The 72,089-nt window shown below is 39.2% G+C and overlaps 1 protein-coding gene across 1 annotated transcript; it reads left to right on the forward strand.

The window, feature by feature from the left end:
- The first annotated feature begins 23,641 nt into the window (after positions 1-23,641).
- RND3 (Rho family GTPase 3) lies at positions 23,642-50,961 on the forward strand. The gene is made up of 5 exons (XM_063318376.1): positions 23,642-23,981; positions 25,211-25,298; positions 39,416-39,525; positions 43,990-44,124; positions 49,053-50,961. The coding sequence occupies exons 1-5, from the start codon at positions 23,832-23,834 to the stop codon at positions 49,302-49,304; spliced, it is 735 nt and encodes a 244-aa protein (XP_063174446.1). The 5' UTR covers positions 23,642-23,831; the 3' UTR covers positions 49,305-50,961.
- Positions 50,962-72,089: the final 21,128 nt, after the last annotated feature.

Genomic DNA, 72,089 nt, shown 5'->3' on the forward strand with positions numbered 1-72,089 from the left:
GGATGGTCAGCCACCAGTGAAAGCAGCCTTGAGTTGTTTTTATTGTTGTTGTTGTTGTTGTTGTTGTTATTGTTAAAGTAGTATTTATTAAATTATTTTCATAAAATAATTTAACTTAACTTCGTGAAGGGTTCAATGAACTAAAGACTTTCGGGACCCCTGTTTTACATCTAAAAACACAAATCTGATAGTTAGATACAGAATGGGGGACACCTGATTTGGCAATGATACTTAGGGAAAGGATCTTGGAATTGTATGTGATAGCTGCAAAAAAGGCAAATACCATCAGGTTTCATCAACCGAAGGGTGGTTTCTAAATCATGGAAAATAATTCTATTTTATTGTAGTTTGGTCATCCCCCCAATTTTTCAGGTTCACAAAAGGATGGTAAACAGGATTCAGGGACCAAAACCAATGAAGAGAGACTGAGAGAATTGGGAGAGTCTATCCTTTGGAGAGCACTCTTCAAATAACTGAAAAGAGACCACACAACAGACCACCAAGAACGTTTCTCCTCCATCATTGCAGAATCCTAGGCATGGAATAATGGATATAAATTAAAGGCAGTTTCCTCTTGAATATTAGGAAAAGTTTGCTGGGAGTAAGAGTAGTTTAACAGTGGAGCCAGCCTCCACAGAGAGATGGTTTATTAGAGGTCATTAGAGGTCATTTGTTGTGGATAATTGTATTACTGTACAGAGTTGGAGTTTGACTTGATACCTTAAATGCCACCCTTCAATTCTATAATTTTATTAAATCCATTGACACAAGACCACTCAAATTAGTATCAAGATGAGTTTGTATTATACAGTATCACTTCCTAGTGGAATCATACTGTAACAAATCTGTCTCTTAGCCCTTTAAAATATTACTTTCCTGGGTTTGGCAAGGAGGGAGAAAAAGACTATGAGTAATCAATAGAATCTCAAGAAGGGAACAGATCATGTTTGCTCAGCAGGAGAATCTGTTTCCCTTTTTTGACAATCAAAACAAAAAACAGAGCTCCTTCTAAAATATCATGGCAACTAACATTGTGAGTTGGTATATATTAACTTGAAGGTCGGGGCAGGCAATCTTCTTGCAACCAAGTGCTGCATTGATTTTTTAGCTACCAAGGTCACAGAAGATGTGGTGAGTGCCATCACTGCAGGATGGTAGGACTGGAATTTTAAAACCCTTTTTATTCCTTTGGTAAAATAGAAGTGTTAAGTTTTTGGATGCTTAATGCATTTATCTGTTTGTTTTCTTTCTGAAAGCAGAAAAAAAAAGGTTCACTGAAATACATTGGTTTGTGACCTTGGGGAGCTTGTGGTAGTGTGCATGCCCTGAATTTCATACTCCTACTTTAAGTAAGTCCCAGTGAGTTCAATTAGGTTTCACTCTGAGAAACCCTACCAATAAATGTAGCAATTTTTGCAACACTCTGATTTTATCCATTGATTACAACAGGATTTATCCCCAAGAAACCACAATTAGGAATTCTTGCAATATGATGCCTCAAAGACTTCAGCCTAAAGTTTCTGCTAGATCTGTGACTTCCAAATCTACTCCATCCCAGAAGTGTCCATGGGGAGGGACCAACAAAGTCAAGATGGTAGGTGCAACTGTGCAATTGAACCCCGATCCATTTTCACATCGATGTGACTCATGTGACACATGAAAAAGGGACAGGATTTTGAATGCATGGTCATACCAACTGTCTTGACTACTTTGATCTCCTATGGACATCCCACTCCATCCTTTAATCAACTGAGATTAAGAATACCTAGCAAAATATTCAGATTATGTATTGAAAGACTAACTTAAAAATTAAGTTCTTTAAAAAGCTTTATTTCTATTTATTCAAAAATAAATCCCACCATCTTTAATGGGATTTAACTCCCATGTAAGTTTGCCATAGTGTCTGCCTTTCCTCCATTTCTAATTTTCTGTTCCTGTTCTGCTTAAACTAGAAAATTCCAAATGTTGGCCCATTTGACTTGTAAACTTAGAATAAATCCCATTTCATTTTTAATAGCTCCTTCAGGTCTTAAGATGGGACGCGGTGGCGCTGCGGGTTAAACCGCTGCGCTGCTGAGCTTGCCGATCGGAAGGTCGGCGGTTCGAATCCGCGCGACGGGGTGAGCTCCCGTTGCTAGTCCCAGCTCCTGCTCACCTAGCAGTTCGAAAACATGCAAATGTGAGTAGATCAATAGGTACCGCTTCGGCGGGAAGGTAACGGCGTTCCGTGTCGTCATGCCAGCCACATGACCATGGACGGGTCTACGGACAACGCCGGCTCTAACGGCGATGAAACGGAGATGAGCACCGCCCCCTAGAGTCGGACATGACTGGACTTTACGTCAAGGGAAACCTTTCAGGTCTTAAAAAAGGCTTAGATACATTCCAGTATTTGGGCAACACACCATCTCAGGCATATACTGATGTAATGACTTATGAATTTGTAGGTTATTGGCAGAGCACACCATCCTATGAATCATGTTCACAAAGAAATTCGTATCATCCCTTAAAAGAAAATGCAGGTTTACATTTCTTTATGGTTATTTACATAAGACTTGTGGTCCCCATGGTTACCTAAAAGGAGATGCACACTCTCACCTAGGCAGTATAGTTATGAAAAGCACATTTGAAAAGCAATCTAAAACATCATCTCATCCTATACTACTCTCATGCATTTAATGATGCATCATTAAATGCACTAGCTTGCAAATTACTATTTTAAATTATAGAAAGGTAATATGTTCTGATTTGGGGGAGGCATTAGACCTTTGTCAAAATGTCAGAGAGAGATCAAGTGACCTATAACAAATTACCAGCATTACAAATAACTAAATTTGATTTGGAAAATGTGGCAAATACAGTATATAAACTGGGAACTAAGAGCTCCAATCCAGGGAAAAACCAAGGCACATAAATGAACTACTCACTTTGTTAAAAAAGAGGATGTTACTTGTTTTCTTTCTCTGTACACCAAACAAGTGTTTGAGGTTATTAGTATGTGAGGTACCTGTAAGGAAAATGAATTCAGCATTAAGTCTAGTCTTTTTTGTGTAAGACATTACTTTCACTCATAAGACTTAGGCTATTGAAATTCAAGCAGCCCCAAGCAGCACAGCCAAAGATGAGGGATGCTGGGAGCTCAGCAACATGTAGAGAATCCCAGGTTCTCCATCTCTGGAGTTGGCTTTTGATCAAACAATTTCCCAATTAATTCAAGGCAAGCTTGGCCAAGTTTGTGCAGCTCACATGCTAATATTTACATTCAGAAACTTTGAGGAACAATAATCGGGACCGACTACAAAAACATTGTGCCAAGTTTCTCCATATGTTATAACATGAGCAACATGAGCAACATTAAAGTTGGCATGTTTAAAGTCAGTGCGTCCCAGACTGTCTCTCAAGAACAAATGAAGCCAATCTAGAAAGGTATTTTCCTTATGATGCCGAGATGGTTTTCAATCATGAGGATCTGCCTGGCAGAATATTCAAGCAAGACTATGGCGTTCTTTGTCACAGGAGATCGTAATTGCCTTGGGAACTAGGCCCTAGCAGAATGCATGATAGGCTTTCATGCCAGGAATTTCTTCAGACAAGCCTGATAAAAGGAGAAAATAGTGACAAGGTCTATGATAGAACACAAAAATGAATGTGGGAGAAAGTAACATTCCTTCCTTCTTCACTGGATGCTATATCAAAACACTTCATCTCAAAAGGCTTTCTTCTTATTCTTTATGAATTAAAGTTTCTCTCTCTTGATTATTTCCAAATTCCATATCAGATACCTAATCAATATGTCAAAAGATCATACTGACATAAAGACAACTCAGCAGCCATTTTCTTGTTGCATCAGCTAGTCCAAATGCTAGACAACAGGCTTGTCTATGTATTGCTCCCAACCCCTGTGAAGCTCTCAGATAGCAGATGATGACGATGATGATGATGATAGTGCTGTCCAGGGCTTTTTGGTATGGCACCCAGTGTGCCAATAACCACTTGGACCACCACAGCTGGTTTATGCCATAATCTTTCAACTTTCATTTTCAGATCTTAATACTTTGTGATCTTCTTCAATTCTTTGTCTTCTGTTCTACTATCCCCTGGTATTGCCACATCAACTATCCACACTTTCTTCTTTTCAACTACAGTTGAATCTGGTGTGTTATGCACCAAGACTTTATCAATTTGTATTCGGAAATCCCACAGTATTTTAACCTACTCATTTTTGACTACTTTTTCAACTATATGTTCCCACCAATTTTTTCATTACTGCCAAATGATGATTTTTACAGACGTTCCAGTGAATCATTTTGGCAACTGTTTTATGTCTTGTTTATAGTCAGTTTGTGCAATCTTCTTGCATGAGCTGAGTATATGGTCTTCTGTTTCTTCTGCTTCTTTGCACAATCTGCACTTTGAATCATTTGATGATTTTTCAGTTCTGGCCTTGATTGCATTAGTTCAAATAGCTTGCTCTATTTATTATTAGTAGTAGTAAATTTTTATTCTACCTTCTTAATATATAACTCAAAATGGCAGGTATGTCTAATACTCCTGCCTCCTAATTTCCCCACAACAACGACCCTGTGAGTTGGGTTGGGCTGAGAGAGAGTGACTGGCCCAAGGTCACCCAGCCGGCTTTCTTACCTAAGGCGGGCCTAGAACTCACAGTTTGGTTTCTAGGCCTGTACCTTTGCCACTACACCAAACTGGTGCTCATAATGGGCAAAGATTAAACACAGAGCCCAGCAGAGAGTCTTCCTTAGATAACCATTCAGGCAGAAGGCCTTAGGGCATTGACCTTGCTCAAGCTAAGAGTTCCAAGGGTGAAATCTGAAATACACACTGGATAGATCCCCTATAGTACTCTGTGGCAAACGCTCTAAAATTGTTTTTCACAGTTATCTCTGCATGCAAACCTTGAGGGGAGTGATTTTACAGTAAAGTCCCATCAAACATGTATAGGCCATGGGCTCACACATGGGTGAACAACAGTGAGGTGGGGAAAGGCCAATGTAGAGAGAATGTAACATCTTTCTCAACTTCTCCCTTCCAGTTGCAGTCTACAGGGGGTAAGACTGTGCATATATTGGTGTGGGATTAGATTGAAACATAAGGCTTAGAATTTAGAAATTGGTATGTGGTATCAAAGTTTGCTGATTTCTATACTGTACTGTGCATTATTTCCTTGTACTTTTTTGAAGTACTTAATGATTCTTGTTGCATTTTCACTAAAGAAGTAAAAAAATGTTTTTTGCTCTCTGATGAACTCTGTCTCATGATTTTTTTCCTCTGTGTGAGGATTAACTGCTCCATACACTGAAGCAAATAGAAACAAAATCCTATCAGATCCCACAGGAAGCCTCTGCCCTGAACCATCTTGTCTGCTGTGGGACTTTACATATGGAATTCTCTTATCCCCGGGCATCACTTCAAGTGGGGATTGAGACAAGACTGATTAGTAGATCGTAACCTGAAAAATAGGCTTGGAAAATGTGGACACAGTATGTCAGAAATATCTTTTCCATCATTGTTAGTGTCAAACGAGCAACCTTCTCCTACACTTGTCTACCTACAAATAGAGTGTGTTTAGTTTCTAGGGGATGCTAGACTAAAGTGCAAGCAGCCCTCTGGTGCTGCTCCATACTTATTTGAGAAACAGTTATAGATCTTGATTAGCTTTAGATAGGTAGCTCTGCTAAGACTTCCATGACAAGTCCCACTGATTTCAGACACTTCCAGATAACAGGCAATTGTACTTTATCCTGCTGCCTTTTGAAATTTCATATACTTACAGTACTTGTAAGCATGAAGTAACCCAGTTTACCCCTGGAGGTAAGACAGGCCCCTACTCTCCTGGTCTTCCAGAAGGGGATGAAGACTTGGTTATGCCACCTCACTTGGGGTGGGAGCGGGGATAGCCATTCATGGGGCTGGCTGGCACCGTGATCTTGCCATCTTGAACTTTATACTTTATATTTTTGTATTTTTATACTTGTATTTGTTTTTATGTGTTTTTATACTTGCATTGATTTTATATTGTAGTGTTTTTATTGATTGTCATTTTATTATCTGTAAGCCACCCAGAGTCATTGCATATGAGATGGGCGGTAGAGAAATCTGACAAATAAAATAAAAAAATAAAATAATTTTTTATCAGGACCATCTTATGGGGGAGGGTGAACCCTGACTCCCCCACCCCCGGCAGCCTTAGGGCAAGTTGTTAGATACAGCTGCGCCCAATAAAAAAAAGCACACACAGCATCTCGTGTCTTCTCAGTAGAGCTTCCTCTAGCCTGCTCATATTGCAAAGGACAAGTAAGAGATGAAAGAGCTGTGTGGGAGGTTACATGAAATAGAACATAAATGATGCCTCCTAAGTACCCTAGCAATTTCCTTTTCAAGGACCTATAGTATCCCTTCCCTCACAGATGACCTAGTGGTCCTGGAGCTTAATCACATGGCTACATAGTTGTATTCTGGTATGTCTGTTTTCTTAGGAAGTTACTGCACTTAGTGCTTTTCCCTTTTTGGACCTCTTTGGGTAAGTCAGTGTGTCTGATAGTTTCTGGAAAGCAAATGTTTAGCTAAGATCTCTTCGTGTCTATCTGTAGGATCATACATTGTCTGTTTCTTGTCTAGGTGGCAGATCATACATTTCCCAACCTAGCACCCTTTAAATGTGTAGATTTCAAGTCCCCAAATTCTCAGCAATAGCAATGCAGGCTAGAAAAAATATAAGTTCCAGTCCATACATCTGAAGGGTGCTCAGGTTGGCAAAGGCTGCACTAAGCCATAAAATGATTTGTTTGGTTTTGGTTTAATATATAGAGTATTATGCAAACCCAGCTAATTGAGGTTTATATAATAAACCACACTTAAGTAAACTCTAGCTTAGCCAGAGGTGTAAAACCAGTCTAAGTGACCATTTCAGTTCTGGTCTGGATTGAAACAGTCTGGACCTCATAAAATAGTCACTGGTTCTGCAGATTTAGTACTCAGTATGGATTTACCTTTTTGATATTAATAATATCCCTATAAGAGATATTACTGGTTTAATTATGGAAATATGTTATAATAAAACAAAGTTTCAAAAAGAGCATTAATATACATTCTGCATTATACCTAAGCATTATATATATATATATATATATATATATATATATATATATATAACATTATCAAATAACTAAATTAACATAAATCCAAGATACATAGAGAAAAAATATATAAAATACAAAAAAAATCTACTAAACGTTAAGTAAAGAGAGAAGTACTGTACATGTACAAATTTACCATATGTATAAAGTATTATCATAATATAGTCTTTTGCTATTGATGTAAACCATAAAAGCCTTCCAAATTTGATAGAATTGTGGTTCCTGTCTCTGATGTCTCATTATTTTAACTTTGTGATTTTTTTCTAATGTGGCAGTTGAAGAGGCCTTGTTAATCCACATCTCAATTGTTATGTTTTTTTTATTTATTTATATATATATATATATATATATATATATATATATATATATATATATGTTCCACTGATACATAAAAACAGTCATTAGTCATCTGAGTTAATTATAAAATCCATAATGCAGTATTTTCTTTATACACAGCTTGTGTGAACTGCCCACATAATGGCAAATTAGTATGATAGTGAACCTGAGCAAAGTGATTGGTTTTTGGTTTTATGAACATTTTCCAGTGCCAAAATCTTGGTGTTTGTAAGCAGTGGTATCTGCAGGAGGGGTCAAAACAGGCAAGATGATTCTTCTAGCATCATGATTCAAGCCCTGTTTCTTCTGCACATGTGTTGACATCACATGCATGTTCAAAAGGGTGGGACTGATTGGGATGCTAGGCCTGCCATCTTGCCTCTTTTGACACCACCCCTTCTAGGCATCACTGTTTGTAGAGCAACTGTATTTTTTTTTCAGTTTAAGATTTTATCACAGATGTTGTTATACACTTTTGTTTAGTTAAGCTCCATGTGTTATTTTTCATGGTAATGGTAAATGTTACAATAAGATGCTACCATTAGTTTCAAGGCAAAGACATATGAATTTCAGAAAAATAAGTAATTTGTCCAGTCTTGTGAATTCTTCAGGTTCAGATGGGAAATTCATTGCAGATTCTATGACACTGCAATGAAGAAGCTATGTCTCAAAGCTTATTCAAATCTTTCCAAGATGCCAGTGGATTCTTGATGAGTCCTCCACCTGACTCACGGTTTTAACTTGCACAAATTCCTATCACTGATATAGGCTCTTGTTTTTCCTCCAACATTTTCCTCCAACAAAAGCTTACCTTTTTCCTTGCTCAGCTGATATTTGCTGGAACATTCAAAAGGTGGGTCATTAAGAGAAAGAGACAATAATTCAAATTAATTCTATTTTTCTTTCTTTTTGGAACTCACAAATGTAAGAGGGATCGGTTTCCTCCTGCAGCCTGTTACCTAGTTAACTAATTACTTGTAGGATGTAAGCCATCAGAGAAAGAAAATACAAATTAATTCAGTTTTTTTTCCTTTATAACTCTCAGATATAAAAAAATATTTGCTGCCTGCTGAAGCTGATGGCATCCTTAGTTACCCATCCATGAGGAGATTCAGACAGTGTACCATTTACAACTGTTCCTTTTCCCCACTTTTTAAAATCCAATTTTGAAACTGATGATATGGGACAGAAGCTAGCCTAGAAAATGTCACCTCCTTTTTCCTACTTCCATTTGAAGAGCTGGATTGCTATGACAACCACAGTCCACTTGAGTCTGAAGGCTTTACAACATAAATACATTTATCTTAAAGAGTTTCCTGAGAGGATGCTTAAGATAATGCAAAATTCATTTTATTATATAACATCTTTGTTCAAGGTCTTGATTTCAATCAGAAAGGTCTCTTCAAGGGCTCCCAATGAGTAATAAATAAGCTCCAGAAGTAAGAATACAGCTACAAGAGTCCAGGTTTAGATACAGGTGAAAATTCATAAAATACAATGAAGAACTGACACATACAAGATTCCATTGTCTGGACTTGTCTGTGAAATCATGATGGAATGTATCTAACATTCACCCATAGAATCTGGCTTTGTGCAAAATACTGAAGGATGCTTTTAAGATTCTCCCCAACTAGACTCCTTCAGGAATTTCTGAATTCCTCATTATCTCTGATTGATTGCAGTATGACTGATCCATGTACACTAAATTGTTGCTATGACTGTTATCATTATTTTTATTATTGGTAGTGAATGGGCAGGCTCTCCTCCCCCTCTCAGCATCCTCCCTGCCAATTCCTCTGGCCAGATTTCTCAAGCAGAAACAGTTGGGGTTTGGCATGTCCACAACCAGCAAACTCCCAACCCCCCTCCTTTCTGCTAAATAGAAAAACAATTGTGCTTTTAAAAATCAAGCTGGAGTGGCTCATAAGAAGCTGGACACTGGTGGGCTTTTCCAACTCCCCTCAGCCTCCCCTTAAGCTGGAATTTGCAGAAAGCAGGATTTTCCAGGTAGTAAAATTGGCACAAGGTAACATCTGTTCCAAGGGTCATCTACTGTATTCTCTAAAGAAGCCGGGGGAAATTAACTAAGAACTGCACTAAGTTTAATTTCTTTTCTGCCTCTGCTAGTTAATGCTTAATGGTCTCTGATATTTTAGAGTTCTGTGTACATGCTGAAAAAACTGTGTGCTTTTATGCAAGTTGGAACCTCTTTACAAGAGAGTTCCTCTAGGTTACAGGACTTCACTCTGAGTCTGCCCAGAAACTTAATTGTAGTTTTCTTACTCATGGTTTTCTACAGGAAATCTTTTGATGTCACAGTCTGTGCTCTGAACAGTCCTATAGTATTATGTCCTTTGCCATTGAATGATTTACTTCTGGCTACCAAAAGCAACATAAAGGAACTTTTTACATTCTCCTTTTTAAAAGCAGTTTTATTTACTGATGATGAGATTGATCTTCTGCCAAAGGAAGAGGCACTAGTTTCCTTGGTCACATACCTCATATCACAGAACCAGGAGGTGACATTATAGAATTTATTTCATTTTCATAATCTTTTTTTCCCCTTTGCTTACCAGTAAGGCATGTAGGCTCTGGGGTCCCCATCTCTCTCACCCACTGGGTTTAAAGAGAAGGACACCTGGTAAAACCAACCCCTGGCAGTAAGATTATCATTATCATCATCCACAACAACATTTACATTTTTCCTCTTCTATATTATTATCAGAAATCCTCTTCTATATTATTACCAGGAATTAGAATGACTTTGTCAAGAACAAGTCTTGACAGATTAACCTTATCTCATTATTTATTGAATAGCTTTTTTTGATAGATTGTGGAAGTGCTGTACACATATATTGACAAATCATTTCATGAGGAACCCCACGACAATTTATTTCCAAGTTTGTTAAGTGTGGGCTGGATTACATAACAATTAAGTGGATGTAAAGCTGTCTCAAAAATCACACAAAAAGGGGACTTACCAATGGTTCATCGTAAGACTGGACTGAGATACTGAGTGGGATACCACAAGATTTAGCCCTGCATTATCAAGAGGTAGAGGGATAGTTCATTAATACTGCAGATGACACAACATTTGTGGGATAGCTAATACTCTAGAAGAGACAGATAAAATTCAAAACAATTTTGATAGGTTAGAGATATGGGCTGAAAATAATAAAATGAAATTTACTAGAGACAAAAGCAAATTTCTTAACTTAGGAAACAGAAATCAAATGCACAGGCATAGGATGGGATACTTGGTTCAGTAACAGTCTATGAATACAGACTTTGGAATAGAAATTGATTCCACATTAAATATGAATCAGCAACATGATGTGATTACAAGAAGGCAAATACAATTTTAAACTGTGCCAACAAAAGCCTGATGTCATGAGCACTGATGGCGAGCAGGAGGGGGCCCCTATCCAGGGGGGAAAACGCATGCGTAGTACTGAGGAATTAAGCAGCCATTCAAAGAGACACAGAACAGACCTGCCTTAACTTTCGGGGTTTATCTGTCTGGGTTTTTCCCACACTTCTTCAGTTTGTTAGGATTTTCTGTCTAGTGTAGCAGTAATAAAACACTAGAGACCTACTCCTCATCTCAGCGTGATTTCTGACTGTTAGGACACCTATTTTCCAAAACACAAAAGTAAATACTTCCACTTTATTCTTCAATGGTCAAGCCCAACCCAAAACAAAATAAAGTAAGATCACAAGAGGTGAGATATTATGTATAATATAGCCAGCACACAGGCTCCCTCTCACCAGAGGATCCCTAGACTTATTGGAAAAAACAGGTTTTAAGAGCTCTCTGGAAGGTCCCAAGGGTTGGGGCCAACCTCACCTCATGAGGAATGCAGAAAAGGCTCGTCTCCTAGCCCCGTCTGATGAAACTCCCTAGCAGACGGGACCCGCAACATGCCCTTCCTGCCAGACCTGATGAGACGGGTTGATGTAATCAGGAAGAGGCGGTCCCTCAGGTAACCAGGCCCCATGCCATGTATGGCTTTAAAGATCAAAACCAGCACCTTGAATTGGACCCAGAAGCAAACCGTGAGCCAATGCAGCTCACAGAGCAGAAGGGTAACATGTGCCCTTCTAGGGGCACACATAACTGCCCGTGCCACTGCATTCTGCACCAGCTGAAGCTTCCGAATCCTCTTCAAGGGCAGCCCCATTTAGAGCAGACTTGTTCTTCCTATCAGCAATCTATATTTTTAGCTGTTTATATTATTGTATATGATATAGTAGTGAAGGTACCGTATTCTTGGGCATAATCACTTAAACCTATTTCTTCTGGGGATAATTTCCTTCGCTTTTGATAGGTAGAGTATGGTGTCTCACTAGACTGATCATTTGAGAGGTTCTGATTTTGGTTATTTGAAAGACATCAGAATCAAATATTCTTAAAATTTACTTTAACTTTACTTCAAGTTTTATTCATATAAATTATGATGAAAGCTTGATTTCATAGGGATCTTCCTGTATAATAATAAGGATAAAATAGTAGCCAATATTACTCTATAAAACATAGGTCATTTATAGAATTAGCTAAGAATATAGTTTCTCAGGCTATGATGAGGGCCATAGAATTTATTCTGCATTGTCCCAAAGACAATGGATGTTTTCAACAAATGCTTCTCAAAGTTGCACAACTCTTTTAACAGTAACTGACAAAAGAAAAAAAATGAAAGAAATTATATATGGATGTCACTAAAAATAATCCCTTGAACTTTGGAAGACTGCATTGAGCTTGTAATAGTTCTATTATTTCTGCAAGATTTTGAATAAAAAATAATGATTTCATACTTCATCCCATCTATCTTCTTTTTAGCTGATACTTCTAAAAAAAACAATTTTAATTAATTTTCCTCCAGCAATCTTGGTAGATTGTTCTCATTATCTTTATAAAGGCATCATTTTTTTTTAATTTGCAAATTTTCAGTGAATGAAAATTAGGCTTGTAATGCCAGCAGAATACTGTTTTTTCTTATCAAATAGCAACAGCTCCTTCATTATTTAGCTTAAATGATAAAGAAAAAGTCTAATAAGGAAATTCAATATTTTTCTTTAAAAAAATTGTTTCAATATGAATGTTTTTGAGAGTGCACAGGATGGATACAGGATGACTGATTATACTGATTTTAGGTGCAAACAAGAGATAGTTTTCTACTACCAGCATTGTTATCAGTGAATGTAGGATTTCCAAGGAAAATTTTTCAGGAGCCATGGAAAGTTGGGTGTGTAAATGGGTACTAAGTCTAACAACCATTGTACAAAGAGGCAATCATGAGTACAGATAATTCACCAAGTAAGCATAGCTCTCATGGAGAACTACATAAAATGGGTTGAGTGCTGAGATCAGAACTGCCCACAGTATTAGGGCCAAAATGGCCCCTATGTCCTTCTGAGCCATCAAATTTTGGTGGTGCAATCAAAGTTGGAAGTTACCTGCCATTTTCTAACAAGAAACATATGATAACTGTTGGGTAAGTTTAACCCAGTTAAAACGCAAACAATTCCTTCTAAACTCTGCCGGCTTAGAAAATCTCAATCAGGTCTGTTACTTTGTGTCATTGTCCCCAACCACTTCAGATCCTAGTCCAGCCTTTCTCAACCTTTTGTTCCTGGAGGAACCCTTGAAATGTTTTTCAGGCTTTGGGGAACCCCTGCACCTTCAGGCTCAGATACAGGCCAGAAGTTACAGAATTATTATATTCATTTCATAGGCCTGTCTATATGCATTGACAGTGTTCTTAAACTAAAAATAAAGAATGAAACTTACCTCTTTAATGTGAAGTTGCCTGAATTTGAAATTTTTTTTAGATAAATCATGATCTCCCAGGGAACCCCTAGTGACCCCTCGCGGAACCCTAGGGTGCCACAGAACCCTGGCTGAGAAACCCTGGTCTAGCCCCTAAAAATATTAAATGAGCTCCCAGCTGCCAAAAGTTTGCTCATCTCACGTTGAGGAAGGAAACTGAGTTGTGCCTTCCTTTAAAAGGAAGGAAGTTTCTGAAAACTTCTACTAACCCTCTACATTATCTGGAATTCTCCAACTGTGCCTCACATGATAATTTCCCAAGGATGAACTTTCATGAATCTTTCATTACATTTTCAAACATTCTGAAGATAAACATGCTTCTCTCTGAATATGCCTTTCAATTTATTTCTTCCAGAAAGCTTCTATATCATCAATCCACCCAGGAGGGAAGAAGAAGGCAGGGTAGGGATGATGCACATCTGATACCAGATGAGCAGGAAGGGGAAGGTTCTGCTTATGGCGGCTGACATTAAGACCCCCTCCCCATTTCAACCCTTCAAATCCCCTGAATTTCCTCTCCAAAGTTTAGGCTGATTTTTCCTCCTTCTAGAGGGGTTTAAGGGACCCCCCACTCAAAAGAACCCTAACCCTCTAAATAGAAGAGGGATCCCTAAAGTTCTGGACCCACCCATTTAGGCAATGCCATGACTTCACCAGACACATCCCTTGTGATCCTTGGAGGTCAATTTCTATTTTTAAAAAAATGGTCCCCTGTTGCAAGAAAGCTGCCCGTTCCTGGATACGGTTTTGTCGGACCACACAGAACATTTGTTGAGGATAAAAAGAAAGAGCAGTTTTAGGTAGCTAAGAGAATGTAGAAGAGCTACTCCTTGCCAAAGTCTTATAACAATTCACTTCCTAAAGTTTGATATGCTATTTCTTTATGTCTAGGATGGCCAGCCTTTTAAAAAAATATATATTTGGCCAGAGGCCTCACTGAGGACTCCATTCAATCACTGGATGGAAATGAAGCAAGAGGCAGGTAGAGCTAGAACAAAAGTGTACAAAGTCATCCATTATTCAATTGACAGCCCCCTTTTCTGACATACTTTTTTTTTCTCTCCTTCTGGGACCTTTTTCCCTCTCATTCTCCATGCACCTATTTATTAAGGAAGGGATAGGTTGCCATCCCTGTTGGCAGAGGGGGCTAAATGAGCCTGAGGCCATTTGTGGCTTTAGGAGAACAGTTTGTGAACCCCAACTTTATGCCCAGCTTCTCTAAAGTGAGCCCCAATGACCCATATTAGAGGTGGACTGCCAACAATTGTGATCATCATTCTGCTAGCTTTCTGCCTAGGCCTTGCATCAAGATCAACAGAGCAGTCCTCTACTTACCTTGCACCAGGCATGGAGTTATATTGCTGCGCCACTGACAGAGTGACTATCGTATCCAGTGTGTACATAGTGAGATAACTGGAAAATACACATGGCCTTCAAAAACAGAACCGTTCCCATTGTCCCTGGGAACTACACCATAGCTTAGTTCTCCAGCTAGGGACTGTGCAAGTGATAATGCCACATACCAACTCAGAGGCATCCAAGGATCCCATTATGATTGGCACATTCTCCCACCTCCGCCACATACCAAACACACCCCAATGTTATCAAACCCTCAGGGCCATTGCTATGCAGCAGCTGTAAACCTGCCTCACCCTCTGGTGTCCTTCCAAGTTGTCTCCTATAGGCCCTGATGAAGAACCAGAGGCCTGCCAGATGTTACTCAGCTATAACTCAGCATGGCCCATAAGGAGAGATCTGAGGAGCTGCTGTTCACCAATATTTGGATGACTGTGTGTTTCCCCAGCATGATTCAGATAGCAGGTCTCCATATGGGACTGCACATAATAAATTTTTGTTTTACATGAGTGCACATGAATGCGCAAAATGAAATGTGTAAAGAAAATATCCACGTACATATGACTGCAAAAAGTATACTGCTGGAGCAAGCCAAAAGACTTGCCTTGCCAAACAATGGGAAAGGCCTAGAGAATAAATATGTAATTATGCTTAAGGAGCTGTTCCTCTTAATGTACTTTGTAGGACTATTACCTTTAAATACACTCTAGGCAATAATTGCCATATCTACATATCATACCATTTCCACATTCCGTAGCCTAACCCAGTGCCAGTGTTTTTGGCTTGTAATTCACATAACTCAGAAAATCACTGGATAGATGTAGTAATGCAATCTCTGAATGAGTCTTTCCTTCACAAGTCAGACTTCCCTGTGCTCTGCTCTGCTCATTGTGGAATGGATTCAAGGAATTTCCTTCTCCCCCTCCTCCTCCTCCTCCTCCTTGCACTTGAGATATCCTAAAAATGATCTTTGGACTCCAAAAGTTGATAACATTCAGTAAGATTCAAAAGACAAAGGGGAAGTCTCTTTTAGCCCTTTGTCTGAGCAAGAAACCTTTTTTTTTCTGTCGAAGACTAACTTTCCACAAAGTTGCTAGACATTTCTTCAGGGAGGCTATAGCTCCCATCATGCCCATCTAATACCATTACTGTTTGGGTTCCTGGGGAGGATGAGACTTGTAGTATAGTGAATGTAGAAAGCATCTGGCTAGAATAGGGTGCCTTAGGATGCAGCCCTAAACATCCTTACCTGCCTAAGACGACTTGGTTATTTATTTATTGTATTGACTTTTGCTTGTATACTGCTCTAGTCGAAAGCAACTCTGAGAAGCTTACAAGTCCAGATACAATAAAAAGTTTTAAAAGGAAAAATATAATGCAATAATAAACAAAATATTACAACCACATAGTCAGTAGCAGGCAATACACAACCTCTTCTTGCAGGGAACAAAGTCTCAGATCATCACACGCACACACATGCATACCCCAAGGCCCTTTGGAAGAGCCAGACCTTAATGGCTTTCCAATGTCATAATCAAGTTGGGGCCATTCTGCTCTTGGGCAGGTCCTGTTGGGGGGAATCAATGAAGAAGGTCCAGTCCTAAGGGGTTTGGACCCACAGCCAGTCCTCTCTTTCAGCTGGACTGTTTAAAAACAAACACTACCAAACCAACAAATTTCCAGCTGTCCTTATCCTATTTACCTATTTCATCTGAACCAACCTTTGGTGAATTTTCTTTCTTTTTTTTTTCAGGTAAGAAGGATAATGTTAAAAGAATTATCAATTTTTTAAGCATTGTCTAGAGCAGTTAAAAGTTGGTGTTCTGTAAATGAGTCACACTCGAAGCATGAGCTGACTTTATTGTTGCAGGGTATAATAACAGAAGCCTGAAAGCCTGGCAGCAGAGTATCTGCAAGGTGTGGTCAAAAAAAGTCAAGATGGCAGCCACAATGCTGAAGATCAAAGTGATGCCTGCTTTTCATGTGTGCACAAAAAAATCAGGCAGAGTTTCAATCACACCGTTGTGGTGCCATCTTGACTTTTTAGACTACAGCCTGCATACATGCCTGCCTGCCAGAGTTTCCCTTTGCCCCCTCTTATGCTGAAGAGATAGAGCCAGTTTGGTGTAGTGGTGAAGGCACCAGGCTAGAAACTGGGAGACCGGGAGTTCTAGTCCTGCCTTAGGCCCAAAGCCAGCTGGGTGACCTTGGGCCAGTCACTCTTGCTCAGCCCTAGGAGGCAGGCAATGGTTGACCACTTCTGAAAAACCTTCCCAAGAAAACGTCAGGGACTTGTTCAGGCAGTCTCTGAGAATCAGACCCAAATGAATGGATTAAAAAAAAATACTGAAGAGAATCAAGACAGGGTTGTTTTCAGTCTCTCTCACATGGTCCTTCCTGTCCCAGGGTTGAATAGTTGTTTACCTTCCCTTATTGGTTCTTCTAATGACTCTTGCATACCTTTGTCAAAGCTGTCTCTGCATTCCTCAACAGAAAGCAACCCTGACATCCATTCATTATGTTCAGTTCTGCAAGATATGCAAAGATCATACACAGAACCCTAAAGGGTAATGTGGCTTGTTTAAGGCTTGTAAGTCATGGTTTATGGCTTAGTACTATATGTGAATCAGGCTTGTTCAACAAACCATGATTGTAACAAATCATGGATTACAGCAGTGTGTGAATTCTCTAGCAGCTGATCTTATCCTATTTACCTATTTCATCTGAACCAACCTTTGGTGAATTTTCTTTCTTTTTTTTTCAAGTAAGAAGGATAATGTTAAAAGAATTATCAATTTTTTAAGCATTGTCTAGAGCAATTAAAAGTCTCAGCAGATGTCAAAAGTTGGCTAGTGTGCTCTGGACTTGGAAGGAAGCAGGGTTAACCCTAGTTGGTATTTAGCTAGGAAACCACCAGAGAATATTGTGTTTTTAGGCTGATTAGGAAGTTGAAAAAAAAGTCTCAGAAGGCCATGGCAAACAACTTCTGGAACATTGACAAGAAAACTGCATGGATCATGGATGACTGCAGGGGACAAATGATGACATGTAGATGATGTCATCACGCAAATGCTAAAACTTGCATACAGTACTTATGTCAGATGTTGGGACTCAGATATATAATCCTGTTATGTACATGATGTCAATGCATGTACCATTTGTTTGGCATCTTGCAGTTAGTTATGAGTGCCATAGACATGGCCATGAGGTCACTAAGTGACAGGTTTCATCTAAAGGAGACTACTTTCAAAGCACTTAAAACAATATGCAGATCAAAGAAAACTAATGAGTATTTTTAAAAACCTGAAACATAGATTTTCTTTATCATGAATTATTTTGTGACTGATTTATTGTTTACACTTTTTTAAGACAATTCTTGCACAACAAGAATGCAGTCTGTATAAATGATGCAACTGAAGTAACATTTTGCACATTATACACGTGAAAAACAAAGAACTGGAATCTATTTGTTTAAATGGTGACTGATTCTGTACAGGTTTATTTATTTTGGAAATGATTCATTAACACCAAGCCAGAAATGACTGAATGTATTCATGCTGATGTATTTGCCCTGTGTTGTAACACAAAGAAAATACAAAATATTTTGTGGTATGTATTGGCCACCACATGTTATTAACCTAATCAGTGGAATTTCCCTTGACTAAATTAGTATTACATACTGTATGTTAAGATGAGGACTGGGGAATTTTTACTAGAAGACCTGTAGTTGTAGAGTGAGATGACTGAAGTATGAGATCCTATGCCATGCCAAAGAGGATCTCATACTTCAGAGGCAATGCTGAATATCACAAGCACCAGCAGTTTGGTAGAAACAGCATTCATAACACTACTTGAACTGACTTGAAGCAATAAACTTAATGGTTAAGAGAGGAGATTACAATAATGTGTTAGGTCATGGTTGCAGCTCTCATTATATGGGAAAGACTAAGGACCCCATTGAATGGCATGGTTGATTCAGCACAGCTATCAGGAAGCAGCATGGTATCCTGGAATCACAGGATGCTGCCCTCTGGTGAAGTGTGGAGATTCCCCCTGCCAACAAGAAACACAAACACACATTATTGCTTTAAACAGACCTGATTCTCACCTGTTATGGCACTAGTGTGCATGGGTAAATAAACATACATCCCTACAGCAATTCAAAGCAGAGAACTAAGCAGTCAGCATTTACCCAGTGAATTTGTAACCGGCCCCTTGTGAATCATCCTTCAGAGACAAGATAACAGAACTGAACTCTGGCTTGTCTTTTGATCTGTAATAGCCAGAGGTGATCTAGAGACACGTCCTGGATGGGGTGAGACCTACCCATTTTTCCTTATCTTCAGTAAGGCTTATTCTTTTCATTCATCTTGGCAGCAGTTCTTGTATGCATTGTCATGCCAACGAGACTGCTTTTTTTTCAAATACTATTAACCATGAAAAAACAAACAGTTCTTAGAAATGAAACAGCAGTGGGTTCTCTTGCCCTACTCCACCCCACCCCACTCAAAGTTGTTTCTTTGGGAGGAGAAAGACAAATGAATTCATTCTATCTTCAGCTTCCGTATCAGATTTCCCTCTGCATTTCACAGCTTTTCTCATGCTTTTACCATAATCAAACTCATTTCTTTTCGACATGGGAATCCAATTCAAAATCAACAATGCAGTCTTATCTGTTCAGAACCCACTGAATTCAACTGTTAGGTGCACAGGATGGCAACTTTCAGTTGCTAGATTCCTGTCCAACATGAATGACAGCAGAGCTCAGGCTTCCCCTTTGACAACAGTTTCTGTTTTATTTTTTATTATTTATTATTATATGGAAACAGAGGAAAAAAGAAAAGAGAGAAGCCCACAAAAACAAGATGTGTGTGTGTGTGTGTGTTGTTTAACATTTAAATCAGTTATCTTAAAAATAGTGGAAAAGGAGAAAACAAATGTACAAATTAGTTTATGTTATCTTAATTTCCTCCAAATGGAATTCCAAGTCATAGAATTCTAGTTTAAATATGTAGGGGTGAGCTTGATAGAAAACAGACGATCTTTCAGTCTTGTCATATAATATTTACTGCAATCATAAAAGCATATAATATGCATTTACATTATATCCTGTTCATTCCCAACTACTGGCATGTCCAGAAGGGAGCCATTATAAATATAATAACAGCATCGTAAGAACCAATGTTACATTTCCAATAATGAGCTAAATCTACCAATTTCTTCCTAAAGACACACAGGCCTCCAATACACTCCAATTAATTTTTGGCTCAATTGTAATTATAAATCTACAGTAACGTGGCCTATTAATGCTAAATGTTAATCCATTTCCATTCATTGTAATTCTTCATTCTGTTCTTCTGTATCTTTCAATATCTACAGTAATTTAATGTATTACACAGCACACATAAATAGTACAGCTCTGTAGCTCTCTGAAGGATGTTTTGTTACATCTCTGTAGGTGTAGCATCTAGCCAACTGTGTCTGGACTCAGAAGTTAAGCAGGGTTGGGCGTGGTTGATATTTGGATGAGAGGCCTCTTGGAAATACCTGGACTAGTTTGGGAAGTCAAAAAGACATTCCAGGAAAAGGGAATGGAAAACTTCTTCAGTAGTTCTGCCAGTAAAAACAACATGAATGAGTCATGAAATCACCAGGTATCTCCTGACCTGAAGGAGATTCTACTTCCTTTTATTTTTAATTTGTTTCATGAAGCAACAGTCTACTCACTTCTGACATAAAATTGGAGCTGAAATGGTCACGTTCTCATTTCCCTGCTCTATTTCCTCCAGTAGTTCCAATAGCTAGAAAAAACTTTGTACACATATCTCAATAACTCTCACAGGCCTTGTTATCTTCTAATCTAGAAGGGGTTCTGAAACACTTAGAGCCACCTGCACATATATACCTGATTTGCTTCCCTTAAAATAGTGACCACACACTCCAGTTCCTCTTTTTAAAATCTAATACTGTAGCAGCTTCCCAGTTTTACAATCTTCTTGCTAAATCCAACAGTCTGCCCCTTCCTACCCTATGCTTAGGCAAAAGTCTGCATCAGAAACATTCCTCTTCCATCGCACATGGACACACACAGGGTTTCAACGTCACACTAAAAATATGATTATTCTGGGAACTAGTCATTGTGGTTTCTAAATCATGTTTGATGGCTTTAGTCATGTTTGATGGCTTTAGTCTAGCTATTATGGTTCATTCAATGAACCACGATAGAATTATCAATGGCTTCATATAATGTGTGAAGCTAGCTATTTTCTCCTTCCAACTTCTATGAATCGTCTATAGTGTGACATCTAACCTATGTCCACACTTGTGATCTTCACACTTCACACAGGAGCCATGAATAAAATATTGAAAAGTTTCTTCTTTAGGAACATACTGTAGGCAGTAAATTGAATTCTAAAGGGGAAAACAATCTAGTTGCTGACATGTCTAGAACCTTATCCTATCTTCTTTCAATAAATTTTGGTAAAGAAACTCTAGAAAAATCTTGTTTTTTATGGAGGTGGAACAACCAAGAACTTGACAAGTAGTTTGAACTAGGTTCTGGCTCAGATAGGCAGCCCATTAACAGCCTGTGAAGTAACAAAACATGGCAATACCATGGAACGTCCAGAACAGCTTGAATGGTGCTATTTCAGACTAGGATCAAGGGACAGAAAGGAGAATCAAGCCCATTGCAGTGGATTACAGTGATCTAATTTAGATTGCAGTAATCTAAAATGTGAAGCAATCAAAATGTGACCCAATAAAGACACATATTTCTCTCTCAAAACACCTTGGATCCTATGAATACTCATCAAATGAAAATTAGTGATCAATAAATGTGTGCAAAGTGAACTGATCATCAGTCATACCCTGAGACTGCGGGCAGAGAAAACTGGAAAAAATCTGGAAATCTTGGAGACAAATAGGGGAAAAATACAAGAAAGAATGGGAAGGACAGTTAGGCCAAAATAGAACAATATCTATTTTATCCGTCTTCAACTCAAGATGATGAAAGGACATGCTAATTGTAAGTTGTCTAAAAGTTGTTGCAACAATAACAAAAGGCATGTTGACCAAAGGTATGTTGTACCAATAAAACAAAGGTTCACAATATTTTAAAGACTAACAAATTTGTTATGGCATCCACTTCTGTGAATTAGAAGTCAACTGCAGAAGGGAGTACCAACTTGTATATTGCTACCCTCAAAGCAAACTGTGCACTTAGATGACACTGGATGATCTTGAAACCTAAGCAGGATAGGCTCAGGTTAGAATTTGGATGGGAGAACCACCCCAAATCAGGCTATTGGTTCTGTTTTTCCAGAAAGACATTCTAGAAAAAGCAACGGCAAATTATTCCTGTTACGCTACCAAGGACATGAGTTCTTCAAAGTGTCATCTACTAGGAGCAACTTCCTCTAGCAAGGTCTCTATTAGGTGCAGCCCAGAAAGGCTGGGCTAGTGGTAGCTCCAATTTTGTGGAAATTGAGGTGTGGTTTTATCTTCTCTAGTGGCTTTTAAAAGAAATTTGATAAATTAATATTTATCATTTATCTTTGATGGCTGGTTTGGTAATAACTTACATGGCTTTATTGTGAGGTATTATAACAGTTATGTGTTATGTTTTATTAATGTATGATTTTATAGTTTAATACCATGTTGCAAACTGCCAGGAGCCAGCTTGCCAGGAGCATGATGGTAGAAATATGATCAATCAATCAATCAATCAATCAATCCACACGTATAGGCGCTGTCATTGGATGTTGAGCTCAACCTGAGCATATCTTTTTATTTTCTTTTACTGAATCTCTATCCCTCCACGTCTGCAGAATCAGCGTCCTTGCAGCATATATAGCTATGGATCATTTTCCTCAGTAAATATTGCAAATGAACAGGTGTACATTTTTTTTTACTCATTTGTTCAGTTGGATTCTCTTTATCTAGTTTTAGAACTTGTGTGGAGAACAGATCATGTTTTAGGTCATATTTATGCAGAAATACTGAAAATTCAAAAGAGTTCACAAACTTTTAAGCACTACTGTGTGCTGAGCACCAGGGCCGCAACTACGGTCTGTGTCACCCGGGGCAAACATGGATTCCGCACCCACTTTGGTGCCCCCCCAGCACTCATTTTGGTGCCCCAGCAGCGTGGCGCCTGGGGCACATGCCCTGGTTGCCCCCCCCCTCAGTTGCGGCCCCGCTGAGCACACTCCCTGCAAGGGGGTACAATGTGTGAGCATTGAAAAATCAGGTGCCTTCTGCTCCATCTGGCCCAGGATGCCAGCTGGGATGCATGGCTGTGTGATTTTGGCCCTGGTCTATCAACAATTATTGGTATTTCTTTCCATCTCTATGTTACTTGCCTGCAAATAGGCAAGTACAGTTAGAGATGGCACTGCCTCCTCAGAGCTCCATTTCAGGCCCTAAATGCACATTGAAAAATGAAAAGCAAAGTCTGCGGTCACTCAGAAAGGAAGGCAGTCATACAACTGCTGCCACACGCTACAAAATTTAAATGGAGACTCCAACCAGACAGATTCTGAGTTTTGCCACAAAATATCATAACCTAAACTTTGGGCGCTGGGTTCTTTCCCTAGCCTCAATCCAGAGTGCAGGAAGGTGATCCCTCTTGATTGTACTTGGAGTTAATTCCCCTAAAATCAATAGCACTTTTTTTTTTTAGTAAAGTAACTCTAATTGGTATTGAGTGAGGTCCTTTGTCAAATATCATCTGATCGCCCTTTACTAGCGGGCCGAAATGGTTTTCCCCTTCCCGCGTTACTCCAGGTCGTTTCTCCTCTAGAGGGCGCGTCGCGGCCGACTGACACTGGTGCCTGGACGTCTGATGGCAACCATAAAAGGGCAGGAGGCGGATCGCTTACTTTCTTTCCTTGAGCATCGGATTGGAAGGCGACGGGGCATATAAATTCAGGAAGGGCGGAGTGAAACAAAGCAGTTTGTCCTAGGATTCGGCGCGGAGAGGTGGGAGCCGAGCTGTTTTTCAAACGAACGGGGAGAAAGACCTCCATGAGCGTTTGGCAGCGATCCGGGAGATTCTTTCTGCGCTTTCGGTCGTTCCCCCCTTCTCCAAACTGGTAACTTCCGGGGTTTTATCAGAGAGAGAGGGAAAAAAAAAAAAGATTACGGACATCTCAATGAAGGAAAGAAGAGCTAGCCAGAAATTATCCAGCAAATCGATCATGGACCCTAATCAGAATGTGAAGTGCAAAATAGTGGTGGTGGGAGATACGCAGTGTGGAAAGACGGCTTTGCTTCACGTCTTTGCCAAGGACTGCTTCCCTGAGGTAAGTTTCCATCCGCCTGCCTCCAGGACCCCTCTAAGTTTTTAAGCTTTTCGGCCGGAGGGGAGATGGCTTTCCCAGGGGAACTTCTCCCGTGACACGCAGGGACGCATTTAATGCGGAGTGCCAAAGAAATGCAACATTCGGTCCGCTGATGCGGATCCTACAGACAGACTAGAGAAATTAGACTGGCCTGGACCCGTATTGGGTGGGTAGGGGGGGGGAGACCTGAGGGCACCAGGGTCTCGGCTTTTCCCTGACGCTCACAAAGCCGTTCCTCTGAGAGAGTTTTGTGGAGCTCTGGATCCCAGTCTGCTCGAATCCCGATTGTGCTGTCCAGACTGAAGCCGCTTCCTCGGGCATGATTGATGGTGTCACCCAGTCACCCCTGTGGTGATATAATGCCTGTCTTCATGGCTGATGTATTAGTCCGGGGCTGGTTCACTGTCTTATAAATCACTAGTGAGGAAATGGAGTTGATGCCCAGAACTTCTATCTTCTGTCCTTTATCTCCACTCTTCAAAAATCATGCTTGGGTTCTAGTGAGTAAGTTCGCGGAACCCACGTATAGCAATTCAGTTAAATTTTAATTTAGTGAAATTTAGCAATTTAAGTTAGTGGATGATGCCCTAAGAATCTGTTTAAAGCATACTCGTGGATGCAGAAAAACTCTAGCACTTTGTCAGGCAACATTGTGCAGCTATTGTATCTTTCCCTCCGTAAAAGATATTTTTGTGAGAGGGATTAAAAAAAAAAAGGAAAGAACAATAATCCAGACTCCTGCCCCCTTAATTGAGAACTGCAAATGAGGCAAAATTCCTCATCTGGGAACAGAGTTAACAGAATCCATTTTAATTTGGCCTTTCCCAAGCTGGTGCCCACGAGATGTTTTGAAGGATGACTCCCATTAGTCCCATCTAACCTGGCCTTTGACCAGGTGTGATTGGCAGCACAGCTGAAACCTCCCAAGAGGTTTGGTTGACTTTCGAGATCTGAGAAGTATAAACTTGGAGGTGAACAGAGGCTGATGCCACAACGTATGTTCAATACAGTACATATTGCAATAATGGAAAGTGGTATGGAAATAAAGAAATGACAGATGTGGAGAGGATGAGGGCAAAGTCCCTGCCTGCGTTCACTTCTCAATCCATAAGAAGAAGAAAAAAATGTTAAAAGTGATGTGTTAACTTTCAAGCAACTGTAATATTGTGCTTCTCTCTTTTGTTGCCTAGAATTATGTGCCCACTGTGTTTGAGAATTACACCGCCAGTTTTGAAATAGACACACAAAGGATAGAACTCAGCCTCTGGGATACTTCGGGTAAGAAGCTTGCTGTATAGCAGGAATCCTTCTGTTTCCATGCCATTCCGGTGACTCATATCTGGCTTGTGCCGTAATTATAAGGCTTCACTAAAACCTCTGTTAACACCCTGTTGATGAAGTAATTATTTGCTGTCTTGAATGCTGCTTTTTTGAGGGGGGGCGTTCAGGTTTCCATATAAAGTATTGTGTCTCCTCTCCTTCCTCCTTTGTTTTAATTGTAACTCTTTCTGCAGTGTGGTTATTGCTTCCATCATGTTTACTGGATTCCCCCCCTTCCTTATTTTTAATTCTCTCAAGGGTCTTAGGGTAATTAGCTGAACAGATGGGAGAAGGTTATTCCGGCCTATTGTGAACCATTCTTTTTAATATTTGCCTCCACTGCTGGGGGAGCCAGCATGTGTTCTCCTTCTGGTAATAAGTGACTATACAGCAGCAAGAAAATGTTTAACTACACATACGCCAATGTACATTGGGGGTGTGTATGTGTTTCCCACTGACTTTTCTTACGTTTTGGCACATATTTCCCATGAATTTTCCCTCAAATATTCTCCACCACAAAATGTGTGGGAAGTCCTCCATTTAGTGGATATTAAGTGGTTTTGGTATGGGGGTGTAATCCCTGGAGGATTTGACAGTACATCCAGCAGGGGGTGGAAAAGCTTTTGAAATGGAATTTGACAAAAAGCTGAAAGAAGTTTAAACAGAGAACTGGAGTTTTATACCTAAGCATAGTTCAAGGTGCAGGTAGATATTCTAGAAAAGGGGTAACGACAAGCTAGATTGCTGAGGAGTTGATTGCTGGATTTCAGTAGATGAACAAATTTTTATACCTTCCAATTGTTTAAGTAGCAGCAAGAAAAAGGCTCCTCCCACTCTAAAATTTGTCGTGGTATCTCTATTTATTTATTTATATTTTGAATTTCATCACCGCCCATCTCACTCAAAGAGTGAGATTTAGATGTAGACTTGAAATTGTCACGTTCACGTTTACTGAGTAAAGAAGATGACTGGATTAGCCTCTCATGTGAGCCATTATTGTGTACCTGATATAATTTGGTAGCCTCTAGTTGCTGTTAAAAAATAAAGTAGTCCCAAGAAACCTGAAGCCTGGCTTTGTCTGCTCAGGAAGTCTCAGAACAGTTGCTTTCTAGCAAGACAGATCAGCATAGCTTGTACAATCTGGATTGACTAGCAGTGATCCTGTGGCTTTCAAGCAAGAGTCTCTCCCATCCTGCACGGGGATAGCAGATTGAACCATGGGCCTCTAGCATGCAAAGTTTGCACTGAATTTTGGTCCTTCACTTCCCCTTCCCTCCACCTTGCTAGATTACAGCACTGGAAACTATTGCTGTTTCCCCTTCTGCCATGCGCCAAATTGTCTAGCAGTCTTCCAAATGAATTTTCTGCCCCATAAATCATCCTCTTGAGTATCTTTTTGCCTTTCCTCTAGCCACACTGTGATTTAATGCTAAGTTTGTAGATACTGTCATCTCAATCCATGTTCTATCCTAAGGCAATAGCACTGAGATGGTGAGAGGAATTAAAGAAAAGAATCACTTATGAGAGACTGAGACAATAGTCCTATAAAGATGTTAATCAGTGTTTTCTGGTGGTTTAATATATACTGCCTCATTCCTAAGACCATGGACTCTTGCTAAAAAGTTTATATTTCATATAGATATGAAGCACATTTATAATCTCTTTCAGACCTTCAGTCCAAGTCTGTAAAGAGCTTTGCAATGAACTGTGTAAGGGGGTGCTAGAAGCAAGCTTCACATGTACACTGATGTCCCTGCAGGAGTTGCATAAGGCTGAATTCTCTTCTAAAAGAGGTGACCAGATTTTGTACTCTCAAGAATCACTGCAAATCCTAGAGTCCTGTCACGTCCAGCTCCATAATAAAATCAGCCCCATTTAGCAATAAAATGCATTCATTCAAATACAGCATTCCATATGAAGCAGAAACAGGAAATGCTAGAATCTGTTGCTTTCAATATGCAGGTGGTATTGGTAGAACCATCAAAGGGCTCATTAAATTGGTATTTTATTGGGGCATATCTAGGATGCCAGTTGGTCATCTCTGTTCCAAAGAAAGCCAGTTTGGTGTTATGCTGTTTTGATGCGTTCATTTCTACCAGAATTATAATTTGAATTGGCAAACAGAATTGGCTTGAAAGGTTAGATTGTCTAAAAGGATCAGGAAAACTTGCAGAATATCTTTATGCTAAGGGCATAAAGAATTTTACTTCTCTCTCTCCCTCTCTCTTGTATATGAATATATATTATATTCATATATTCATATACAAATGCACATGCTGAAGTTCCAGGGCTTCAACCCAAAAAAAAAAAAATTCCACCAACTGAGATGCGGGCTATAAAATTCTGTGCTTAATACAGAACAGATAAAATAATCTCAGTTCACTGTCATTTATGACAGATTAAAAAAAACGTGATACAGAAGAGCACAAGAGTGCCCCTAAGAAGTGGGAGGCAAAGGAATGAACAGGATGATGGGAATGAATGGCAAGAGAATCGGAGCACTTGTCTGTATTGCCTTATGGTAGAATCGGAGCATTTGTCTTATGGTAAGACCACCCAGCAGGTTAGCCATTCTTCCAAGGCAAAGAAACCTAAAGAGTTGTTGAAGAAGATGTCTGTTTTGCAGCCTAACACAAAGTGCAAAGCTCTTTCTAGTTTTGGAAACACTTCAGGTATTGGAGCAAACATTTGACTGCCGGTTGAAAGAACTAACATTATGAAATCTCTTCATGGCACAAAGGACTGTCTGATGGGGAAGGGAAGTTAATAACAGCCTCAAATGGCAAGACTGCTTGTTTTGTGTATCGGGCAACATGTCTACAGCTCTTTTGAAGAAACCACAATTAAGTTCTTTCTGCTTTAGCAATCTTCACAGCCCATTACTGCTGTTGGCATCATTGGAATGCATGCTTCCAGATGTGGATGACAGCTGGGAGGCCTGCAGCCGTGATTCTCTTTCTCTTTTCTCCTCCCCCTACAGAGGAATGTGTGCTGCTTTTCTCACTCCGCTGTGATAAAATGAAATTAAATTCTCTACTTCTATCCCATAGCAGGAGAATGAGCATGAAATGGAGAGGTGCAGTAAAGGAAAATTAATAAAAAAATCTTAGAACTTCTGCTTTTATTCAAAGCCAGAGATTTCCTAAACTATTGTACATGTTGAGGGTAGTCTGTAGAAACATGTTGTTTTCTAAACTTAATGACTAAGAATTAAATTCCATTGAACGCAATGGGGATTATTCTAAATCTAAACAAACCACTCCAGATCAGAATCTTACTGACACATGTTGTTTATTCCTGCATAAATGGAGTTATTGTAGGTTGTCCTGTATCAGCTGTCCAGGTATTTTGGACTCTGGGTCCCACTGTTCCTTGCCTGATGCCATAAAAAAAATCTGCCATTTACTAGGTTAATTATTCCAGCATTTTTAAGTTGCTAAACATAACATAACAATTACTTCCTGATCGTGGCATAAATCAAACAGCCTTCCAATTCCAGCAGGATATGATGAAAGTGACTTCAAAAACTTTCAGGAGATTGGCTGAGTACTTTAACACATTCCTTAATTCTTAATTATTATGTTTCTGTATGTTGACTTCTCTTGCTCATCTGGGTCTCAGATCCTATGGTCTCTTTTACACTGCCCTCTGATATTTTTCAGATACTCAATAAGCAGGAGCTGTAACTGACCTAAAAAAAAGTAACACCCATCTGGGTTATTCACATTTGTGGATTACTGGGTAAAGAAACCTTGGTCTGATATTATCCTTCTCAACTCTGTTAAAGATTAGCAGCATAGCTTTTGCAAGCCTACTGTAGAGGAAAGGCCTGTTCTGTTTGCTAGATTTACTTTCAACCAGAGAGTATAGGATTGCAGCATGTCTCTGAGTCAAAATCTGGGTTTAGCTTCAACTGCATAAACTTTGCACTAAAGTCTCACTGCTTGAGTAGGACACACCTCAAATATCAGAGTAGCAGTAAATAACCAGTGATAGCCTGAAGTAGGCAACCTGTGATCCTCATAGTTGGAATCCAACTTTCATCATCTTTATCATTGGCTATGCTGGCTAGGAAATTGGCATTCAGCACCTACAGGGCTACATTATCAACCCTGTTAAACACATAGGGCAAAATTCTTACTTGACTATGGATGGTAATTGGGGCCAACCACAGGATAGCAAAACAGGATAAAAAGAACAAAAGGACACTGCCAGTTGGAAATCCCAAAGTTAGTATGAGTTGCTGTATGGGAAAAATGTGATCTTGCATTATGTACTTTATTTAAAGTATACAACAAAGCAAGTTTCTAAGATGCAGTGAATTTTTGTAGCTTAATGTTTACCAGAACCAGTCCACTGTATAATTGAAAACAACTCAAGAAAATAATGACTAACATTTAATGATACCATTTGGGTAGTATTAATTCTTCAAATGTTTGGTTGATGCTCCCAAAACATTTCAATATGACTCTTAGTCTCCAGTGTTCTCATTAAATGAATGGGTCTACTTTAAATCACTGCACATCTGGGATGAACATTCCTGAATGAGTTGTATTCTCAATTAACTGCAGTTAATTGGTCTTTGACCAAATCTATCCATTGGGGGTTAAATTTCTACTTTTCTTGCAAAGGTCTAGAAATAAATGAGTAAATATTTGAATATTTTTATATTTCAATCTATTCCTAGACCTGCTGGGATTGCAAATACTTGAATGGCAAACACAGAGTTATTTTAGAGTCATTTTCTTGAAAGTCAACATCTCATTTTTTAAAATGTGAGAGTGCAGTCCAGCCTTCAGTATTTTTATGTAATAAATCTAGTAAATTAGGGAACAGAAGCACTGGCACTCTGAGAAATTGAAGCATCTGTACAACAGCCAAGTGGCCTAACAACTCTCCCTTCCCATCAAGGTGGAACCCAGCTTCTGATTATGTGTTCCTGACTCATATTGACCACTTATGACAGGGGTGGGCAGTCCTTCAGAGGCCACATGCCACATGTAACAATTTTTGGGTAACCAAAGATGACAGAGGTGATGGGGTCACATAATTCATGTGGGTGAGCTTGGTTTTCAGTGGGAATGTTATTGTTTATTTTTTAACCATCCTCTGCCAGTTTTATATTTTATGTTATGGTCCTCATTGTTTCCCAACTCAAAATTGTGCAAAACTGTGCTATCTTACTCAGAGGAAGCTCTCCCACAAAAAGTGAGCTTGGGAGCTTCATACAATCCTGAGGCTGAAAATTGTCACTCTTGACTTTTGAAATCCTGTAAGCTATAAGATGAGACCCAGTTTGATGCAGTGGTTAAGGCATCAGGCTAGAAACCAGGAGACCGCGAGTTCTAGTCCCGCCTGAGGTACAAAGCCAGTTGGGTGACCTTGGGCCAGTCATACCCTCTCAGCCCTAGGAAGCAGGCAGTGGCAATCTACTTCTGAAATCTTGCCAAGAAAACTGCAGGGCCTTGTCCAGGCAGTCATCACGAGTCAACACTGACTCAAAGGCATCCCCCAACCCCCCAAAAGCTGTAAAACATAACCATGTGACTGTAAAATGTTAATTTTACAGTTGCATTCTACACTCCACAGAGATACAGTAAGTACCCTACCTAGGAGAGTGTTGTAATATTGTCTCATTAATCTAAATTGCACATGAAGTGTACCAACCAGATTGGACAAATGACTCTCTTCCCTGTTGCATTTGCTGCAAAATACTTTGCAGTAAATTATATATTCTTCTCCAGTCTTACTATACAGCTTGTTGCAACAGAAAATGAATTCATTTTTAGCAGCTTGGTTTTGGATTTATATTTTATTTAGGACTCAAAACACCTGAAAGTTGTATCCAGTGAAAACCATGATGCATATTTACTTGTTTTTATCTCATGTTAATAGCCTATCACATCTAGCAGACATATTTTATAATCTCTTACTCAAATTGTCTGTTTTCAAGCTTTCAGATTTCACAGTTGCATGGTTATCCAGTGTTAAATCACAGGATATTGAAGATGGCTAATAAGTGGATTTTGATTAAGTATAATTACAAGAAAAACATGTTGGTGTACCAAGAGACCTTGATAACTTTCAAATTAACTGACTTTGATATTAATCTGTTAGGGTAATCCAGACAGAGTATCGCTAGATATGGTGGACTTTAGTTCCCATAAATCCTCGAGGAATGTTGCCATTCTTTGTGGACTGGATCATAGGTCAAAGTACTTTGTCTTCTGAAGCATTCTGTGGCCTTTTGGAACATTGGAGTAGCCTATAAATGTATAATTTCAGGGGACAGTCTTCCTTTTGATCCCTTTAGTAATTAGCCACTAGTTCCCCAGATAACATATTAATCACTGTGGATTGTCAGTTTTCCAAACTGTTACCAGATAGTCTTGAAGAAAGGGCTTAATAAACTCAAATGGGGTAACTCTTCCTGCCTCCTGAAAAGAATATGTAAATACCATCTGATTCCTTTACAATAATCAGTATAGTGGATCTTTATACTTGCTAGAAGAATTAATTTTAAAAGCCAGCCATGATAACTTAATTGGGTTTAAGAAGCTTTTTCATTTATGACATCTGGGAGATAAGCATGTAAACTGATAACTACTCAGCTTAGGGAACTGGTACTGGTAGTGATGAGGCAGCCTTTCATTCTTAGATCAGTGGCATATCCCTGACCAGGGGAGTGACCAGCAGTTATTACGGGTTATTGCTATACTATCAGGTACTACTTAAACAGCAGTGGCATTTTCTGCTGCCTTTAGTACTCATTTTACATTTCACGTTGATACACTGTGCTCATTGGACCAACTTTTCAAAGGTCATAAAATGATAGACAAGCTTTTGAAGGTTTATTAGGATTCTTCATCAGGTAGCATGGTAAACCAAGGGGGAACCCTTACCTGGGGGAGAAATGGTTGGACTGAACCTAGAGAATCTGCACTTAGCCATGTCACGTTGATGGGTGGGATCAAGTTGGCAGCCATAGATGGGCTCAGAGAGGCCAAAGTGTCCTTTCCTAATTAGAAGAACATATGAAATGCATGTTGTGATATCATGACCCAAGGCCTGCTCTCTCATATTTTTGTTGCAACTTGGCCTACTAATACATCAGGAACGGAATATGTGTTGTGATGCCATGACACATTTCCTTGTCCCGCTCCTCCATATGGATGACTACACTATCAGAGACTAAAGTGAGAATAACGATAAGTTTGTTTTATTTATGATCCAAATAGCAAAGTACAAATATAATCTAAAATTTGGCATTAGATAAAATAGTTTAACAAATAAAATAATTGATATATATTACATAGCACATTGAAAACTCTAGCTTATTGATGTATTACTAAAGATCTTGTTTTTATAGCCATAGTTAAAAATTTGGCTGTTGTCAAGAACTCTTCCAAGAGCTACTAGGAAGAAAAACCCAAAAAGATTGACTTTCACCCTCTCCCTGGAAAACTTAACCTTTACTTGGAACTGTCACTAAATGTACAGACTTTTTGGTAGGTAGAAAACAGAAATAGAAACTGGACAGTTTTTATATTAATAAAGCTATCTCTAATGCCATCCGGTTTTTAAGCTTCTGTCACTTTTTCCTGCTCTGTTTTCCATTTTGTTTGATAATTTCTGGAGAACCCAAAAATTCCTGTGTTATTTTATGACCTCTGACTTCAAAAATTATTGCCTTATAATGTAAAATATAATTTCTTGAATAGCCATCATGCAACCTTTGTGTTCTGGCTAATATTGAAGCCCTATTGCATGTCATTGCCAAAAAGCCAACATCTGGGGGAAAAAGTAGCTCTTCTTATTTTGTCTTCATATATGCAGGCATGTCACAACTGATGTAACCAAATGCATTCAGACCATGATTTGCTTCAGGCCCATTTATTTTAATGCATACCAAGTTTTGGTATGTGTTCCTGATCTCAGCAAAACAGAATAACAAGAGGCCTAACAAGATTTTAGAAAATACTTCCCCTACCTCCAGAGGTTCTTTGGAATTGTAGTTTACTGTTCTAAGTAATCCTCATAAAACTACAATTCACTAGCTTTATTTTGGACTGGGAGAGGAAAGCAGTCATGTCAAATGTTGCTGAACTACAACTCCCACTGGTCCTAAAAAACATGAACAGTGGTGAGGAATGCTAGAAGTTTTAGGTTAGCAACGTCTGCAAGGCCAGAGATTTTCTACCCTGACTTTATGCTCCTTAGTTTTGTTTTGGTAAGTGATCTGCAATCTATGATGTAGATTGGATAGAGAGTTATTCTTGCTTAGAACAATCCCCCACCCCCACCCCAAATAGTTACTGAGACAAGCAAATGTGTTAGTGAGACAAGCTTGATATGGAATGTAGCTTCACAGCAGTAAACTTTGACATCAGAACTCAGTATCAACATTGAAAGCAGATTCCTAATCCCCAGGAACTTTATTTTATATAGTAAATTCTGAATCCAAATTTTCATTGGATGTACAGTGATCTAATCTGTGCTATTTTTGTGTTTGGGGCAGGGTTTCAATTTTCTTAAACCATCTTGGGGAAAGATTGAACAGGCTGCTATTGAGCTGCCTTGAAAAGAGACTGTTTAGATTTAACACACATTCCCAAGATTCCTCAGCTCTGAGGATTTTGTTCTAGTGAAGAGGTTGGAACGATAAAATGCCCTATTGAATTCCATCTTGATGCTTTTGTTCCTAACTGCTGTCTTACTTGGGCAGAGATAAAGGATGCTTTTTGAAAGAAACCAGAAAATACATCTGTTGGGAAGCATATTGTTTCTATATGTTCTTAAATGATGCAACATAGCATTCCTCACTCATTCCCTCACATTCTTTCCCAGATAAGAATGCTGGGTTGTTTTCCTCCATCGTTAGACTCAGCAAATTTATAATTAAATAAGGTGACTCTGGTACATTTGTATATCATTCATATATATGTACATATATGGTGTGAAAATCTCCTGGGTGGTGACTGAATGCTTTGGTATGTGTCTAAAGAATTGTTATTATTTTTTGGGGTGAGGCTCATCATTCTTCACTTATGCAAGCAGTATCTCTGTCCAAAGTTTAATGTTCCTTAGATGTTAAAGGTTCATCATGCCCATGCCTGTCTCAAGAATCTTCAGAGGAGAAGAGAAGGTGGCACGCATGCCAAGAGCTACATGATAGCTGTAGGTGGGAAATTACAATATTGTACATTTCCCTGAAGTTAGTAGAGGTTAGTCTTTGTGAATTGTACTCTAGATGATAGAGTATAATACCTGATTATCAGTGTGGTGCACTAGAGAGAACAGTGTTGTTGGAATACCAGGCTCAAAAATCTGTGATCGTTATTATATTCTTTAGTTGACTTTAGGTGTGCCATAAGAGCATCACTTAGATTTTGGCCAACTGGTTGATGGTCACCAGTCTATTCTCTTTGCTGGCCTTGTCTTTGGGAAAGGGCAGGTGAGGCAGTGTTGGGTTTTAGGTATGTTGCTTAAGGGCTGCCTATTCTTTCTATCAGGAGAGAGCAGTTGGGGCCAATGACTTTGTCCCTTAAAGGTACGGAGAACAGACTGAGATGGCAGAACCCAACCGTTTCTACCCCTTTCCTGAGAGAAAGGCCAGATAGGAGCAAAGAGTGATCCATCTGCCTTTCTTGTTGTGGTTCGGGAAAGGTCAGCAGAAGCTTCTGACCTCCTTACAACCACACTGCAGAAGGACAAATATGAGAGCCCATTTGGAGGATCTCACTTGATTTAAGACAATTTGAATCCTCCTAGATTAGAGTGAATAACTTTTTGGGGGCAGGGGCAATATTTTGCCTTTGAATGGCACGTCACAGAGTACACTTAAATAGGGGCAAGTAGTCAGTCTCACTGTTAAAATTTTTTGTTTTAATCCGTTCAATCGTGTTTGATTCTCAGAGACTGCCTGGACAATTCCTTTGCAGTTTTCTTGGCAGGTTTTTCAGAAGTGGTTTGTCCTTGTCTGCTTCCTAGGGCTGAGAGAAAGTGACTGACCCAAAGTCACCCAGTTGACTTTGTGCCTAAGGCGGGACTAGAACTCACAGTCTCCCGGTTTCTAGCCTGGTGCCTTAACCACTATGCCAAACTAGCTCATTTAAATTTAAGCCTAAATTAATACATTATTCCATACATATTTAATGGTTCCTCCCTTCTATCTAGTAGGGACGCGGTGGCGCTGCGGGTTAAACCGCTGAGCTGTCGATTGGAAGGTCGGCGGTTCGAAACCGCGCGGCGGGGTGAGCTCCCGTTGTTAATCCCAGCTCCTGCTCACCTAGCAGTTCGAAAACATGCAAATGTGAGTAGATCAATAGGTACCGCTTCGGCGGGAAGGTAACGGCGTTCCGAGTCGTCATGCTGGCCACATGACCCGGAAGTGTCTATGACAACGCCGGCTCCAAGGCTTAGAAACGGAGATGAGCACCGCCCCCTAGAGTCGGATTCGACTGGACTTTACGTCAAGGGAAACCTTTACCTTTACCTACCCTTCTATCACATTAAGAATTATAATGTGGTAGGCACTTTTGGAGTTACATTAGCATAGGCTTTCTTCTCCAGATGTGTAACACTTATAATTTGTTAGCGGGCTTGACCATTCCTGAGAATTCTGGAAATTGAAGTCTACCCATCTGGACAACATCCAGGTTTGGGGTAAGTCACTCTAGAAGTTATACCTGAGACTTCAGCTTTGGGGAGGGTGCAGATGTCACATTTCTCTCTCTAGCAACCTTATAACAGTAACTGTTCTGCCTATGAAGTGTTTGGCGATGTTGCCAGTTTCTAGCAGGAGCCAGTGAAGCAGCAGGGAGATCAACCAGTTTTATTGTTCCTGTATCAAAGTTAGCTCTGGTGTTGACACTACAGATAAATATTGTGCAGAAGACCATTTGAGATGCCTGACTTCCTATGTTTCTCTTTTGGGATGACTGTCCTCAGTTCCTAATCCAAAGCCTGGTGGAATACTGCAGAAATGATGAGAAAATTGTGCCATCAGCTGTCCTCATTGAATGTACTGTTTGAGTGAGGGTTACTGGAATTGGGTCATGTGCAAAGAATAAGGAAATTCCTTCTTCCTGTAGAACTTTAAATAGCTTGTTGAGCATTTGATTCTTACAATGAGAGAGGTGCCTTATATTAGCCTACGTCCAGGAGCAACCTCCTTGAATCAATACATAGGCCTGGAATTAAACTTGAAGGGAAATTGCAGATCAGCTTTTCCTGAACAGGGTTTTACTCCATATGTTCCTGTTTCCTTCAAAAGCAGCATTCCTCAAATTCCTTCCTTCTGGTCCAGCTGGCCTTTTTTCAGATGAGTTCCTTTTGCTGTTTACCTTAAGCACCCTGAAACAGCAGGAGCTGTTTTTGCAAGGGGGTATTTTGCAGAGTGTACTCTCTATCCTGCTAAGTTGTGATTTCTGTACAACCCCTAATTCATCTGCAGCATACTGGAGATTTAAAAGATTGCTCGCTCCCCAAAACCAAAGATGATCTGATCACCAAATGTTTGTAGGTCATCTTCCAGCAAACAGTATGCAGGCAACAATGCTGTATGTTGATAGGGAACATTTGCCAAGAGAAGACCCCTTGGTAGCCAGTATGGCACCATTCGTGCTCAGATTTGCCTGGCTCTCAAGAGCCCTACGGTATGCTATACAAAAAAGGATCAGGAAAACTAAGGAGCCTCATTTTGATCATCAGAAAATAAAATCTAGCCCTGTGAGGATTGAGCATATGTAATAGCCACCATATGCTGATTGTCAAGTATTTTTAGGGATCTGAGAGAGAGGGATGGAATAGATTATCCTGCTAGCTGGCTGACCGAACTGCTGAAAAGGATACGCCATCTGCACCGTTTTGTGGCAGGTCAATGATAAGTAGGAGTAAATGTGTTTTTAAGGATGCAGTCTAATTCTTCAGATTCCTGGGAGAGAGACCGCTCAGCCATTTAAAAATACTTAAGCCATTGACTTCTTCAAGAAACAGCCTGTTCCAGCAGGCTTTTTAGTTTCGTGGGAGCTGCTTGCAAAGACAGTGTGGCTGGAGGCAATGTGGAATCGTCTGCATTCCAGAAGAGCAATTCCCTCTAATGACCCATTATAGATTTGAGCAGGTCATTAAACTCTGGGTGCTCCAAAGAATTCCTTTACTGATATTTGATGTAAGTGACACTACAGATAGGACAGAGAAAATTAATAGTTGCATGTAAATGCTTGCAGGGTCAGGCCAGACTTCATGGGGCTCATGGCGACTGTGGTCAGATAACTGCTTAGTGTAGGGACTTAGTTATACCCTTCCTGCATATCTGGTGACCCGCGAAGCTGTGGGCAGCCTGATAGTTCTATCATCGTTATCATGATGACTGTATAGAGTCAACTTCAGAGCTTCAGCAGGAAGGACCTATTTATGTCCTGTTTGTGGCCAAATACATGGCATCCTGTTGCCCACTCTATGGAAATGGAATGCTAAGCTAAGCAAATTATGGCTCTGATCCAAGAGAGTTCTCTTTTTGCAGACGCTGTGTCTTGCTAGATGATACCAGTTACAGGCAGAAAACATAGATGAGATGTTTACTGAGGTTCTGGTGGTTGCATTATACGGCCACAAGTTGTGACAATCTAAGTTGTACGTGCATAGAGCTTTACAATTAAAGGTAGTCCTTGCTTAACTATGGCAACTGGGACTGGCAACTCCATTGCTAAGTGATGTGGTTGTAAAGTGCACAGTCACGTGACCGTGCCCACTTGCAATGGCAGTTGTGGCAGTCCCGATTGCCATCATTAGGCGAATCCCGCACGGTTGCAGCATCCCTGCAGTCACGTGATTGCCATTAGTGACTTCCTGCCAGCTTCCCCATTGACTTTGATTGTCAGAAGCTGGCAGTGAAGGTCTCAAATGGCAATCACGTGACTGTGGGATGCTGTGAAGGCTGCAACTATGAGGACCTGTTGTAAGTCCCCCTTCGTCAGCCCTGTTGTAACTTCAAAAGGCTGCTGAATGAGTGGTCCTTCAACAAGGACTGCCTGAAATTGAAAACAGGGTATAGCTAATTCCCCATCCAACTGTTCTCCAGCAGTCTGCTTTGCAGCAACAAAGCTCTGCAGAGTAGTGAAAAGGATAGTAGCTGGATATATAATAGGGAGATAATGCTTGGCAAAAGTCAGCAGTTTTATGGGAACAAGCTAAATCATTGTATATATTTTCCCATTTTGGAATATTAGGCTACTGGCCTTCTTGGATATTGAGAAAGTAGTGCTAAAAGTATCTTCCTCTAGAGTCCAGACTTGCAATGAACCTAATACAGTGTTTAGATCTAGAATTCAATCAAGTTCAGAGAAATGCTGAGAGAACAAACTGAACCTAACTTACTTCATTAGTCACGGAATAGAAAATTAGAGGTGTGTCATTTTACTACAGCTGTAGACCTTTTAAAAGAAAGCAGACAGCTCCTGGGTTCTCCTGGCATGAAAGTAGAAGACTTTAATGAGCCTAATCATGTTTTAATTCTCTGGAGAGACCAGAAGAGTTTTAAATTATTGTTTCCCTTCCAAACTGCAAGTGAGAGCTGTTTCTGGGCTGCAGTGCAGCATGTGCTTCATTTATTGGTATGTGATTTACCCAGAAGAAGATGGGCTGAAGAGGATCTGCATGCCTGTTGGTTACCCCATGTGGTTATTCCATCTCTATTAGTAAATGCAAAGCACATTCAAAAGATGGTGATAGTTTCATCTGAAACTAGACTAAATGAAACAAACTTTAATTGAGAACATGGGGTTCAGATGACTCTAATGAATGGTAGAAACTTGAAGGAAAGGATCAGGGAATCATGGGAACATGTGACACTGATATACATGAGCTTTCTGTAATCTAGTACTCTCCAGGTTGGGTTGGGTTGGGTTGGAACTGATGGCACTGTCATCAGAGTTGAAGTCTAGTACATTTAGGGAGCACATGATTAGGAACGATTGTCATATGCCATGATTAAAACTCTTGGGGCACATAATTTTGTGGTGTGTGTATTTTTTCTATTATATAATCCTAATTTATTTCATTTATTCTCACAGGGTCTCCTTATTATGATAATGTCCGCCCACTCTCCTATCCAGATTCTGATGCCGTCTTAATTTGCTTTGACGTTAGCCGTCCAGAAACTCTTGACAGCGTATTGAAAAAGGTAGGTGTTTTAGATATATGTATATCTATGAAACACCACTGTTTTCATTGTTATATATTTAATTATCTAATCCAGGCTGGTGATTGTAATAATTCAGCTACTATGTAGACTACTTGAAAGTGTAAAAAAAAATAGTTCATCATTTCCCCAAGCATATTCAGCTCCTTATGTTAAGCATAGTGCTTCTACTTTTATTTCTCTACTTGGGATTTGAGTTCAAATGTATAGGTTAGAGTGCTGAAAGAGATCAAGGATCTATCTCTTGATCTATACATTGGCCAGGAATCATAGCTTGGTAGAAGAACATATAATTGGAATCTTGGAAAACTAGATTGTCAAAATCCCAGCATCGTCACCATTGGCCAAGCTGACTGGAACTGCTGTAGACTGTAGCTCAGGAATATCTGAAGAGCGACAAGTTCCCCGGGTTGAAGTTTAGTGTAAGGCAATTTTATAGTCAAAATATGTACTGGCAACAAAAAAGAGCCACTGCCCTCAAAAGAAGAACACTGACATTGATTCTTAGTCAAATTAACATCTTATTCTTAGTAAAATTAAAAACTGTAACTTTTTTAGTTGATTAATACGGTGAATTTCTTACGGCTGCTTACTTCTTAAAGGCATGAAGTATTGGTTCTTCATCTTTCCCTCTTAATATAACATAAGAACCCATTAATGAAGTACTCAGAAGCTGAACTAACTTGGTTGACTCAAAGCAGATGCTCAGCCTGTGCCCCAAATTATCCACTGTTAGATTTGGGTAGAATTTTATCTTTATTAATTACAATATGATCTGACTTGTTCCTCATCTCATACATTATGAGAATTTGAAGATTATCCTCTGAATTTCATAATTTTCTACACTTTTTATGCTTATCTTGGTCATAACATTTTATACAATTGTAATACAATTTTGGGATAAATAGAGAAATGCATGAATAAATAAAACATGAGGAATGTGTGCTTTTGGTGATTATTTGAAACAGCTGAAGATAAATGAAATCACACAGAAAGGACATGAGTGGACAGAAATATAATGGAAATGGACTGGATTCATCTATCTTTCTTTGGGTCATGGTGGACCAAGAAACACTCTGTTTGAAGAACCAGTCTGAAAAAAGATGGAACATTCTCCACTGCTCTGTGCTGTTTATAAGGAGGAGGAGGATATCTAATCAAGCATATGTACAGGAAACTGTATGAAAGTGGGATCTCAAGCCAGTGTGATGCCTGAAATATTATTTTCTAGCTATCTTGGGTGCCTCTGCACAAGAACATGGTTCCCTATATTTTTGAATGCAATAAGACAGTGGTTAAGAATCTGTGTCCTTCCAGATGATCTGAATTTCAGTGCTTCCCAAAGCACTAGCCAGCAAGCTGGAATCTGTTGTTCAACATAAATGAATAAGACCTTGTTAGAACCCTTTCCTCATCCCTTCGTACTGAGAAGTCTTTTGGAAGGGGTGGGGTGGGGAGATCAATATTTCTCCCTTCATAGATAAGTTTTTTAATTAGGCCATTTTCACATTACCTCTTGCCACAGAGGCGAATGATGTTAAAATAAATATTACTCATATCCTGGTAATAGCTATGCATACGTAGCGTCAAGAAAACTTTGGACTCAGGTTTTTCTATTTGTTGAAGACCTGGTATGACGTTCAGAGCATGGTCCAGGAGACAAAGGAGAGAGGTGAGAGAAGCTCAGGTTCCCAATCGACATTCTGACTTGCAGAGCAGCCTTGACAAACTTGTGTATCTTGGCTTCTGTTATTACCTTCAGCCTTTCCAGATTCCAGATAAACTTCTAACTCCAACCTGCAACACAGAGGCTTCATTTTACAGTTTAAATATATGGTTATTTATATCCGCCTTCACATTAGTATTGCAGCAATGGGCAACCTGTTAATCCCCCAAATATTGCTGAACCAAGCAGTATGGTTAATGGTGAGGAATGTGAGTTCAACAGCATCCAAGGACCTTATGTTCCTCATTCCTGTTATATTGCATGTGTAGATCTCTTATTACTTTCCAGAAAAATACTTACAGGAATGTTAGGACTGAGCATGATACTGCTGTAAGTTATGACCCATCAATTGAAGATAGTTTATAGTGGGAATATAATCAAGCAAACTGAATTGTGACTTGGCCTATTGCATTCAGTGGGTCTTAAATGTAAGTAGCCCTATGTAGATGGGGCTTTTGAAATCCACTGAAACTAGTCATGTACCTTAGGCATGCTTTAGTTTTGAACACACCTTCAGCTTTAGTGAGAAGTAGGGGACTGCACATATCATCTCCTACAGATATTAAAAGAACAACTGCCCGGGCTTGTGTATAATTCCATTACATTGTTTTCTGTGGGTTAATTGTGACTAACTAAATTGGATTGCATTTTTTTTTTTGCACTGCATTGCTGATGCACATTTTGTAATGTAGCCCATTTCTAGAATTGCTGCTGATCTAACACATTCCACATTCTGCAATGGGAGGGAATATACACCTAGGCTTGCTGCTTTATATTAAAATGCAAGTCAGTTTTCACACTGAGCAGACTATATCGTGTGTGTGACACAGGTTAGGACCACAGTTTAATGATACAGTACATGAAACTTAGGGAGCAGTTGAAACTTGTTCTCGGAAACTCCCTTGATTAGATCTGTGCTGTTGGTTGATGTGATGACTCAGACACAGGGCAGCTCAGCTATCTGCAGGGGATGCTGAGCCTCGTGTTGCCATTCCTTCTTCCTCAGCCCTCTGGAGTTGGACAGGTTTAAAGTTAGCAGCACTACAGAAATTTAAGACTTGTCCTGACAGGCCAACAACTCCTATTCTCCTTAAGATGGCTTCTGATCTTTGGTGAACCATAATAAACCTCTCTGCATTAAAACACAGTGGTAGTGGTGTGTGTGTGTAAAATATGTAGATGTAAATAGCATACATGCACACATCTCTATTGTGTGTGGGGGTGTGCACATGTGTGTGGAGTCTTTGGTGCTCTCTGAGCTTGGTTGTTTGCTTGCAGACATTTCATTACCCAACTAGGTAACATCATCAGTGCTGGTGAGTGTGGGGTTTGCTCCCTGTTTATATGCAGTAGCACCAAGGTAGCACCATATATGTTTATATACAGTGAGCACCAAGAACTCCAGCTCTGAGCTACATATATTCTCTTCCATTGGATGTATGCATGTCTTAAGGATAATTAAGAAACTGGAAGATATTATAGGCAAGTTTGTTCTGTCACTTTCCCTCTTTCTCTTTAACACATGTGTATGTCTCTAACCTCTTGTTAATCTAGAGATTTTCATCACATGATGGAGTGGGCATCTACTGCCATCCTTCAGTTTTCATTCCAGGGAAAAGATTATGGAAATGAAATTTCCATTTCAATATGCTTTACACTGGTTTGCTTGTTTCTCCAACATACAACATGATCACTCTTCAATGAGGAATGCACTCGGTCTAATCCAGGGAATGATGCAAACTTTGAAATTTACGGGGGCAGAAGGGGAGAGATATAGTGACATCAATAGACAGGGCTTCATTGGAATTTTCAGTCTGTCTCTGTCTCATTATTAGGGACTTTTAAAAAACTTTTCTAGACCTATCAGATGCTTCATATACTGTGCCTATTTCCTTCAGAGCCATGTGTAAAATCAGTGAATAACTCTGCTGCTGCTGTTTGGCATTGTGCATGCTTGGGAGATTTTACATTGGGGAAAAAAGAGCAGGAGGAGGAAGAGGATGAGAAGAAAAAGATATTAGAGTCACACCTTAGCATCTGTGATCAGAGGTAAAAATGTGGACATGGTGGTCTTGGCAATGCAATCAAAGCTCCACCCCTTTTCTACATGCATGTACAAAAGGGGCAGGGCTTTAATCACACTGCTGTGACCACTATCTTGACTGTTTAATACCCCCCCCATGGATGCTTTTGGAGCTACATATGGTCCCTAGACTGTACTAATCCTGCACTCTTTTAGGTATCTGCAGTTAAGAACATCAATCTGTGAAAACTATTGAAATCTAGTCCATGTGTACTTAAGCATCCATATAAATTTGACTGGAAGAAAAGGATTTAAATGATAGGCATCTACAAATGCAGATGATGTAAATGATGCAAAAATGACTGAATGTGCATCCTAACATCACAAGGCAGACATTTATGATTCAGGTCCCAGAATGGAACTGACCATTACAGTCCTATGCATATTTACTCAGAAAAAAAGTTTTATTACCTACCACTGATCTCACTCACAGATAAGTGTATGTAGGATTACATTTTTTCTGTATTTATAATCCAACACTATATTTAATGCTTAAATTGAATGCTTTACTGTTACATAGCACTTCAAATATACAGCTAATCATGATAGAGATTAACGGTTTAAACTTCTCAGTAAAGTGAGATACTCTATTTTGTTCTTATGGCATCACAAGATTAAGAATGTCTTATTTTTACAGTGGAAAGGAGAAATCCAAGAGTTTTGTCCCAACACCAAAATGCTTTTGGTTGGCTGCAAGTCTGATCTGCGCACAGATGTTAGTACGCTTGTAGAGCTGTCCAATCACAGACAAACACCAGTATCATATGATCAGGTAAGTTCTGACGATTTCATATTTTGCTTGTTACTTGCAGACTTTCCTGTTGATGCCTTCCGTCACTATTTGTAGTACAGTATAGCAAAGACGGTCATATATGCTACACTGATTTTCACCATAATTGCTACAGCAACTAGGAACTTGTGTTGGATTTCTTGAAACCAGATACTGTGAATTATTGACTCATAGTGCTTGTAGGGTCATTGCTTAATTGTAGAGCTCACTCTGCATATAAAAGATCCCAGGTTCAATTTGTAGTATGTCCAGATAGGGCTACAGATAACTCAAATCTGAAATATTAGTGCAATAGTGGACTGTCTTTTTCAGTTTAGTGTCTGCACATTTTCTTTGTGTTCTGCCTGGGGCAACAAACATGCATCTAGACTCATGTTGTTCTTTAAAGACTTCTCCCAAACACAAAAGAAGGTCTACAATTTTGGTTCCATTCATTCTGGTGGGGGCTGCAAATAGAGTCCCCAGAGTAAATTTGAACTGCGGATTGCTCAAACTGTCCTAATGAAATTCTGCTAGTCAGTTAGCAAAATGGACTAATGGTTTGACTTGAGGGCAACTCTGTGGTACAGGCTCCAGACTGGGCCAGTAGCCATGATAGAGAGAGTGGATCTTTTGTATGAAGGTCTTACTTGAACAATGCTAGCATTACTACATAGACTGTGAAGGTCAAATAAAGAGAATAATCTGTGAGTGAAGGATTGCGTGTTGCTATGATAACATTCATTAGCATGCTAGGTGAAACCTAGTCATTGTGGTTTATATGAACCTACCCATTGCAGCTTATTCAGTAAGTCATGTTTAAAGTAAGCCATGGCTCCTGCAATATATAAAGGAAGCACAATAGCAGAAATGTGTTTATACATATCCTACCGGAATCAAATTACTCACAAGGGAAGACTTCATGGAAGAGCTTTCACGTGAACAGAATCCTCTTCAAAAGGAATAGGGAGTGCTCCACTTGATAACTCAGAGTATAATCTACAAAATATGTTATCAACAACTGCAGGTTTTATGTTCCCCTCCCTCTTTTCTGTGTGGTTCAAGCTGGATAGCTAAACTGGGCAGGAGTCCATCTGGCTTTAAGATGTTCTCCTCCCTTTGTGGAAAGAGTGAGCTAAATGTGTATTTCCTTTTGTAATGATAAGCAATAAGGCAGAAACTGCTGTTTTTCTTTAAAGAAACAAAAATTAGGGAGTGTATTAACTGATGTCTCAAACTGGAAATTACAGCTCTTCTCCCCATGAGACGATAAGATGAAGATGGCACAGGATTTTTTTTATTATTGTAAAGCTCCATCAGCCTAAATCTGATGTAACACAAGAATCAAATAGCCCACTTCCAAAACATTTCCCAAGGCAAATGGGATCAAACTGCATTGAAAACAGTATGCATACTTTTGAGAGAACTTGATTTCAGTTGGTGTGCAACTGATCTACAATATGTTACACTCCAAATCAGATTGGCCCTAGCCAGATAGTTAATGGTGATGATGTTGGGAGCTGCAGTCCAGCAATATCTGGAGAGCAACATACTGCCCATTCAGTCTTCATTTTCTTTAAATTCTGTATCTCTAGTATATTTGTCAACCATTTTAGGTCCATCGCATCTGATGAGATTTTGGCAATACCATTGCAAAGACTTGTTAGACAATGCTGAATTTTCACAAGACCTCACACGAGATTTCAGCATTTCCCTCAAAGGTTTACATTTTCTCCTGAAATCTTGGACAAAGTTGCAAAATTATTTCAAGGTTTGATGATCTCTCAAGATTTTCCCCATTTTTAAAAAATTAAAAACAATAATGTTGGAGGGCTGTGGGTACTAACATAAGGGGTGATATATAGTACCTGTGAATAAGGAGAGTCTTGCCATTTTATAAGAGATAATTGGCGACAAAGAAACTTGTCTTACTTGAACAACATTTGTGCAGAATATTTTGAGCTCCGCAAGAATGTCAAAAGAACCTCTTCTTAAAAGGACTTCAGAGAAACCTCTGCCTAATTCTACTGTCAACTGAAGTGTTGACTTTGGGCACCATTAAAGTTGGCTGTGTTTGAACCATCATTTTAACACTGAGCAATGCAATATGCATCTGCTCAGAAGAAAGTTCAATTGTGTTCATCACATTTGCTCCCAAGAAAATGGGTTTATCAGGGATGGGCATCCTTTGGCCCATAGACCCAATTATATATTCCCAAGGACTGTGTCTAACTACAGTTGCAAAAAATCTGTGGCACAGTTTCCTGCCATTTTTTATGGGAAGCATAAGGCCATTGAAATTAAAGTCCGCAAATAGCTTAACAGAGTTTTAAAAAGCAAAACCAAACCTACAAGTTTTCCACTTTCCAAAGGCCAAGGAACAACTTTCAATTTTTTGAATCTTCCTGCATGTGTGTGTGATATGACTGTATCCACATTGCATCATCATCACCATCATCGCAGCCTCTAGCCATCCCCCAAATGAGGCTTGTATAAAGCTTTCTATCAAACACTTGCCCAATCCTGACATATAGAATTGTTGTTTAAGGTATAACACCATGGTCTGCAAGAGATGCAAATTCATCTTTACATCAGATTTTGCAGAGTCCTGAGACAAAAGTTCAATAAAATCAGGAGCCATGCATCCATTTGTAATAAGGCAATATTTACCATCACAGCCACTAGCATGGCAGAAATGTCCAGTGCATGGAAAAGGAAAAAAAAGAAGAGGTGGAACCTCAAAGGTAGTATTTAGGGATATCTGCTAAAATCAGAGTATCAAAACAATAACATAACTTATGTCATTAGTCCTGCCTTTTAAAAAAGTTACAAATTAAACCTTTTTTATCTTGAAGACACAGGAATTAGTTCAACTTGAATTGTCAAGAAAATAAATAATATTCGGGGGAGGGGTTTCAGATATTCTTTGCTTTATAAACTTTATCAAGCTGTGATTGAGTCATATGCTGAGAAAGATTTATTCTTGTACAGAATCTACAAAAACACACCTACAGTTTACAACATAGATTAATACTGTGATAAAATGGGGAAAGGGTCTGTTTTGGATCATAGAGTTAGGTTGATCTTGATGGTAGTTTCAAAGTAGAATCGCATGGCCTTAGATCAGGGCTTTATGGTATACAGCATGACCACAACCATATGCCTCTGAGGACTACATTTTTGTGGATTCCAAATTGGAGCTTTGTAAAATAACATATGAAACAACTACTTCTCTGTGGCTTCCCATGTAGCACTTGTGAGTTTAACATTCTCACTGCAGATTGATTGTCAATGATAATCCAAAAGCCATCTGTTTGCCCCTTCAGTTGTGATGAGACAAGCCACTTTAATGATGTTGATTTAGGAGGATTTATTTTTCTCCCAAAATATTAAGTTTGCACAAAATTATTCAGTTTTGCTTCTCTCTCAGAGCCAACTCAAAGTTCCAGCTCTGATTATATAAACATCCAGCAACCTTTGGTTTCTGAATGTCTTCCAGATCATTTCCATTCGGCATGAAGATCTACAGTGACAAAGTACACGAGACATTTCCTAATGTCAGTAGCGAGACTTGTGTTTGTAGACCCAGAATATGCAAACTGTTCTAAGTTCTAGTTGAACAACACTTTTTGCCTGTCCACGTTGAGCAAATAAGTATTAGTACCACAACAGGAAAATCAAATATTTGTTTTTCCTCCAGCTTTAAGTGGTCTTTATCCCTCCCTGATGTTTTGGGGCAGTAAATAGTTCAGGAGGAATAAAATTAGAAACCTGATTGATAAAATCTCTTGAAGATACATTCTGTTGGCTTAGTGAAAGTTGAGTGTTTTTAGAAAACACTGTTCTTTGTCTATACATTGTAATAGTAGTTTTTTTATGTTGAATCAGGTATTGTTGATTTTCGAGTCAAGCTACAAGTTTAACCTAGTCTTGACTAGCAATGGAAGAGATGCCATCTACTGTCCAAAATCTTGCAATTAGCACAAGGAGCTTTAACCTGTTCCTTTAAGAGAACAGAGAAGGTGGCTTAGCTTCACCACACTTGGACGGCTTTCTTCATTTTTTGAAGCCAGTTGGGCTTTCAAAGTCAACAGCTATAGGTCATACTCTAAACTAGCTGAACTATTCAACCTTGTATTTAAGGGGAAAAATAGTAGTCAGCCCAAACCTAAAAGTCTACATTGGTTGCTGCATAAAGAGCGGTCTGTACCACAATAGTTAAAGCAAAGTGCTCAGCTTGGAAAGTAAAATGTGTCTTGCCTGCTGTGTTGGATCCGTATATGAACCCATCATATAAAATTGTGCTAGGAGCATTAGACCCTTTTTCTCTCACTCTTACTTGTTGCCCGAGATATAAAAGCCATTCCATAAGCTCTGCTAGTGAGAGGACTCACAGGACTCACATTGGAACATGAAATACCAAAAGTTCAGACCATTGACCAGAATTTAGGACTTGCTGTGGGTTGCATACCATCTGACCTAGTTACTTCTCCATAAGTACTCGTTTGAAATGGGTGTTGTTCCATGTGTGTGTTTTAAAAATTGTGGTTCTTGTTAGAATATAAATCTATTTAAAGGTTCTACTATCCAAACTTCTGTCAAAGGTCATTTAAGGCTGTGATGTGGATACTGCGACCTAGGTTTAGAAGACCTTGGATCAGCCTTTATTGGTTGAGTGCCCTCCAGTTCATTGAGGTTAAAACTCCTAGAATTGGCTGTGTTGGTTGGGAATTCTGGGAATTACAGTCCTAAACATCTGAAAGTTACCTAGTTGGGGAAGTCTGTTTCAGGGGGACAAGAGGAAAAATAATTTTTATTTGCCTAAATGCTCTGTATAAAAGTAGTATCCAAAAGTAAATATGACTTTGTTTAGATTTGAATTGACTTTTATGGAGGGCTAACATCTGCCTCTCCTTTGTCTTTCTTCCCAGGGCGCGAACATGGCCAAACAGATTGGAGCAGCCACTTATATCGAATGCTCAGCCTTGCAGTCAGAAAACAGTGTACGAGACATTTTTCATGTTGCTACCCTAGCCTGTGTGAACAAAACTAATAAAAATGTTAAGCGGAACAAGTCACAAAGGGCAACAAAACGAATTTCACACATGCCAGGCCGGCCAGAACTCACCACAGTCACCACAGATCTGCGTAAGGATAAAGCAAAGAGCTGTACAGTGATGTGAAGACTTAGTTCCTCACTAAAGATGGCCAAGGACCATGTGTTTGGGGGGATAGATGACAACTCAACAAGAAGTGCCCAATGAAAATGGCCTATTATATGGGCATGCCAATGCTTAAAGGCCACAGTTTCCCCTTAGTAGGCAAGAACTGTACTTGAGGGATCAGTATGTAGGGAATCAGTGAGAACAGATGGATTCTGAAGGGTTGTTCAAGCTACTTGGATGAAATACCAAATACGAATGAAGCTATTTGAATGTGCCAACAAGGCTAAAGGATTAAGTAGCACCCAAGGAAATGATGTTCTGGTGGAAGCTTATTTTCAGTCTATTTTGAATACCAACTTTGATTCCAATTTCATTCTAAAAATACTCTCAGATATCAAGTCAAGATTTTCCTACTCCTTTCATTGTGAATTTTGGCCCTGTGATGCAGTTTTAGTTTTTCCAAAGAATATATATTTGCCTTTTAGTTGAACCTTAAAAATAGGAAGAGTTAATCCAGAAGAGAATACTCCTAGACTTTAAAAATATACGTTGCGTGAGAGGACTAGTGAAGGAAGAAATTAAACACTTTTTAAAAGATTGTTCAGAAGCTCTTATTATAAAAACATAGATGAATAAGGAAGAAGGTTTTAAAAATCTCTTTTTAAGAGCAGATCTTGGATACATCAGCCTTCCCTTCAGGCTTAACCGCCATTTGGATAATGGTCTAAAAACTAAGTTGGATTTACATGGCTTCTTCAGGAGTTGTACACGACAAGAATGGCATAGGTTGAATGGCAACGTCCAACAAATGGTGCTAAGAGTTAGTTATAAAACGCTTGCTTAGAAAGGAGCTTTAGTCTTACCACCCTCCTAACCAACTCCTTCAGTGTGAAGGAGGACAGCCACAGCACTGTGTAAGAGAGTAAGTGCTGTTTTGCTATATGACCTTTTCTACAGTTCTGTCCTGGGTATTTTCTGTTAACAGCTAGCACATAAGCCAACATTCTCCAATTATCTCCATTATGATGTATCTCAGAGAGAAAAATGGCTGCATATGGATGACCATCTCTTATTACACATTTCTGTTTACTTGTAATGAGCACTCTGAGGAAATGGGGAGGTGGAGCCCAAAGAATGGTGGAGCCTTAACAGGTCCCATGTGGAAACAGGATATTGCATTAATCCTGAAGGTCTAATGTGAGCATATCCAGATAGTGATCATTAAACATTACTTGGGTGACCCAAATTCTGTCAAATTCCTTTTCCCTGACTGATGATTATTGTTACATCCACTAAGCCATTCTCAAAAATAGTTCGCAGATGTTGTTACGCTTTAGAGGACACTGCAGAGCTCTGCTGAGAATGTCTCTCTGGCTTGCCAAAAGCCAGCATTTTCTCCAATACTTCGTTTTTGAAACTTTTTCACACAAAAGGTCCAGATCTGTTGCCACCATGATAACGCTTTTGACTGATGCAATGGTATGCTTATAGCAGTATTAAAACAAGCAAAAAAGCTGGCAAGTGCTTTCCGTATTTAAGTATTGTAAAATGAGAAATAAGTTAACTGTTTCAGCAGAACATCACTTTTTAACAAATGTTGGTCATTTTGTATGTTTGGTTATTGTTTCTGCAGTATTTATTTTTCTTTTAAATAAAAAAAATGTTTAGTCGTTGACTGCATCTCTGTTTCTGTATTGTTTTACACTGTCCACTGCTGATATTTCTGAGGAGCAAAGAATGGAAAGACCCATTTGGATGACCCAGATATAGATAAAGATCTCAGCTCAGTGATCAAAGTGGAACTTAACATTTCAGTGTATTGGGAAAGGCCAGAGTGATGGGCACAAAGAATTGCACTCTGGTTCTATGTTGTTTTATTTACTAATGTTTAGACACTGCCAGAACTCTCAGTTAATTTCTGGTAAATGCCTGGCATTTCTGTCTGTCTTTGCTGCAGCTTGGTACAGTGTTTTTATACATGCTGTTGAGAAGACACATGCTGGAAGAAAAAAACAATGCAGTGGCATTGGGAAGGGGCAGGGAACCAAGCTTACAAGCGGACACAGATCTCTTTTTGGTCAGTTTTAAAAGTTTTCATTGGAGGCCCTCAAATGATGATGATGATGGCAACAAAAACATTTAAGTTGGGATTTTGGGATCCGTTGTTTTTACAATTCTGTAAAAATGGATAATGTAGAGAAGGAATAAGGATCATATAGCCCCTGGGAGATCTTTCCTGTGCAGAAGATACTGCTACCTTAATGCCATCCTAGCTCTATTAAGCTGAGCTGTGAAAATTTAGAACAGGGACGTTATGGCAGTAAAAGCTATAGTGCTTTGAGAAGCTGTGATTTTCCTGAATAGCTGCTTTGAACATACTGAGCCTGAAGTTTCCTTGTAAAAATGTTCAGCTAATTGCATGAGTAGTGTATTGTCTTGGTTGGCTCAGTAGTACAGCTGTATTATGAAATAAGACTGGCCAGTAGAAAAGAAAGGATTGCTCATCTGTTGCACGTTATCAGCTTATTTACTTTACTCATGACTTAATTTATCAGTGCAAGAAAGATAACTTACATATTGAAAAGACTAGGAATAGCAATTACACATGGTTGACATTCATAATTAAAATAATACGTATTATGCCTGAAAAGTTAAGATAGCCTTGTCCAAACTGGCCCCTCTGAATCCATTGAATCACAGCTCCTACCTTCCATAGCCTTAAGGTCCCTGTGAACTGTTACTGGTTGTAAATGGAACTGATAATTCCTCAGTGGAAACCAACTCCCTTAATTTTCAAATCGACTTAATGAAGACTTCCTCCCCCCCCCCTCCTCATTTCAATGGCTTTGAGTTACAGGGAGGAGGAGAAATGACCTGTTGTATTTCATTCCATCAATTTCCTTGCATGGAAGTGGATTGGCATCCAGATTTCACAGCCTAAATCTTCTGCATCAAACAAAAGGATATAAAAACATTTTGCTAGGAATGCTTGCCAGTGCTGGGGACTGGCACTATTACCATTATAACAGCTTCCATTGCCAGATGCAGTATCAGGTAGAGCAGTTGTGTGATGGCCAATTAATCATAACAATTTACAGTGGGATTGCATCTCATAGGTAATCACAGATGGTCAGATGTTACTTCGCTTAGTAACCATAGGATGCCTCTGGCTAAATCAGAACAGAACCCATCAATACCACACGTCTTCCTTGGATGAAATGATGGAAACATTTCGGAAAATGCTCTTCCCAAATCCTATTATGAGTTTTGGATCTGATCCAATTACAGCCTGTGGATAAGGCACTTTCCCAAATATTAAGCCTGCTCCTTTCCCCTCCCCTTCTTTTTCATTTGAGTCATTTGGGAGACAATCCTAACCCCCATCACAAGGGAGGAGGCCATACTGAGTATATTATGTTCTCCATACAAAGGCTTGCAAGGAAATAGATTACAGTACTTTGTGAAACAGAAATGGATATATCCCAGTTATGCCACTGGCAGAGAATACAAATAAAACAAGAAGAAATAACATCTTCTTAACCTGAAGCTGTTTCCCCATTAAGGAACCAATTCAGCCATAAAAACAAGAAATGAGCAAAATGGTGAATAAAACCGAGTCCCTCAAGAGTCAATATTCAGCCTGAGGGGAAAGGAGATTTAAAGACAGAGCTCGCGTGAAAACCAGCTGGAGGAGGCAGAAAGCTTGGAAGCTGGTTGTGTACCAGGATGGAGGTAGAGCAGGAAGGGGCAGAAGGATATTCAAGGTTGTTTGGTCAGGGCAGGTCCTAACAGCCCGCAAAATGTGGGTGGGTGATACTGAAAGTGTTGAGAAATAGAGCTTTGTGTCGTACCTTGCCTTCCTCAGGCTAGACCAAGGTCCTCAAGTGTGGTGAGTATTGTGGTGCCACCAATCTTGACATGACATTTGGCTACTAGTCTAGTCAGTTTCTGTAGATGGAGTGGGATGACTTGGTGCCATCTTGTCTTTTGCCTCAGGCTGCAAAAGATCTCAGATTGTCCCTTGAACTGACAGGACAGCTGAGATGAAGGACGTTTAGAATAGTCACTGGGTGTGACTTCTCTAGAAGTTCTAGATTTTGAGTTCTATTGTACCCAGATATCTTTTATACTTGATTCAGTCAGCAAAGCTCCAAGCTCTTGTAAAATAAAAACAAACAGAGGAAAGCCTGAAGCGTAACCATTGTTTTGCTCACTGCTCATAGAAAAATGTACTTACATTTTAAAAATGCAACCCATGTGCACGTTTATTTCTTATTCTAAATCCAGAAGAATCGATATACTGTAAACATGGGAGATTGACTTTTACATTCATATTGTGAGGACATTTTTGGTCAACAAAGTTTTAAAATGTATTTTATTGACTTGCTTTCTAAAGCATACTCTGCTTGCAAACAGAACGAGTTCTATGACAACAGTAACAATGACTAAAACACTAGAATTTTCTGAAACTTTCAAATGTTTTAATGTTACTAATTGTTTATAATCAGACAATCAGAGAAGTAACAACTGAAATATGAGATGTTTATGTGGGTTCTTTGAAACACAGAAATATTTTCATTAAGTCAGAAAAAAGTAAATATTTCAGTCCTATTTTTTTTTGGTTCTGTACTACCTGAAGAAGCTATAACATTAGCCATTTCTCTGTTTTTAAAGTTGCAAAAAAGTTTAATTTTCTTCTCCCAACTGAATGACCTGGCTCATTTAAAAAAAAAAAAAATTTTAGGAGAGGAGAAAGAAACACAAGAAACACTTGGCAGAACATTTTTATTTTTAACATGAGAAGCTAGACTGTTTTCAGGATTCCTGTGCAATCCTGCAATGAAAGCATTGTATCTGCCTTTCTCTTTGTCAGGAATTGGAAAATGGGACCTCCAGAATGCCCAGTGCAATCTTTAGCCTTGAGGGAACTGTCATGATTTTGTTTTTCTGCTTGTTTTACTAATGCTAGGGAGGACAACTGTACTAAGAACACATCCTTCTTACACACTCACTCCTCATTCCTTTATTGTTTTACTGGATCAAACCAAAGGTACGTAGCCAACTCTTTATCTTCAGTAAGTGGCCAGATGTTGGTGGGAAGATCACAATCATATGATATGAATAGTCATGCCTAATGTTAGTTCCTACTCTCTGATCTCGAATTAGAACTATAGGGGCCAGCAACTGGAAGTCATACAAGGACTAATCTAACAGTTGCATTTTTTGGTTGGGCCCTTGAGACAGAAAAATTATGGCCAAATAAGCTTGATCTGTTTTCAAAATGGTCTCCAAAAAAATTAATTGCTGACCAAGGGCCAAAGTGCATTGAGTTTCTTTTCTTAGTTGCATTGAAGCCTTACAAGACAAACAACTCAGAAAGCTAGATAAAAAATTATTTTTTGTCTCCCTCATAGGAATATAACAGGAACTTCATGATTCCACACATATACATTTAGATCTAAAGCCAACTAGTATGCAAAATTGCATAAAGACTTTTTTCTACACATAAGCTGTTATAGTTGATTACCAGTGATCTGTGCATGTTTAATTGAATTCAGAAGGTTTTGCTCCTAACAAAGTGCATAGGATCATATGAATTTCCCTATACATTAATCTACCTATTCTGCATTATTTATAAATAGGCCCAAATATAAAAGATGCAGATTTAGTGAATCAGGAAATAACGGTTATGTGATCATTGGAGAAAAATAGTGGAAAACTGTGCACTATCCTAGCTAGCATTGGTAGTCTAACTTTCAGAAGCATGAATCTTTGCCACTTTTCAGCCCTTGAAGACAACAGGTATCTAAAGACAGAGGAAGAATTTCTCTTTCAGGCTGATGTTACCATCACCATACTATAGAGCTATTCCAATTCAGCTTCGGAACAGACAAGATTGTTCGCGTGAGGGCTTATTTATATCTGAATTTCTCAGTACTAAAATATATGAAACAAGAAGGCACGTCTCCCTACCACTGATGCTAGTTATAGGAAGTAATCACACATCCACATTTAAAGAGATCACGGCATATATTTTCCTTGAAATGAAAGATGGAGTTTTATGATCAGCTGCGGCAAAGCAGACCTTTTGTGCTGCTGTGTAAGCATCCTTTTAGATTCAGGTAACATGGAAAGGTTCTAGTATATAAATTTCCTCAGTTGTTAACACATTGGTACTGTCATTGATGAAAAAAAGATCCTCTCTAAAATGGCTGAGGCCTCTTTGATGTCACAACTCTCCTTAATTGGCTTTTGCTGTTTGGAGCGTCTCTCCAGGCATACATTTAGACAATTATCTGTGGTGACATAGGTTTTAGCCATTCCAGCTCAGATCATCAATTGGTCAGACATAATGTTAGATGGAGGTGTGCTGAAGGGCTGCAAAGATTGAAGATCAAATCTGAAGTAATATTAATTAGAGATTACAAATTTCACCCCCACCACCCCATAACCACATAGAAATAGCTGCTTTCTATCTGCATTGGGAAGTCACACCATCCTGGGAGAGGCAGAGTCAATTATTTCCTTTTACCATTAACTACCTGAATTCTGGATCACACCAAACAAGTAGAACTCCCAGTGCTCCTAAATTACACCTGCTTGGTGTCTACTTGTCTCATTCTGTCAAGAGTAAATCTTTGGAGCATTTGGTCAGAAACAAACAAGGGTACAATGTTCTGATGTCAGGTTTCCAGTTTATGTTGAAGAAAGAGACAAGCAGAGCACCTGAGCCAGAATCTTTATGCTAAGTTGGCATACTGTCTGAGAATGCAGTTTTATACATGCAGATATATATTTGTAGGTTATTTCATACTGTACATATCTGTCTGTCTATATCTACAACTATATTTCATATATAAGACTTCATTTAAGTGTTGCCTGAAACTTACTTCTATCTTTGGTATCTATCTCTGTCAATTTCTGAAAGCAAGAAAGGCAGAAGAACACAAGGAAAAGAAAATTGCAATGAATTTATCATGGTTTGGATATGGCGTTCGTCTTATTGTTGAGTATGTGAATGCCCTGTCATTCATTCTACCATCATCTCTCCAGTGGTCTGCAGTTTCCCAGTCTTAGTATACTTCAGATAAGTCCCAAAGAAAGACTGCAGGAACAAACTTCTTCTAAAGGGCTTTTTCAAGTTAGGGATTGCTGGAAGTCAAGGAGACTCCAGAGGGCACAGAGAGATACAACAGAAAAGAAACAAACTCAGACATCTCCACTCTCTTGTTGCAATAACGTTAGCTCCAAAAATATCACCTAAAGAAATTCTAAAGTACCCCAAGAATTACATGGACAATCTGAATGGGAAGAAAATATCCAGAAGACCAATTTCAGCAGAATTATTTTTCTCCCTTCAATAAAGAATGTCTTTTTACTGGGGAGAGGGTGGGTGCGTATTATAGATCTTGCCTCTTCGCAGGAGTTTGATTGCCTTGGGTTGGATTCTAGACTTCTCACAACCCAACAATATTTACTGAGCATGGTAGGAATTTATCCATTCAGATATGAAATAGTTCAAATCTAGCTATTCTTTTTGAGCTATTTTAGTAATATACATCATAATCTGCCCTTCATCTATCATCTAATCCAGCTTCCTATGTTCACCAAACTGCATTAATCATGCAGTTTCTTCTGAGCCATTAACATTCAATGCATGGCTGGAGAAAAGAAAGAGGGTATCAACTTTTATGCTGTATTTAAAGGATCAAATGTCAACTGTGGACATTTTATTTCCTGTGGATCTCTTGGATTATTTTACCCATACTCTCATCCACCATGCAGTGTACAATCAATTTCAATCAGTCTCAGAGAATCACAATCAAATGATTTTTTTTCTTTTTCTTTTAAAGAGAAGCTACTGTATATATGATGATTTAGATTATATTAATCCATCCAGGGCACTCCTATTAACCTCATCTCTGTAGAGGACAAACCAGTTCAAAATGCCACTCAATCCTATTCAACTTTACCTTGAAATAAGCCAATATTACTTTCAAATAAATGAGCTTTTCAGTGCAGGCCTATGCAATATTCTCACTGAAGACATTCTCCTTGAGTTTAGCAGTCTTAGTATATAGCTTGGGGTGCTTTTGAATCCATCATTATCATTAGATGTTTGAGTGACCTCCAAGATATCTAAGATCCTGTTAATTATTTAAGTTAATAGGCCAGCTACAATCTGCTCTGGAGTTGGATAATCTGTGTTCATTTTCATCTACCTGGGTTACTGCAGTAGGCTACATACTGGACTACTTTTGAGGGCAGTCCAGAAACTTCAGCTGATCAACTGTTTTCATTGATTCTGATGTAAATCAAAAGGACAGGAAGCTTGGTCCAATAGTAAAGGTAAAGATAAAGGTTTCCCTTGACGTAAAGTCCAGTCGTGTCCGACTCTAGGGGGCGGTGCTCATCTCCGTTTCTAAGCCTTAGAGCCGGCGTTGTCATAGACACTTCCGGGTCATGTGGCCAGCATGACGACACGGAACGCCGTTACCTTCCCGCCGAAGCGGTACCTATTAATCTACTCACATTTGCATGTTTTCGAACTGCTAGGTTGGCAGGAGCTGGGACTAGCAACGGGAGCTCACCCCGCCGCGCGGTTTCGAACCGCCGACCTTCCGATCAGCAGCTCAGCGGTTTAACCCGCAGCGCCACCACGTCCCTTTGGTCCAATACAATACATAAAATATTATGGCCATGCATATTCTTCAAAGCAGATGTAAGGAAATGGGTACAGATTGCCTTTTTTTCAAATTGTTTAAAGCAGTCACATCTTTTTCTACACCCACATGATTATTTCAGAAGTTGCTTCCAGCTGTCTCTATTGTCTCTGGGTCCAAATTCCAAAGCAGCTGTATGAGCCTAGTGAAAGACTTAGGTGTTTTAACAGTCTGAAAAGAGTTGCTCGGTATGCACCCACCTACATTCTGAAGCACCTCATCTTACAGATTTGTCCAACCCAATAATCTAAGCCAGGATAAAAAGTGCATTCTCTATATACAAAACACATTTAAAAGGTCAATATTCTAAAATGTAAGATATAATAAATGGTATAAAACAAACAAGAGTCAGTTTGGTGTAGTGGTCAAGGCACCAGGCTAGAAACCGTGAGACTGTGTTCTAGTCCTGCCTGAGGCACAAAGCCAGCTGGGTGACTTGGGCCAGTCACTTTCTCTCAGCCCTGGGAAGGAGGCAATGGCACAACACTTCTGAAAAACCTGCCAAGAAAACTGCAGGGACTTGTCCAGGCAGTCTCTGAGAATTGGACATGATTGAATGGATTAAAAAAAATAATAAGACAAAGGAAGAAGTTCATCAACACCTAAAGGTAAAGGTAAAGATTTCCCTTGACATTAAGTCCAGTCGTGTCCAACTCTAGGGGGCGGTGCTTATCTCCATTTCAAAGCCGAAGAGCTGGCGTTTGTCCGCACACACTTCCGTGGTCATGTGGCCGGCATGACTAAACGGAATGCTGTTACCTGCCCGCCGAAGTGCTACCTATTAATCTACTCACATTTGCATGTTTTCAAACTGCCCGGTTGGCAGGAGCTGGGACTAGCCACGGGAGCTCACCCCGTCACGCGGATTCAAACCGCCGACCTTCCGATTGGCAGACTCAGCAGCTCAGCTATACAATGCACAAAATGTACCAAATGTATAAAACCAGAAGATCTGGAGAACCTTAAAAAAAACCTGAAAAATAAGGAGCTGCAAAATGCAATTACATATACAACTCCAAAGTGCTAATTTAATGGGGTTAACTAGGCTTGCCTAATTTCAGTGAGAGTGTTATTGGATGTTTGTAGCTGCTGTGATTGGTACCACATTTTTAAAATGTGCTGACTTTTATGGGTTTGGATCACTTTATGTCTATGTAATAGGGTTGTGCAAGCTTTTAAATGGGTTCAGAAGAGTAATTTCTTGGGCTCAGAAGCCTGAAAAAAGATGGACTGCTTTAAAGAATAGAGATTTAAAGAATCAGCTTTAAAGAATGGGGAACAGAGATTTTGCTCATGCTTGTGTGAGTCTCATACTGTGTCTTCTGAATCATTTCTGAAGCCAGTACAGCCATGCAATGTTATATATATATGCTGTATTCTATCAGCTGTGTGATCATCTTGAATGCTACTACGTTTGTATTTGTGGGACACGAGAAGCCGGGAGACATGAATCCAAAGGGAATGGATAGGTTGGATGAGGTCTTGCAGGGGTGAGGATGGAGTGGGAGGCTTAAGTCTGCATCACAATCTGTGTTTGAGAGGAAGGTTTATTTTGGGGACAGCTTTCATCAGTTAACCACATTGACTGTGCTGCCACCTGAATGCATCCCCAGCTCTGCAGCAGGATTGCTGAATACCATTAAAAATAGTATATAGTGATTACTGCCCAATGCAACCTGTCTTAAGAAGAAATTAACTGAAAGATGAATCCAGTGGGAATTTAAGGAACAGATCCATTCCAAGCACTCAGCAAATCCTTTTCAGGTTTCAGTCAAACAATGAGCGAAGAATGCCTTGCCAAAACCCATGCATTACAGATAAATGGGCCACGCTGCTAAGAATGAGTAAACTGATTAAATATTAAGTCCTAAGAACTGAGCCACTATATAATCTAGGAAAATGTAATAGAGAAACTAATAGTAGCTTCTGTTACCTTTCCATTAAAATGTTAGGTTATGGGATTTGTTGGAAACAAACGATGTCTGGGACATTATAATAAGGAAAGTACATCTGTGTCTGAAAATATATTTGGTTGTCCAATTTTTTTCAGCAAGTCATACTAAAGAAAGATGCTTGATCTGATACTCGTATCAGCTGTGTTGGTTTCTTTTTAATCATGGAACTCACAAATACGTATTTCCCCTCTTTATGCACATTAAAAAGGCCTGCAGCAGGTTGGTTCTTTCTTATGGGTACAGTGGTAGACCAGAAATCTACACTGGGTGTCATCCAGGAAGCACTTTCAAAACTCATTGATTCCAAGCAATGAAAACATCGGAAAAGCCACCCAACAAGATACCAGCAAACATAAACATTTTTGCTGAGCTGTTATAGCAGTGCTGCAAAATGAAGAAACTAACAATTAAATTGCGGAAGAATGAAAGATTTGCACATGACGAGATTCAAAGGGGGAAAGTACAATGACCTCTAAAATATGTAAGTTTGATGGAACACTTCACTGCTAGAAAGGAGAGGCCTGTCCTTCTGTTTTGAACATCCTGCATGATCAGGACACCCTTGAAGTTACCCTTCAGCTCTTACCCTTCTTTCTGTCATCTCCTCCTGCTTCTTTTCTTCCCATTGGTAAAATGTAAGCCTGCAGTTTCTTTGCAGGCAAACCTACCTCCCCCACCACCACCACTTCTGCTATTAAAAAAGGGTCACCGCAAGAATCATGTTTCTCTTCTATTTGTCCTCATAACCGGCCTGCTTCACTCCCAAGTTATAAGAAGACCTTCTCAGGAGTTGCTCTTTGCTCCTTTTTTTGAACTTCAGGAAAGGGTCTAGACCTTTCTCTTCCCTCCAATCTTCTGAGTGTAGTTAGTCATATTTTAGGTTTTTGTTTCCCCCACCTGGATTTCAACTGTCACAGATTCAGCTGTTAACTGCTTTGAGCGCCCTATTAATGGAAAGGAGAGTTATAGATGAGAGCAATTCTGAATCACTTCTAGAGGGCATCTCTTTGTTTTAAGATATTTCAATCAACTCTTTACCCATATGTGAAGTTTTGAACCTGGTTCTCCTGGGCTAATGTGCATACTCAGAAGTGAGTCAATTTTTGTCCCATCTCTTCTCTCCTTTCCTCTCCTGGGTCTCAGGAGGTAGCAATATTGTTCACCTTGTTTAGGCTTTGAACTTGGCTTAGCACTTGGCTGGAAGACCACCAGGACTGTAGGCTAGACTGGAGAATATCCCAGAAAGAAGCAGTGGTAAACCACTTCCATAGGTGCCAAGAAGAGGACATGATTGCGTCCTTGGAGTCACCAGGAGTTGAGCTCAAATCCAGAATGTGTTTACCTTTCTGTTCACTCTCTGTCTTCCTGAACTGCCAAGGATAAAACACATAGCAGTGAAATTACTCCATACATCCATTAAGACTGTCCCAGAATGAGACAAGATAATGTGTTAAATAGTCACAAAATGCTTGAGTGAGTATGCCAAACAGAGTAAGCCCACCAGCAAGGCATAGCAGCCAAGGAATTTAGGGAGCAGGATGATGCATGATAGAATTGATCAAAGAGAATAGGGGAAGGAGGGGGCCCTTCCTTATCAATGTAGTTCATGAAATTTCATATCTGTCCTGGTGTTGTTGCAGGGCCCAGCTTGCACTTGCTGATCTAGAAATTTGGCCCACCAAATCCAATTGGACCTAAGTGTGTGTGTGTGTGTGTGTTGTGACAGAGAGAGAGTAGATAGGCAGACAGATGGATAGATAGAATATTGCAATACTGCTTAACAGTCGAATCCTATATTTACTTAAAACTTAAAAACTGTTTTGTGGAAACGTGGCTTAGAAAGAATGGGTTATAAATATTTAAGTAAAGCAAACAAATTCTGCTGAATTTCATGAAAATATGCTATAAGTGTGTTTAGTTTGTAATTTATCGCCAACCGTTACACCAGAGCAGTTTTCTCTGTTTTTATAAAATTATATCTTTTCTACTACTATAATCTTTTGTATGCTCTACTAAACCAGGGAGTCTTGCTTCCCAGCTGATGAATCCAGGTTTGGATCGCATCACAACTTTTCACAACTGTGGGTGCTGAATGTGACACTGTGTTGGCAAGGTTGGAGCATCAGAAAAGCCTGGAGCATAATCTTGTGGGAAATGTCACAGGACAAAAGGCTGGCTAGCAAATGCAAATCTTAGTATGTGGGTTTATGTTTCCTGATGAAACACTGCCAGCCACACTGCTCAGCAAGTGTTAAAGTGACTTTTCTAATGCAGCTACTCATGTTCGGCGTGAATGAAGGTTGCAATCTTGCCTCTCTTCTTTTTTTTTGCTTTAAGCACCTTGTGTGAGCTATGAGGACACTGTGTTTTCTGGATGAATAATAGGCTGGAAATGTCCAGCTAGCAACACAAATTTGACATACTTCAACAATGTCTACCCACCCACCCTCCCTTCTTTCTTGCCCTTTTAGAGCTCATTTAAGGGGGGGAAAGTACCTTCATTTTGTTCAATTATTCCTGCTCCTGGGGTTGCCCAAAATTTATTTAACATTTCTTTAAATTGTTGGTGTTGCCCATAATTTAAACAACTGCTGGACATGCCTTTAAAAAGACCATTAAAAAAATGCATTATCTTCTTTCTGTATAATAGGGCGCTGTTGAAAGAACTAACAAAAATGGTTTAATAAGGGCAGGGGAAACAACTATTTCTTTATGTTTATATAACCTATAACAATTTCTTCAGTTTTTGTGATGTGAATGAGATTCAGTGCTAGCAATGCTGGTTGCATACAACTGCCTTTCTCTTTACCCCATCCCCCCACCCTGTTTTTCTTAGTTTGCAAGCTGCTAGTAATTTTACTGGCATTCTGGCTATCATTTTGTAACCTCTGCAGTGTCCCACACAATGCATTTGGGGAAAAAAAACCTGACATCTGGTAGAAGTTTTGCAGCCTGGTTTTCATTTTCTCGAGGGATGAAAAAAAGAAAAAAAAACTGAATTTAGTCAGAAAATGTTTTCTGAGAAATTTCAGTTCTACTAAGCTACCTCTCAGCTTCAGCACATTTGGAAGGAAACTGTTCTTCCCAGAGCCTCAAAGCTTTAATGGCTTAAAGTCAAGAATTGATGCCAGAAATGGAAGTAATCTACTGAAGTGTCTTTTTCCAAGATACTCCAGTCTATTTTCTCCGTTTTTCCTTTGTTCATCTGAACAATAAGCCACCATTTCATGACTAATGAATTTATTCAACTGTCACAGGCTTGTCTATGTCTCTCTCCCTTATTGTGTGTGTCTTATGTATATTCGTGATACTTTCAAATTTTGGAACTATCTAAATCCACTGATGTCCTCCTTCATGTTGTGTGGTATAGTGCTAGGGATCCACATTTGAAGAATGATTTGACTGTTTGTGTGTAGGCCAAGGATAATGGGAGTTTTATCTCAACTGGGGGGGGGGAAGCTAGCTGATAGCATAGTGTTTGAACAGGAAATTAAACTATCAACACTGACAGCATGAACACAACCAAACGTGCTGTGTTTTGTTGATTTACAAAATGACTTTGAATTGTTACAATTCTAATTGAAGTTGGTCAGGTGTAATATTCAGAATATGTCTTCAAATGCATAAAATACTAAGACTCAAGAAGAACTGGAAGAAAGAGCTCCATTGATCTCTATGGTAACAACAATATTCAAAAATACACACTATTTCATTCCTTTTGAATATATAAGGTCTTCTGATATTTCCCCTCATGGTAATTTTCATTGTTTTCAAGGGGGCTTGTTCCTGCGTAAATGTGCTCTTAACAACTCTGAGCTGGTTTAATAGTTATTCATATTTTTCTACATGGGGCTACCCTTGAAGAGTATCTGGAAGCTTCAGCTGGTCCAGAATGCAGCTGCACGGGCTGTTTTTGGTGCCCCTAGAAGGGCACATGTAACACTGCTGCTGTGTGAGCTGCACTGGGTGCCAGTTTGCTTCCAGGTCCAATTCAAGGTGTTGGTTATCAGCTTTAAAGCCCTACATGGCACGGGGCCAGGCTACCTGAGGGACTGCCTCACCCCTGCTACATCGGCCCTTCCCACCTGGTCAGGCAGAGAGAGCATGTTATGGACCCTGCCCATGAGGGATTGCCAATTGGCAGGGTCCAGGAAGAGGGCCTTCTCTGCCATAGAACCGCCCTTTGGAACAAGCTACAGGCCCCCACTCTCCCGGCCTTTTGGAAGGAAGTAAAAACTTGGTTACGCCACCTGGCCTGGGATGGGAGGAGGGCCAGTTATTCATGGGGGTGGTTGTTCCCGTGAGAGTGCCAAGGTTAAGATCTTCCCATCTGGAATTTTATATTTTATATTGTATATTTTGTATATGTATTTATATTTATATGGTACTTTTTATGTGATTTGCTATTCTTACTATTTGTAAGCCACCCAGAGTCGTCATATGTGAGGTGGGCGGCAAAGAAATGTAATAAATTTAATAAACAAATAAATAAATATTTTTCCAAGAACAGTGAGAATTTTAGTTCTGTGGGCAAGGCTGGGTAGTTAAACAGAGAATTCAGTGCCCTCAACAAACCCTAATTTATCAATGTCTAGTGTCTAGTATCTATTTGGGTTCAACTTGTTTAATATTTATTTTAAATGAGTCACATCAAAAAAACCTGAGCAATGCAGATAAATACCCTATCAGGAAACCTTGATCTGCCAACCTCTTGTCTGCCAATAATTGGTTAGGAGTCAAATTACATAAAGTAAAAATAAACCATATTGTGAACTTTTTTTTAATAAGAATTTTATTATATCTCAAAGTATAGTTAAAAATACAAAAACAGAGAGTATAGTAAAGATAGAAGACAGAACTAAAAGAAAAAGAACAAAAACTATAAAAGTGAAAATAGATAGAAAATAGAAACAGAGGGTGGCTTCCAATTACTTCCAATACAGATGTAAGTACAATTTAAGAAGATAATCTCTTACCATTAATTAATCCTTATTAACATTATTTCTATCAAACAAACCATCTAATCATCAAAACCCACAATCAGAGCTTCATTTTTTTCCAACATGAGCAAGTAATCCAAAAGAGGTTGCCATAAAGGGACAAATCTCGAAAGAGTATCCTCTCTTCTTAAAGCTGTTAACTTCGCCGTTTGAGCCAAGCCCGTTAGTTTCACAATCCATCCTTCCACTGTAGGTATTTGTGGATCTTTCCATCGTTGTGCATATAATAATCTCGCAGCAGTGATTATATACAAAAACAAAATTCCACGTTGTTTCTCCAGTTCTTTCTCCATCAGACCCAATAAGAACAATTCTGGGTTTTGTTGTATATTCACTTTAAGGATCTTTTGAATAGTAATATGGATCTGATCCCAAAATTTTTTAGCCTTTTCACAAGTCCATCAAAGATGACAAAAGGTTCCTTCACCCTGCAAACATTTCCAACTAACATATCTTATACCATTAAACAACTTAACAGGAGTTAGATACCAATGCTACATCATTTTATAAAAATGTCCCTTTAAGTTATAATTCAATGTAAATTTCAAACCTTTAGTCCACATATTTTCCCATTGCTCCAACGTAATATTATATCCAAAGTTTTTAGCCCATTTAATCATACATTCCTTGACTTGTTCATCTTCCAAATTCATCTGTAATAGCAACTTATACATCTTAGTAATAACATGTTCGTCATTCATACAAAGTTGAATCCCAAAATAGGTTGTTTCGTTGACAAATCTATAATTCTTTTTATCCAACTTAAAACGTTCTAACAACTGCATATAGGTAAACCAATGACATGTAAATCCTTCTAACTCTAACTTTTCTCTTGTTTTAAAGTTTGGTTCACTCTCCTCAAAATTCAACAAATCTTTGTACTTCAACCACTTTATTTCTCATATTGTGAACTTTAAAAAAAAACAACTGAGTAACTTCTTTTCTAGTGAAAAACAGAGGCTAATACATTCAGAGGTTCTACCCTACCGCCCGCCCCAGTCTCTAGATATTTGGCTTCACATTTCATTCTTCTCTGATGATGACAGAAGTGGAAATTATTCTCTGGTTTCAGCCCTTCCTGGAGTGGATTCCTGAGAATATGCAGAATTTTAGTCGCTCTCCACTCAAAAAGGTCCTATCATGCAAATACTGGGATATATGCGGATGCAGTTAAAATTCATTGACAGGGGGAGCAAGTAATGATTTTCATGAACTTTTACTGTGGAGAGGAAGTTGGGCAGTTTTAATGTTATAAACAAAATTAAACAAGCCTATGTGCTTCTCTAAGTATTGTCTAATCATCATATTTCAAACTGTATTGTGCATCATGGAGATTTTTTTAAAAATAATTTTTATTAAAAGATTTTAGAAAGATTTAAAAAACTACAGAAACATAGAAGAAATAGAAAAAGACTATAAAAGGGTAAAAGAAAAAGTGAAGAGTAACAAAAAAGCAAGAAAAAACAAGAAAGAAAAAGTTATCTAAAGAAGCGACTTCTGATCTTCTTTGCAGCAGTTACAAACATAGTAATTACCATCTCCACCCTGCCATATTGCATATCATAGTTCCGTTCTTCCCATAAACAAACCTTTTTAATCAGTAAATCCCAAAATCAGCAATTCATTTTTATCCATTTTCAGCAAAAACTCTATAAAGGGTCTCCAGTCTTTTATAAAAGTAATTGCTCTTCCTCTGTTTCAAATCTCAGCAAATGTTTATACATTTTAGCAATCACATGTTCATTATTTGTATATAATTCGTTTTCAAATTCCATTTTATCACATTCTATTTCTGGTAGTTTTTTACCTATATTAAATCTTCCTCTTAATTGTGTATATGAAAACCATTGAAAACTAAATCCCTCTGTAGTCAAATGTTCTCTTGATTTCATCTTAAGCTCCCCATTTTCCTGTGCTAGCAAGTCTTTATATGTTAACCATTTATCTTTGCCCACTGTTTCTTTTCTATAAAACACTTCTTGAGCTGAGGCCAACGGAAGTATTTTTGGGCATAGCCTGGGTTTGTATCTATTCCATATCTGTCAAATGGCATTCATAATACAATGATTTTAAAAATCTACATTTACTTTAACTTTGTCATACCATAAGTAACCATACCACCCAAAGCTCAGACCATGACTGTCTAAATCTAAAATTCTCTTCTTTCTTAACAGCCATTCCTTCATCCAAACCAAACAGTGGGCAATAAAATCAAGTTAAGATCAGATAATCCCAGTCCTCCTCCTTCCTCTGCATCTTGGAGGACTTTATATTTAACCCTTGTTTTTTTCCCCTGCCATATAAATCTGGATATGTCTTTTTGCCCCTGTTTAAATGGTGCATCAGTTCTCAAAACAGGTATTGTCTGAAATAAAAATAGCATTCTAGGTAACACATTCATTTTTACCACAGACATTCTTGTTAGCAGATTGCTAGGAAAGTCTTTGGCCCAGGAAAGATCAGAAAAGTCACACATCAGGCATTTCTATAAAAATAATTTTATTTACAGAAAGCAAACATATTTACAGGCTCTCAGTGAGAGCTGTTTAACTCTCTACATGCCTACACAGAAGGGAAACTGAAACTAAAACAAGTCCAGGCAAGTTCTTCCCCCCAGGTGCAAAAATTAACAACTGAAAAGGGGACAATTAAATTCAACCTCTTCACCCGGCCAAAATGATTAGTTACCATAGTAACCTTAATCTGTAGTAGAAAACATATTAACACTCCCCTTTTTATACTACAGAATAAGATGCAAACCAATTTCCTTTTGTTAACTCTTTGTGTCTTGGTACAGCAAGAGGTTTGGTTAAAATATCAGCAATCATGTCTTTTGATTCACAATATTTCAACATTATTTCTCCTTTGCTTATCATATCTTTGATATATTGATATCTAATATGATATGTTTTGTCTTATTTTTGCAGGCTTCAGATTTTGCCATAGCAATGCAAGTTTGATTATCCTCATAAAGTTATAGGCTGGTTCACTTCCATGCCTATGTCTTTTAACAAATGTTTAAACCATGTAACCTCATTACAGGTTTGTGTTAGAGAATAAAACTCTGCTTCTGCAGTGGAAAGAGCAACAAGTGTTTGCTTTCTAGAATGCCAGCCTAAGCTAGACCCAGCAAATTGAATTAAAATCCCAGAAGTGGATTTCCTGTCACTGACATCTGCTCCCCAGTCAGAATTGGCAAAAGCCTGCAATTTCTAGGTTCCAGAGGCATTTAGCTTCAGGCAATAATTCTTTGTTCCTTGCAAATACCTCATTAACCTCTTCAATGCTGCTTTTCCAATAGATGTAGGCTTCTCTGTCTACTTAAAATGGCCACAGAATTTGAGATATCTGGGCAAGAGTGATTTGCAATGTACAGTAAACTTCCAATTGCAGATCTATATTTCTCTGCCTCAGTTAATTAAGTTTCTCCTATATCTTTCTGAAAATCTGTTATCATCGGAGTAGAGACTGGTTTACAGTCTTGCATATTAAAATCCTCTAGGAGCTTTTGAATTTTACTATGTTGGTTTAACAGAAAGCTACCATCCTTCTCCCTGTGTATTTCAAAACCTAGGTTATTTGTTACAGTTCCAAGGCTTTTTAATGTGAAATGGCTTTTCATGCAGGCTTCAAAATCAAGCCTTTGTTTTTCTGTTGCTGTGAACAGCAGCAAATCATCAACATAAATGCACAGATACATACAGCCTTGTCTGTCTTTCTTCATATATACACATGGATCTGCTTTTCCTTTTTCAAAGCCAGAATTCTGCAGTTTTTCATCTAATTTTTGGTTCCAGGATCTAGCAGCTTGTTTTAACCCATAGATTGACTTCTGCAGTTCACAGACTAGATTCTCCCCTTTTTCAGAGCCAGGGGGTTGCTGCATGTATAATTTGTGGTCTAAATCACCATAGAGAAATGCAGTTTGAATGTCATAGTGGTGAACTGACATTCCTTTGAGTGCAGCAATTTTTAACAGTAAACTAATTGATTCACCTTTAGTAACTGGTGCAAAAGTCTTGTCAAAGTCTAAATCTTTCCTTTGAGTGAACCCTTTTGCAACTAACCTTGCTTTATATTTTTGGATTTTGCCATCAGCATCCCTTTTCTGTTTGAAAACCCACCTGCAACCTAGACAGCGTTCATTGGGAGATAGATTTACCAGTTTCCATGTTTTATTTTCTTTCAAGGATGCTAACTCCTGTTGCATGGCAGAATGCCAATTTTGTGCAATCTCAGTTGGTAAAGCATTCACTTGTTCTAAGGACTCAGGTTCTGTGAATATGTGGAAAGCCTTTACTGCTTCAGCCTGAAAACGTGATGGAGGAATGCCTTTATTACTTCTCTGGGATCTGCGAGGTAATACAGGGCTTAAATTTTGACTCCTATCACTTTTCTGAGAAGCATCTGTCTCATCAGACAGATCTTCAGTTTGCTTTTCTGGTTTAATGTCCTCATCAAGCAAAAGATCACCATCAGCAAGTCCTTGCTGTTCTCTTGTGGTGGTCAGATCAACTGGAGAGCTAGAATTTAATCTCCCCCAGTTCTGTTCAGCAAAAGAAGCTCTTTTGCTAATTATCAATTTCTCTCCCACTATGAACCTATAGCTCCTCTGGCTTTGTTCGTAGCCAACAAAGATGGCTTTCTTTGTTGTGGGGCCTCCTTTCCTTCTCTGTTGTTTTGGAATATGAACCCATGTAGTGCTACCAAACACTCTAAGATGGTTTACCTTTGGTTTCACATCATAAAACAAATGGAATGGAGTGTCCTGAATCACAGAGTTATACAATCTGTTTTGTACATAACAGGCAGTAGATATTGCCTCTCCCCAATACTTAAAAGATAAAGGGGAATCTTTAAGCATGCATTCCATTGCATTTTGCAAGGTTCTGCCCTTTCGTTCAGCAACACCATTTTGCTGAGAGGTGTAAGGGTTAGAAAGAATTTGTTCTATCCCCTTTTCCACTAGGAACCTTTTGAATTTGTGAGAAAGGTACTCCCTTCCTTTATCGCATTGGAGTGCAAATACAGGCCTAGGGGATTTTCCATTTGCCCATGTCACAAAACCTTTAAATGTCTCAAATGCCTCATCTTTATGTTTTAAGATGTAGATAAATGTGTATCTTGAGAAATCATCAGTTATGGTCATTGCATACCTTGGTTGTCCAAGACTTGGAGCAAAAGGACCAATAATGTCAGAGTGTACAATTTCCAAAGGTCTAGTTGTAACTCTGTCACTGTGCTTACTCACAGGAGCCTTTAGTGTTTTGCATTCTTTGCAAACTACACAATCTAAGTATTTGTCACAGGGTTTTATCTTTAGGTCAGCACACAGCTGTGGCATTTGTGCTATATACTTGAAATTAGCATGACCAAATCTCCTGTGCATCAGGTGTACACATTGGTCATGATATGGCGTGTTGCCAACTGCAGCCTTGCAGCTTGGCTTCCTTGCATTTTGCACAATGTACAAGGAGTCTTTTAATATACCAGTAGCACACAATTTTCCATTTTTACGTATCTCACAACCATTTTTCTTAAATGTTATGACATACCCTGTTGCAGCCAATTGTGCCACAGATAAAAGGGTTGATTGTAAATTTGGCACATACAACACACCTTTTACAGTTTCTCCCAAGCAGGATAAATGCAAGTCAGCTTGTCCCATAATTTTGGTCACAGACCCATCAGCCAAAGACACACTTTGTCTTTCAGTTTTAGACAGTGACACAAAAGAGCTTTTACAATTACATAAATGACAATTGGCCCTGGAATCTAACACCCATACATCAGAATTACCCTTCTCAGCAACTTGTGCAATTTGGGTTGTCTGAAGAGCGTTCTTCTGTGTTGCCCTTGTGTTCTTCTTCTCTGTCTTTCTACTCTTGGGTCTCAAGGCACAGTCTTTCTGCAAATGTCCAGCTGAACCACAAGTGAAGCATCGCTGGCTGGCTAGCGCTGTGGCCTCAGCTTCCTTTCCCTTCTTTTCCCTTGTTTTCTGGTACTGCAGCTTTCCAGAAGAGATGGGGGGGGGATCTTTCCTCTCTCTTCTTCCATTCAGCGAGTAAGTGCTGTGTAACATATGATGGGATGAGGTCTGCTTCAGGCATAGCCTCCAGCGTACAAATCAGCGTGTCCCACATTTCATTCATTGAGGACAGGAGGATATAGGATTTTGTGAGAGGTGTAAATTCCATCCCTCTCTCCTGCAACTCAACAAACAGCTGCTGAATATAATGCAGGTGCTCAGGAAGGCTATCTCCTTCTGCAAGGTAGGCTTTGTACAGCTTTTTTGTCAGGGTAACTTTACTCCCTGCTGTTGCCTTTACATATAAGTCTCTCAAAGCATCCCAAAGTTGCTTTGCAGACTGCATACCTCGCATGTAGACTAGCTGATTGTCCTCAACTCCCAGGATAATGGTGGCTCTAGCCCGCTCATCCTGTCTCAGCCATTCAGCACTGGGATTTTGGGGGGTTTGCTCACCAACTGGCAGCCAAATATTCTCTCTGCAAAGATACATCTCCATCTTCAGGGCCCAATTCAAATAGTTGGTCTCTGATAGGTGCTCCAGAGGCATTGCTGAGGGCTGGGAGGTAGCCATGGCTTCTTCCTTCTTTTGCAAGTCACCTCAGCTGGCTTCTTTGTCCTGTAGACTGGCAGTTGCTGGAAAATCTCCAGGTGGCTCCAAAGAAAATCTTCACAGGTCTTTGCTACCTGCCTTTACATTGTGCATGAGGTGTGGAGCTGATCTCTCTATTCTCTCTGGGTTTTACTGGGCTTCTTAGTGGGTTTACTGGGCTGCTTACTGGGCCCATAACCTGTTGGCAGAGTGCTAGAAAGCCTTTGGCCCAGGAGAGATCAGAAAAGTCACACACCAGGCATTTCTATAAAAATAACTTTATTTACAGAAAACAAACATATTTAAAGGCTGTTTGCTGAGAGGAGAGATTTCTCTCAGCTGCATATTCTCTGCAAGCCTACACAGAAGGGAAACTGAAACTAAAACAAGTCCAGGCAAGTTCTTCCCCTTAGGCAATGCAACCATTAACACGTGAAAAGGGGACAATTAAATTCAACCTCTTCACCCGGCCAAAATGATTAGTTACCATAGTAACCTTAATCTG

The sequence above is a fragment of the Candoia aspera genome, chromosome 1, assembly GCF_035149785.1.
Source record: "Candoia aspera isolate rCanAsp1 chromosome 1, rCanAsp1.hap2, whole genome shotgun sequence".
In the NCBI taxonomy this organism is placed as follows: Eukaryota; Metazoa; Chordata; class Lepidosauria; order Squamata; family Boidae; genus Candoia; species Candoia aspera.

What these genes read in the sequence shown, in the direction of transcription:
- RND3 (XM_063318376.1), top strand. Translation starts at nt 23,832, where the DNA reads ATGAAGGAAAGAAGAGCTAGCCAGAAATTATCCAGCAAATCGATCATG. An exon ending in CCAAGGACTGCTTCCCTGAG is followed by an intron (nt 23,982 to 25,210) that starts GTAAGTTTCCAT and finishes TTTGTTGCCTAG; the next exon opens with AATTATGTGCCCACTGTGTT. An exon ending in TTGACAGCGTATTGAAAAAG is followed by an intron (nt 39,526 to 43,989) that starts GTAGGTGTTTTA and finishes TTATTTTTACAG; the next exon opens with TGGAAAGGAGAAATCCAAGA.